Genomic DNA, 72,089 nt, shown 5'->3' with positions numbered 1-72,089 from the left:
GTATCTAGCCTCTCTACTGTATCTAGCCTCTCTACTGTATCTAGCCTCTCTACTGTATCTAGACTCTCTACTGTATCTAGCCTCTCTACTGTATCTAGCCTCTCTACTGTATCTAGCCTCTCTACTGTATCTAAGCCTCTCTACTGTATCTAAGCCTCTCTACTGTATCTAAGCCTCTCTACTGTATCTAAGCCTCTCTACGGTATCTAAGCCTCTCTACGGTATCTAGCCTCTCTACGGTATCTAGCCTCTCTACGGTATCTAGCCTCTCTACGGTATCTAGCCTCTCTACGGTATCTAGCCTCTCTACGGTCTTTTCCTGTTGTTTATATGTCTTTACCTATCTATTGTTCACCTAATACCCCTTTTGCACTATTGGTTAGAGCCTGTAAGTGACAAATACACTTTGATTTGATTCAAATAACTATTTTTTGTATTTTTTCCCCAGACTACTCTACTGTGCATCTGATACAGTTGCTGGAGAAGGCCGAGGGGATAGCTGGTAGGATGTTGAGATTCTCCGTGTTTTATCGGAACCAGCAGAATGACTACTTCAATAAAACGAGGTACAGCATTTTCTCTCAACTGTTATCTCAACTTAAGCTTTCTATTGGTAATGAGAGAGTAGATGGTAGTATTGAATTGATACTAGTATTGGTAATAGTGGTGATAATAGCATTGGTAATAGTATTGTATTCATAATACTATTTGGTAATAGTATTTGATAATAGTATTGTATTGATAATAGTATTTGGTAATAGTATTGCATTTCTAATAATATTGGTAATAGTATTTTATTCATAATAGTATTGGTAATAGTATTGGCAATAGTATTTTATTCGTAATAGTATTGGTAATAGTATTGTATTTCTAATAGTATTGGCAATAGTATTGGTAATACTATTTTATTCATAGTATTGGCAATAGTATTGGTAATACTATTTTATTCATAGTATTGGTAATAGTATTGTATTTCTAATAGTATTGGCAATAGTATTGGTAATAGTATGGGCAATAGTATTGTATTTCTAATGGTATTGGTAATAGTTTTGCATTTCTAATAGTATTGTATTCATAAAAGTATTGGTAATAGCACTGGTAATAGTATTGTAATTCTAATAGTATTGGTAATAGTATTGTATTTCTAATAGTATTGGTAATAATATTGTATTCATAATAGTATTGATAATAGTATTGTATTCTTAATAGTTTTGTTACTAGTATTGCATTCATAATAGTATTGGTAATCGTTTTGGTAATAGTATTGTATTCATACCAGTATAGGTATTAGTATTGGTGCTAGTATTGTATTCTTAATAGTATTGGTAATTGTATTCATAATAGTATTGTATTCATAATAGTATCATTAATAGTATTGCATTCATAACAGTATTCGTATCAGTAATAGTACTAGTATTGTGGTCCTTCCGTAGCTCAGTTGGTAGAGCATGGCGCTTGTAGTAGTGGGTTCGATCCCGGGACCACCCATTGTATGCACACATGACTGTAAGTCGCTTTGGATAAGTGTCTGCTAAATGGCATTTATTATTATTATATTGTATTCGTAATGGTATTCTTAATAGTATTGTATTCTTAATAGTATAGTTTTGATATTAGTATTGGTAATAGTATTGTATTCATAACAGTATTGGTAATAGTATTGTATTCATAACAGTATTGGTAATAGTATTGTATTGATAACAGTATTGGTAATAGTATTGTATTGATAACAGTATTGGTAATAGTATTGTATTGGTAATAGTATTGGTATTAGTATTGTATTGGTAATAGTATTGTATTCATAATAGTATTGTAATAGTATTGTATTGGTAATAGTATTGTATTGATAACAGTATTGGTAATAGTATTGTATTGATAACAGTATTGGTAATAGTATTGTATTGATAACAGTATTGGTAATAGTATTGTATGGATAACAGTATTGGTAATAGTATTGTATTGGTAATAGTATTGTATTGGTAATAGTATTGTATTGATAATAGTATTGTATTGATAATAGTATTGTATTGATAATAGAATTGTATTGGTAATAGAATTGATAATAGTATTGTATTGATAATAGTATTGTATTGATAATAGTATTGGTAATAGTATTGTATTGATAATAGTATTGTATTGGTAATAGTATTGATAATAGTATTGTATTGGTAATAGTATTGATAATAGTATTGTATTGGTAATAGTATTGATAATAGTATTGTATTGATAATAGTATTGATAATAGTATTGTATTGGTAATAGTATTGATAATAGTATTGTATTGGTAATAGTATTGGTAATAGTATTGTATTGATAATAGTATTGATAATAGTATTGTATTGATAATAGTATTGATAATAGTATTGTATTGATAATGGTATTGTATTGATAATGGTATTGTATTGATAATGGTATTGTATTGATAATAGTATTGTATTGATAATAGTATTGATAATAGTATTGTATTGATAATAATATTGTATTGGTAATAGTATTGTATTGGTAATAGTATTGATAATAGTATTGTATTGATAATAGTATTGTATTGGTAATAGTATTGTATCTGTAATAGTATTGGTAATAGTATTGTATTGATAATAGTATTGGTACTAGTATTGTATTGATAATAGTATTGGTACTAGTATTGTATTGATAATAGTATTGGTACTAGTATTGTATTGGTACTAGTATTGTATTGGTAATAGTATTGTATCGGTAATAGTATTGTATGTAATAGTATTGTATTGATAATAGTAGTGTATTGATAATAGTATTGGCACTAGTATTGTATTGGTATTAGTAGTGTATTCATAGCAGTATTGGTAATAGTATTGGTAATAGTATTGTATTGATAATAGTAGTGTATTCATAGCAGTATTGGTAATAGTATTGGTAATAGTATTGGTACTAGTATTGTATTGGTACTAGTATTGTATTGGTACTAGTATTGTATTGGTACTAGTATTGTATTGGTAATAGTATTGTATGTATAATAGTATTGTATTGGTAATAGTATTGTATTGGTAATAGTATTGGTACTAGTATCTGCTAAATGACTTAAATGTAAATGTAAATGTAGTATTGTATTGGTAATAGTATTATATTGATGGTACTAGTATTGTATTGATAATAGTATTGTATTGATAATAGTATTGTATTGATAATAGTATTGTATTGGTAATAGTATTGTATTGGTAATAGTATTGATAATAGTATTGTATTGGTAATAGTATTGGTAATAGTATTGTATTGGTAATAGTATTGTATTGATAATAGTAGTGTATTCATAGCAGTATTGGTAATAGTATTGGTAATAGTATTGTATTGATAATAGTATTGGTAATAGTATTGTATTGATAATAGTATTGGTAATAGTATTGTATTGATAATAGTATTGGTAATAGTATTGTATTGATAATAGTATTGGTAATAGTATTGTATTGATAATAGTATTGGTACTAGTATTGTATTGTAATAGTATTGTATTGGTAATAGTATTATATTGATACAAATATTAGTAGTAGTATTGTATTGATAATAGTATTGATAATTTAGTATTGTATTGATAACAGTACTGTATTGATAACAGTACTGTATTGATAATAGCATTGTATTGATAATAGCATTGTATTGATAATAGCATTGTATTGGTAGTAGCATTGTATTGGTAGTAGCATTGTATTGGTAGTAGCATTGTATTGGTAGTAGCATTGTATTGGTAGTAGCATTGTATTGGTAGTAGTATTGTATTGGTAGTAGTATTGTATTGGTAGTAGTATTGGTAATAGTATTGGTAATAGTATTGATAATAGTATTGTGTTGATAATTGTATTGATAATTGTATTGCTAATAGTATTGTATTGATAATTGTATTGCTAATAGTATTGTATTGATAATTGTATTGCTAATAGTATTGTATTGATAATTGTATTGCTAATAGTATTGTATTGATAATTGTATTGCTAATAGTATTGTATTGATAATAGCATTGATAATAGTATTGATAATAGTATTGATAGTATTAGTATTGTATTGATAATAGTATTGTATTGATAATTGTATTGATAATAGTATTGTATTGGTAGTAGTATTGTATTGATAATAGTATGGGTAGTAGTATTGTATTGATAATAGTATTGATAATAGTATTGATAGTATTAGTATTGTATTGATAATAGTATTGTATTGATAATTGTATTGATAATAGTATTGTATTGGTAGTAGTATTGTATTGATAATAGTATGGGTAGTAGTATTGTATTGATAATAGTATTGATAATAGTATTGATAATAGTATTGATAATAGTATTGATAATAGTATTGATAATAGTATTGATAATAGTATTGATAGTATTAGTATTGTATTGATAATATTATTGTATTGATAATTGTATTGATAATAGTATTGTATTGGTAGTAGTATTGTATTGATAATAGTATGGGTAGTATTGTATTGATAATAGTATTGATAATAGTATTGATAATAGTATTGATAATAGTATTGTATTGCTAATTGTATTGCTAATAGTATTGTATTGATAATTGTATTGCTAATAGTATTGTATTGATAATAGCATTGATAATAGTATTGATAATAGTATTGGTAATAGTATTGTATTGATAATAGTATTGATAATAGTATTGTATTGATAATAGTATTGTATTGATAATTGTATTGATAATAGTATTGTATTGGTAATAGTATTGTATTGTAATAGCATTGATAATAGTATTGTATAGGTAATATTATTGTATTGGTAATAGTATTGATAATAGTATTGTATTGGTAATAGTACTGTATTGATAATAGTATTGTATTGATAATAGTATTGATAATAGTATTGTATTGATAATAGTATTGTATTGATAATTGTATTGATAATAGTATTGTATTGATAATTGTATTGATAATAGTATTGTATTGGTAATAGTATTGTATTGTAATAGCATTGATAATAGTATTGTATAGGTAATATTATTGTATTGGTAATAGCATGATATTGATACAAATATTAGTAGTAGTATTGTATTGGTAATAGTATTGTATGGGTAATAGTATTGTATTGGTAATAGTATTATATTGATACAAATATTAGTAGTAGTATTGTATTGATAATAGTATTGATAATATTAGTATTGTATTGATAATAGTATTGTATTGATAATAGTATTGTATTGATAATAGTATTGTATTGGTAGTAGTATTGTATTGGTAGTAGTATTGTATTGGTAGTAGTATTGTATTGGTAGTAGTATTGTATTGGTAGTAGTATTGTGTTGATAATAGTATTGTATTGATAATAGCATTGATAATAGCATTGATAATAGTATTGATAATAGTATTGATAGTATTAGTATTGTATTGATAATAGTATTGTATTGATAATAGTATTGTATTGATAATAGTATTGTATTGATAATTGTATTGATAATAGTATTGTATTGATAATAGTATTGTATTGATAATTGTATTGATAATAGTATTGTATTGGTAATAGTATTGTATTGTAATAGCATTGATAATAGTATTGTATAGGTAATATTATTGTATTGGTAATAGTATTGATAATAGTATTGTATTGGTAATAGTATAGGTAATATTATTGTATTGGTAATAGCATGATATTGATACAAATATTAGTAGTAGTATTGTATTGGTAATAGTATTGTATTGGTAATAGTATTGTATTGGTAATAGTATTGTATTGGTAATAGTATTGTATTGGTAATAGTATTGTATTGGTAATAGTATTGTATTGGTAATAGTATTGTATTGGTAATAGTATTGTATTGGTAATAGTATTGTATTGGTAATAGTATTGTATTGGTAATAGTATTGTATTGGTAATAGTATTGTATTGGTAATAGTATTGTATTGGTAATAGTATTGTATTGGTAATAGTATTGTATTGGTAATAGTATTGTATTGGTAATAGTATTGTATTGGTAATAGTATTGTATTGGTAATAGTATTGTATTGGTAATAGTATTGTATTGGTAATAGTATTGTATTGGTAATAGTATTGTATTGGTAATAGTATTGTATTGGTAATAGTATTGTATTGGTAATAGTATTGTATTGGTAATTGTATTGGTAATAGTATTGTATTGGTAATAGTATTGTATTGGTAATAGTATTGTATTGGTAATAGTATTGGTAATGGTATTGTATTGGTAATAGCATTGATAATAGTATTGTATTGGTAATAGCATTGATAATAGTATTGTATTGGTAATAGTATTAGTAGTAGTATTGTATTGGTAATCGTATTGTATTGGTAATAAAAAAATATCAAATTTATTTATATAGCTCTTTGTACATCAGCTGATATCTCAAAGTGCTGTACAGAAACCCAGCCTAAAACCCCAAACAGCAAGCAATGCAGGTGTAGAAGCACGGTGGCTAGGAAAAACTTCCTAGAAAGGCCAAAACCTAGGAAGAAACCTAAAGAGGAACCAGGCTATGAGGGGTGGCCTCCTCTTCTGGCTGTGCTAGGTGGAGATTATAACAGAACATGGCCAAGATGTTCAGATGTTCATAAATGACCAGCATGGTCAAATATAATAATAATCACGGGCAGAACAGTTGAAACTGGAGCAGCAGCACGGCCAGGTGGACTGGGGACAGCAAGGAGTCCTGAGGCATGGTCTGGGCTCAGGTCCTCTGAGAGAGAGAAAGAGAAATTAGAGAGAGCATACTTAAATTCATAGGACACCGGATAAGACAGGAGAAGTACTCCAGATATAACAAACTGACCCTAGCCCCCCGACACAAACTACTGCAGCATAAATACTGGAGGCTGAGACAGGAGGGGTCAGGAGACACTGTGGCCCCATCCGTGGACACCCCCGGACAGGTCCAAACAGGAAGGATATAACCCCACCCACTTTGCCAAAGCATGGCCCCCACACCACTAGAGGGATATCTTCAACCACCAACTTACCATTCTGAGACAAGGCTGACCCCAGCTCCGCATGGCACAACCCAAGGGGGCGCCAACCAACACAGGAAGATCACATCAGTGACTCAACCCACTCAAGTGACGCACCCCTCCTAGGGACGGCATGAAAGAGCACCAGTAAGCCAGTGACTCAGCCCCTGTAATAGGGTTAGAGGCAGAATCCCAGTGGAAAGAGGGGAACCGGGCAGGCAGAGACAGCAAGGGCGGTTTGTTGCGCCAGAGCCTTTCCGTTCACCTTCAAATCAAATTCAAATCAAATTTTATTTATATAGCCCTTCGTACATCAGTTGATATCTCAAAGTGCTGTACAGAAACCCAGCCTAAAACCCCAAACAGCAAGCAATGCAGGTGTAGAAGCACGGTGGCTAGGAAAAACTCCCTAGAAAAGCCAAAACCTAGGAAGAAACCTAGAGAGGAACCAGGCTATGTGGGGTGGCCAGTCCTCTTCTGGCTGTGCCGGGTGGAGATTATAACAGAACATGGCCAAGATGTTCAAATGTTCATAAATGACCAGCAAATGACCACACTCCTGGGCCAGACTACACTCAATCATATGACCCACTGAAGAGATGAGTCTCTAGTAAAGACTTAAAGGTTGCGACCGAGTTTGCGTCTCTCACATGGGTAGGCAGACCATTCCATAAAAATGGAGCTCTATAGGAGAAAGCCTTACCTCCGGCTGTTTGCTTAGAAATTCTAGGGACAATAAGGAGGCCTGCGTCTTGTGACCATAGCGTGTGTAGGTATGTACGGCAGGACCAAATCAGAGAGGTAGGTAGGAGCAAGCCCATGTAATGCTTTGTAGGTTAGCAGTAAAACCTAGAAATCAGCCCTTGCCTTGACAGGAAGCCAGTGTAGAGAGACTAGCACTGGAGTAATATGATCCATTTTTTTGGTCTAGTCAGGATTCTAGCAGCCGTATTTAGCACTAACTGAAGTTTATTTATTTAACAAAAGCATGGATACATTTTTCTACATTTTTTGGACAGAAAGTTTCTGATTTTTGCAATGTTACGTAGATGGAAAAAAGCTGGTCCTTCACAGTTTTATTTGAGACGACTGTACAACCATTAAGAGTAATGGTCAGATTCAACAGAAGATCTTTTTGTTTCTTGGGAGAGCAGAGTTCTGTTCTGTTGTAGACTCAGAGTTCTGTTCCCTTGCTGATTGTCTGTCTCTGTGTTTGATAGTGTTTGCATGCTGGTTGATTACCGTGGTCTGGTGTGGTGATAAGCCCCTCTTGTGGTTCCAGAGAGACACAGGACAACCGGATGCTCCCGACTGTAAAGGACAACAGTGGCAGCCACGGCTCTCCCATCAGTGGCAAGCTGGAAGGCATCTACTTCAGCTGCAACACGGAGTTCAACACAGGCAAGCCCCCCCAGGACTCCCCCTACGGATGCTACCGCTTCCAGATCCAGGCCCAGGTCCTGTTCAACCCCAAGACCAACCTGTACTTCGGGGACTTCTACTGCATGTACACAGCCTACCACTACGTGATCCTGGTGCTGGCCCCAGAGGGCTCCCCAGGGGACCGATTCTGTAAGGGCCGCCTCCCGGCGCTGGACATCTTCGACAACTGCTTCCTGACATGCACCCAGGAGGAGGAGGGGGGGCTGGTGTTCCACCACGCCCAGGATGTGATTCTGGAGGTGATTTACACCGAGCCCGTGGACCTGGCCCTAGGCAGCGTGGAGGAGATCCAAGGACACCAGCTCAGTAGCATGTCCACCATCAATGCTAAGAAGGACCCCAGTTGCAAGACCTGCAACATCAGCGTGGGACGATAACCAGCAAACTGTGGGGGGGAAGGGGGCGTTACTACGAGGTCCCTGCAGTTCTACGGATAATAATACTTCTCTAACCCTATTGGCTGTGGTGATTCTCTAATCCTATTGGCTGTGGTGATTCTCTAACCCTATTGGCTGTGGTGATTCTCTAACCCTATTGGCTGTGGTGATTCTCTAACCCTATTGGCTGTGGTGATTCTCTAACCCTACTGGCTGTGGTGATTCTCTAACCCTACTGGCTGTGATGATTCTCTAACTCTATTGGCTGTGGTGATTCTCTAACCCTGTTGGTTGTGGTGATTCTAACAGTCATATTATACATATTAACAGTCGAACAGTCATATTATACAGGTGCAATGTAATGATATGCCAAAGGTAACAACACATTGACCAAGCTGCTAGAAACAAGCCGTGGTAACAGCTTCAACAAGGCATAATGGATTTGTATTGGAATAATTTCATGGTCTTGTAATGGAATGTGATTACTTGATGATTATAATGTTATCTTGTAATGGAATGTGATTTCTGGATGATTCTACGGTAGTGCTTCATTCCCATCGTGGGTTATAGGTATTGCGGTTTTTAAAGTTCCTACGGAGCTGTGACATATCCAACGTTTACAGTGAATGGGATCTCCACGAATGAAAGAACAATACCCATAACCCTCAATGGGATTGAATCCCAGCCTGAAGCAGGTTGCAGCATTACACTGATGTCAGTCTGATGTCTTCACATCCTCTGGACGGCTCTGACTTAGAATACGTGGACAACTACAAATACTTAGGTGTCTGGTTAGACTGTAAACTTTCCTTCCAGACCCATATCAAACATCTCCAATCCAAAGTTAAATCTAGAATTGGCTTCCTATTTTGCAACAAAGCATCCTTCACTCATGCTGCCAAACATACCCTTGTAAAACTGACCATCCTACCAATCCTCGACTTTGGCGATGTCATTTACAAAATAGCCTCCAATACCCTACTCAACAAATTGGATGCAGTCTATCACAGTGTCACCAAAGCCCCATATACTACCCACCATTGCGACCTGTACGCTCTCGTTGGCTGGCCCTCGCTTCATACTCGTCGCCAAACCCACTGGCTCCATGTCATCTACAAGACCCTGCTAGGTAAAGTCCCCCCTTATCTCAGCTCGCTGGTCACCATAGCATCTCCCACCTGTAGCACACGCTTTAGCAGGTATATCTCTCTAGTCACCCCCAAAACCAATTCTTTCTTTGGCCGCCTCTCCTTCCAGTTCTCTGCTGCCAATGACTGGAACAAACTACAAAAATCTCTGAAACTGGAAACACTTATCTCCCTCACTAGCTTTAAGCACCAACTGTCAGAGCAGCTCAAAGATTACTGCACCTGTACATAGCCCACCTATAATTTAGCCCAAACAACTACCTCTTTCCCAACTGTATTTAAATAATTTATTTATTTTGCTCCTTTGCACCCCATTATTTTTATTTCTACTTTGCACATTCTTCCATTGCAAAACTACCATTCCAGTGTTTTACTTGCTATATTGTATTTACTTTGCCACCATGGCCTTTTTTGTCTTTACCTCCCTTCTCACCTCATTTGCTCACATCGTATATAGACTTGTTTATACTGTATTGACTGTATGTTTGTTTTACTCCATGTGTACCTCTGTGTCGTTGTATCTGTTGAACTGCTTTGCTTAATCTTGGCCAGGTCGCAATTGTAAATGAGAACTTGTTCTCAACTTGCCTACCTGGTTAAATAAAGGTGAAATAAAAAAATAAAAAATTGTTGTCTGATGGGTTTTGTGTTATATGTATTGCAATCATTAACAGAAACCACATTATCCTGTGTTCAACATCATAAACATCACAAAACAAAGAACATTTTATTTTTACTGTATAACAAAAAAAGTGAACCAGACTTTGATCATAGCCAAAGGATTAGAAACACTCGAAACAAAATAACTGTTACGTCAGTAAAAGCTAAGTGAGCGTGTGGTAAAGCTAGTGGTTAGCCTAGTGGTTAGAGCGTGTGGTAAAGCTAGTGGTTAGCCTAGTGGTTAGAGCGTGTGGTAAAGCTAGTGGTTAGCCTAGTGGTTAGAGCGTGTGGTAAAGCTAGCCTAGTGGTTCAAACTGGTAAAGCTGTGGTTAGCAGTGGTTAGGCGTGTGGTAAAGCTAACATTCAAACTGGTGGTTATCAGAGGCAGGGTAGCCTGTGGTTAGAGCGTGTGGTAAAGCTAGTGGGTAGTCTAGTGGTTATAGCGTGTGGTAAAGCTAACATTCAAACTGGTTGTGTATCAGAGGCAGGGTAGCCTAGTGGTTAGAGCGTGTGGTAAAGCTAACATTCAAACTGGTTGTGTATCAGAGGCAGGGTAGCAGTGGTAGCCTAGTGGTTAGAGCTAACATTCAAACTGTGTGGTAAAAAGCTAACATTCAAACTGGTTGTGTATCAGAGGCAGGGTAGCCTAGTGGTTAGAGCGTGTGGTAAAGCTAACATTCAAACTGGTTGTGTATCAGAGGCAGGGTAGCCTAGTGGTTAGAGCGTGTGGTAAAGCTAGTGGGTAGCCTAGTGGTTAGAGCGTGTGGTAAAGCTAACATTCAAACTGGTCATATCAGAGGCAGGGTAGTCTAGTGGTTAGAGCGTGTGGTAAAGCTAGTGGTTAGCCTAGTGGTTAGAGCGTGTAAAGCTAGTGGGTAGTCTAGTGGTTAGAGCGTGTGGTAAAGCTAACATTCAAACTGGTTGTGTATCAGAGGCAGGGTAGCCTAGTGGTTAGAGCGTGTGGTAAAGCTAGTGGTTAGCCTAGTGGTTAGAGCGTGTGGTAAAGCTAACATTCAAACTGGTCATATCAGAGGCAGGGTTAGTGGTTAGAGCGTGTGACTAGTAACCGGAAGGTTGCTCTTTTGGTTGCAGGTAGAACCCTTTTGGTTCCAGGTTCTTTTGGTTCAGGTAGAACAGAACTCTTTTGGTTCCATGTTTGGTTCCAGAACTCTTTTGGTTGCAGGTAGAACTCTTTTGGTTCCAGGTAGAACCCTTTTGGTTGCAGGCAGAACTCTTTTGGTTCCAGGTAGAACTCTTTTGGTTCCAGGTAGAACTCTTTTGGTTGCAGGTAGAACTCTTTTGGTTCCAGGTAGAACTCTTTTGGTTCCAGGTAGAACTCTTTTGGTTCCATGTAGAACTCTTTTGGTTGCAGGTAGAACTCTTTTGGTTGCAGGTAGAAGTCTTTTGGTTGCAGGTAGAACTCTTTTGGTTCCAGGTAGAAGTCTTTTGGTTCCATGTAGAACTCTTTTGGTTGCTGGCTGTTCTGCCCCTGAACAAGGCAGTTAATCGACTGTTCCTAGGCTGTCATTGAAAATAAGAATTTGTTCTTAACTGACTTGCCTGGTAAAATAAAATGTAAGAAAATTGTTCCCAAGAAAGCTAAGGTAACTGAACTAAATGACTATGGTCCGTAGCACTCACTTCTGTCATCACAAAGTGCTTTGAGAGACTAGTCAAGGATCATATCACCTGTTACTCTAGACCCACTCCAATTTTCTTACAGCCCCAATAGCTCCACAGACGATGCAATCACCAATTCTCTGCCCTATCCCATCTGGATAAGATGGGATAGGGCCTATGTAAGAATGTTGTTCATTGACTACAGCTCAGCATTTTAATTTAAAAAATAAAATATTTAACCAGGTAGGCCAGTTGAGAACAAGTTCTCATTTACAACTGCGACCTGGCGAAGAAAAAGCAAAGTAGTGAGACAAAAACAACACAGAGTTACACATAAACACAATAGAAAAATCTATGTACCGTGTGTGCAAATGTAGAAGAGTAGTGAGGTAAGGCAATAAATAGGCCATAGAGGTGAAATAATTATAATTTAGCATTAACACTGGAGAGATAGATGTGCAGATGATGATGTCCAAATAAAGATACTGGGGTGCAAGAGGAAAATAACAATATGGGGATGAGGTAGTTGGGTGGGCTATTTACAGATGGGCTGTGTACAGGTACAGTGATCTGATCAATATGGGGATGAGGTAGTTGAGTGGGCTATTTACAGATGGGCTGTGTACAGGTACAGTGATCTGATCAATATGGGGATGAGGTAGTTGGGTGGGCTATTTACAGATGGGCTGTGTACAGGTACAGTGATCTGATCAATATGGGGATGAGGTAGTTGGGTGGGCTATTTACAGATGGGCTGTGTACACGTACAGTGCTCTGATCAATATGGGGATGAGGTAGTTGGGTGGGCTATTTACAGATGGGCTGTGTACAGGTACAGTGCTCTGATCAATATGGGGATGAGGTAGTTGGGTGGGCTATTTACAGATGGGCTGTGTACAGGTACAGTGCTCTGATCAATATGGGGATGACGTTAAAGGTAGATGGGCTATTTACAGATGGGCTGTTACACAGGTACAGTGATCTGATCAATATGGGGATGAGGTTGTTGGGTGGGCTGGACTTACAGATGGGCTGTGTACAGGTACAGTGCTCTGATCAATATGGGGATGAGGTAGGTCAGCCCTGGGCTATTTACAGATGGGCTGTGTACAGGTACAGTGATCGGTTTGCAGCTGCTCTGACAGCTGATGCTTAATTAAAGAACCAGATATGAGACTCTACAGTGGTCAGTGACTTTTACAACACCACAAGTACCCTCCAAACTCATCATTAAGCTTGAGACCCTGGGTCTCGACCCCGTCCTGTGCAAATAGGTCCTGGACTTCCTGACAAGGCCGACTCTACAGGTGGTGAAGGTAGGAAACAACGACTCTCCACTCCGCTGATCTTCAACACTGGGGCCCCACAAGGGTTCATTCTCAGCCCTCTCCAACAACTCCCTGTTCACCCACTACTGCGTTTACCAAAAACCACAAGCCTCTACAACTCAATCACCAAGTTTGCAAGACGACTCTACAGTGGTAGGCTTGATTTACCAACAACCACAAGATGGTCTACAGCCCTCGGAGTGTGGTGTCAGGAACATAACCTCTCATTCAATGTCAGCAAAACAAAAGAGATGATTCGGAAACAGGAAACAGCAAAGGGAGCACCCCCCTATCCACATCGACGGGACAGCAGTAGAGAAGGTCGAAGGTTTTAAGTTCCTCTGTGTACATATCACAGACAAACTGAAATGGTCCACCCACACAGACAGTGTGGTGAAGAAGGCGCGACAGCAACCTCTTCAACCTGAGGAGGCTGAAAAAATGTGGCTTGTCACCGAAAACCCTCACTACCTTTTACAGGTGCACAATTGAGAGCATCCTGACGGGCTGTATCACCGCCTGGTAAGGCAACTGCACCGCCCACAACCGCAAGGCTCTCAGAGGGTGGTGCAGTCGGCACAACGCATCACCGGGGGAAAACTACCTGCTCTCCAGGACATCTACAACACCCGATGTCACAGGAAGACCAAAAAGAACATCAAGGACCTCAGCCACCCGAGCCACTGCCTGTTCACCCCGCTTCCATCCAGCCAGCAGGCGAGATCAGTACAGGTGCATCAAAGCTGGGACACATTAATAAACAGCTTCTATCTCAAGGCCATCAGATTTTTAAGAGCCACCAGTAGCACAGAGAGGCGACTGCCTACCTACAGACGAGAAGTTCGTTGTTCTCCTCCTGTTGTATATTTCTATCTGAATGTTTCTATCTCGATGTTCAACACTCTGGCCTCTTTCTGTAGCGAGTCGGTTCTTCTGAGCGGAGAAATGACTACACCTGGTTGGGACACGTTAGACGAGGAGATGAACTGCTAGCAGCCCCGTCAGTATGGCTCTCACTGGAACTGTCCGCCATCTTCCTTCCTGCAACGTCAACAGAGCGGAGTGGTTAATGTTTGTAGTGGTTTGTTGTGATGATGTATGTGTAGACAGTGACCCCCGTCGCCACCTGTGGCTGCTCAACTGAACGGTCCAGAAATAACTACGCTACATCTACACTGAGTAGACAAAACATTAGGAACACCTTCCTGATATTGAGTTGCACTCCCTTTTGCCCTCAGAACAGCCTCAGTTCGTCGGGGGATGGACTCCAGGTGTCAAAAGACTTCCACAGCGATGCTGGCCCATGTTGACTCTTAGGCCCATGTTCACATAGTTCTGTCAAGTTGGCTGGATGTCCTTTGGCTGGTGGACCGTTCATGCATGTTACACGCAGGAAACTGTCTGAGCGTGAAAACCCAGCAGCATTGCAGTTATTGACACAAACCAGTGTGTCTGGCACCTGCTACCATACCTGCTCAAAGGCACTTAAAACGTCACCCTCTGAACGGCACACATACACAATCCATGTCTCTACACACACATACACAATCCATGTCTCTACACACACATACACTACACACACATACACAATCCATGTCTCTACACACACATACACAATCCATGTCTCTACACACACACACACAATCCATGTCTCTACACACACACACACAATCCATGTCTCTACACACACATACACAATCCATGTCTCTACACACACACACACAATCCATGTCTCTACACACACATACACAATCCATGTCTCTACACACACACACACAATCCATGTCTCTACACAAGTACACTACACACACATACACAATCCATGTCTCTACACACGTACACTACACACACATACAAAATCCATCTCTACACATACACAATCCATGTCTCTACACAGGTACACTACACACACATACACAATCCATGTCTCTACACACGTACACTACACACACACACACAATCCATTTCTCTACACACGTACACTACACACACATACACAATTAATGTCTCTACACACGTACACTACACACACATACACAATACATGTCTCTACACACACACAATCCACATACACAATCCATGTCTCTACACACACATACACAATCTGTCTCTATACACATGTACACATGGATGTTGTATTGTATATATGTGATAGTAGAGTAGTGTCCTGAGGGAACACAATGTGTTGTGAAAAGTGTTATGAAATGTAATGTCATTTAATATTTTTTATTGTATATAACTGCCTTAATAATGCTAGACCCCAGGAAGAGTAGCTGCTGCCTTGGCAGGAACTAATGGGGATCCATAATAAACCCCAGGAAGAGTAGCTGCTGCCTTGGCAGGAACTAATGGGGATCCATAATAAACCCCAGGAAGAGTAGCTGCTGCCTTGGCAGGAACTAATGGGGATCCATAATAAACCCCAGGAAGAGTAGCTGCTGCCTTGGCAGGAACTAATGGGGATCCATAATAAACCCCAGGAAGAGTAGCTGCTGCCTTGGCAGGAACTAATGGGGATCCATAATAAACCCCAGGAAGAGTAGCTGCTGCCTTGGCAGGAACTAATGGGGATCCATAATAAACCCCAAAGAGTAGCTAATGGGGATCCATAATAAACCCCAGGAAGAGTAGCTGCTGCCTTGGCAGGAACTAATGGGGATCCATAATAAACCCCAGGAAGAGTAGCTGCTGCCTTGGCAGGAACTAATGGGGATCCATAACAAACCCCAACTAATGGGGATCCATAATAAATACAAATACAAAAATTGACTCAAGGCTTAAAATCCTTCTTTAACCCGTCTCCTCCCTTCATCTACATGTCTCCTCCCCTTCATCTACCCATCTCCTCCCCTTCATCTACATGTCTCCTCCCCTTCATCTACATGTCTCCTCCCCTTCATCTACACTGATTGAAATTGATTTAACAAGTGACATCAATAAGCGATCATTGCTTTCTCCTGGATTCACCTGATCCTTCTGTCATTGAAAGAGCAGGTGTTCCTAATGTTTTGTATTCTCAGTGTAAGTCAACCTCATAACTGAACACTATTCAAACATTATGTATGTGTATGTTATTATATTGTTAAATAATTGTTCAATTGTTAAATAAAATCCCCCAAAGTATTTGGAACATACTGTAGAGATGGATGAAAACAACCTCAGACTGTTTCAGTTTAAACACCATTTATTTCTGCTTAAACAATGGGAACATCCATGCTGGTTGTTACCAGATCAATGCTTTAGGTGGTCTCATATGAAGAGAATCAACGGGAGGAAATATGGCACCCCAAAGAACTAATGCCCCTTTAAACTACAGCAGGCTTAGAACATAACATTACACTGCTAAAATAATGACCAATGATTGGTTTGGAGCCAATACGCATGAGAACTGTTAACCCTTTCCAATGTGTCAGTCTACATTATATATTGGGGTAAACACTCTCTAACTCTTTCCAATGTGTCAGTCTACATTATATATTGGGGTAAACGCTCTCTAACCCTTTTCAATGTGACAGTCTACATTATATATTGGGGTAAAGACTCTCTAACCCTTTTCAATGTGACAGTCTACATGATATAGTGGGAGCTCTCATATCTCCACGTCTTTAATAGTAGAGGCATATTCCATGTTACACAGTGGGCCCTCATAAAGCATTAGAATGAAGTCTCCCTCTCTGTCCTGCTGTCCCCCAGGTGGCTGTGTGTTCATGTCTCTTTAAAACAGTCAGTGCCAGAGCAGAGGAGACAGACACTGATAGAAGTAACACCTTATTTCATAATACAATGTTCGCAAATGAGGAAAAGTAAGTCAAACCAGGTGAATCTCATGCATCAAAATATTAGTACTCTGAGGAAATATGTTCATAGAAGTGATGTTTGAGAGTTGCAGTGGAGTTAAAATCAAGCTACCATTTCGATTTGACAAATATTTCCTGCTGATAATTAGACATGTGCAGTAACACCCAAGCATTTTCATAAAGGTGGAATCAATATAGGCATTTCATTCCAATGCTTTGCGAAGCTGTCCTACCAGTGCAGAAAACAAACGATCAGTGACTAACTTCAGAAGTTTTTACAGTGTCATTTATATACAACCAAACCACCCGTTGTTATTAAAAAACACAACCACATTATACACCCACCCCAGTGGTGTGGCTACAGGACAGAATATATAAGGCTTGTAGAAGGTGACTCCAAGTGTTCCTCTAATCTGTCAATCAAACGTCCTGTTGTACCTCATTGGTCCGAGAGATGCTTGGAGGCGTGGCTACTGTTGTCCTGACGCCATGATGGAGCAGACCACACCCCTGTTCTCCTGTCACCGTGGTAACAACAGGTCATGACTGGAGCCCAGGTTGTGGACAGAAAAGTAAGTTTTTCATGCTCATGCGAAATCAAAAAAGTGGTCTTGCTGTAAAACCATGCGTTAACGTGAAAGCTGCAGACACACATTCTGATTGGCTGTTCTCCTGCTTCAAGTTCCAGTCATCTCCCTTCCAGGAAGTCATGAAACATCAACAAACCTGCAAAACAAAAAACATATGATAGGTGATTTAGATCAACATGAGTTTAATTCTCTCACCACTGTGTATGTTGTGAATAGTTTGTCTCTCTTGATTAACCAACTGCACCAACCAGCTAAACTAACAAGACTGCAAGGCCCTCAGAAAGTTTGAGTTAGCATGTTGTCAGTAGAGTCACATCTCTAGAGGGCTGAGTTAGCATGTTGTCAGTAGAGTCACATCTCTAGGGGGCTGAGTTAGCATGTTGTCAGTAGGGTCACATCTATAGAGGGCTGAGTTAGCATGTTGTCAGTAGGGTCACATCTCTAGAGGGCTGAGTTAGCATGTTGTCAATAGGGTCACATCTCTAGAGGGCTGAGTTAGCATGTTGTCAGTAGAGTCACATCTCTAGAGGGCTGAGTTAGCATGTTGTCAGTAGGGTCACATCTCTAGAGGGCTGAGTTAGCATGTTGTCAATAGGGTCACATCTCTAGAGGGCTGAGTTAGCATGTTGTCAGTAGAGTCACATCTCTAGAGGGCTGAGTTAGCATGTTGTCAGTAGGGTCACATCTCTAGGAGGCTGAGTTAGCATGTTGTCAGTAGGGTCACATCTCTAGGAGGCTGAGTTAGCATGTTGTCAGTAGAGTCACATCTCTAGGAGGCTGAGTTAGCATGTTGTCAATAGGGTCACATCTCTAGAGGGCTGAGTTAGCATGTTGTCAGTAGAGTCACATCTCTAGAGGGCAGAGTTAGCATGTTGTCAGTAGGGTCACATCTCTAGAGGGCTGAGTTAGCATGTTGTCAGTAGGGTCATCTCTAGAGGGCTGAGTTAGCATGTTGTCAGTAGAGTCATCTCTAGAGGGCTGAGTTAGCATGTTGTCAGTAGAGTCACATCTCTAGGGGGCTGAGTTAGCATGTTGTCAGTAGAGTCACATCTCTAGGAGGCTGAGTTAGCATGTTGTCAGTAGGGTCACATCTATAGAGGGCTGAGTTAGCATGTTGTCAATAGGGTCACATCTCTAGAGGGCTGAGTTAGCATGTTATCAGTAGAGTCACATCTCTATAGGGGGCTGAGTTAGCATGTTGTCAGTAGAGTCACATCTCTAGGGGGCTGAGTTAGCATGTTGTCAGTAGAGTCACATCTCTAGGGGGCTGAGTTAGCATGTTGTCAGTAGAGTCACATCTCTAGAGGGCTGAGTTAGCATGTTGTCAGTAGGGTCACATCTCTAGGGGGCTGAGTTAGCATGTTGTCAGTAGGGTCATCTCTAGAGGGCTGAGTTAGCATGTTGTCAGTAGGGTCACATCTCTAGGGGGCTGAGTTAGCATGTTGTCAGTAGGGTCATCTCTAGAGGGCTGAGTTAGCATGTTGTCAGTAGGGTCACATCTCTAGGGGGCTGAGTTAGCATGTTGTCAGTAGGGTCACATCTCTAGGGGGCTGAGTTAGCATGTTGTCAGTAGGGTCATCTCTAGAGGGCTGAGTTAGCATGTGGTCAGTAGGGTCACATCTCTAGAGGGCTGAGTTAGCATGTTGTCAGTAGGGTCATCTCTATAGGGCTGAGTTAGCATGTTGTCAGTAGGGTCACATCTCTAGAGGGCAGAGTTAGCATGTTGTCAGTAGAGTCACATCTCTAGAGGGCAGAGTTAGCATGTTGTCAGTAGAGTCACATCTCTAGAGGGCAGAGTTAGCATGTTGTCAGTAGGGTCACATCTCTAGAGGGCTGAGTTAGCATGTTGTCAGTAGGGTCACATCTATAGAGGGCTGAGTTAGCATGTTGTCAATAGGGTCACATCTCTAGGGGGCTGAGTTAGCATGTTGTCAGTAGAGTCACATCTCTAGAGGGCTGAGTTAGCATGTTGTCAGTAGGGTCATCTCTAGAGGGCTGAGTTAGCATGTTGTCAGTAGGGTCACATCTCTAGAGGGCTGAGTTAGCATGTTGTCAGTAGGGTCATCTCTAGAGGGCTGAGTTAGCATGTTGTCAGTAGGGTCATCTCTAGAGGGCTGAGTTAGCATGTTGTCAGTAGGGTCACATCTCTAGGTGGCTGAGTTAGCATGTTGTCAGTAGGGTTATCTCTAGAGGGCTGAGTTAGCATGTTGTCAGTAGGGTCATCTCTAGAGGGCTGAGTTAGCATGTTGTCAGTAGGGTCACATCTCTAGGGGGCAGAGTTAGCATGTTGTCAGTAGGGTCACATCTCTAGGGGGCTGAGTTAGCATGTTGTCAGTAGGGTCACATCTCTAGAGGGCTGAGTTAGCATGTTGTCAGTAGGGTCACATCTATATAGGGCTGAGTTAGCATGTTGTCAGTAGAGTCACATCTCTAGAGGGCTGAGTTAGCATGTTGTCAGTAGGGTCACATCTCTAGAGGGCTGAGTTAGCATGTTGTCAGTAGGGTCACATCTATAGAGGGCTGAGTTAGCATGTTGTCAGTAGGGTCACATCTCTAGGGGGCTGAGTTAGCATGTTGTCAGTAGGGTCACATCTCTAGGGGGCTGAGTTAGCATGTTGTCAGTAGTGTCATCTCTAGAGGGCTGAGTTAGCATGTTGTCAGTAGGGTCACATCTCTAGGGGGCAGAGTTAGCAGGTTGTCAGTAGGGTCACATCTCTAGAGGGCTGAGTTAGCATGTTGTCAGTAGGGTCACAACTCTAGGGGGCAGAGTTAGCATGTTGTCAGTAGGGTCACATCTCTAGGGGGCAGAGTTAGCATGTTGTCAGTAGAGTCACATCTCTAGGGGGCAGAGTTAGCATGTTGTCAGTAGGGTCACATCTATAGAGGGCTGAGTTAGCATGTTGTCAGGGGTCACATCTCTAGAGGGCTGAGTTAGCATGTTGTCAGTAGGGTCACATCTCTAGGGGGCTGAGTTAGCATGTTGTCAGTAGGGTCACATCTCTAGGGGCAGAGTTAGCATGTTGTCAGTAGAGTCACATCTCTAGGAGGCAGAGTTAGCATGTTGTCAGTAGAGTCACATCTCTAGGGGTCTGAGTTAGCATGTTGTCAGTAGAGTCACATCTCTAGAGGGCTGAGTTAGCATGTTGTCAATAGGGTCACATCTCTAGAGGGCAGAGTTAGCATGTTGTCAGTAGGGTCACATCTCTAGAGGGCTGAGTTAGCATGTTGTCAGTAGGGTCACATCTCTAGGGGGCTGAGTTAGCATGTTGTCAGTAGGGTCACATCTCTAGAGGGCTGAGTTAGCATGTTGTCAGTAGGGTCACATCTCTAGAGGGCTGAGTTAGCATGTTGTCAGTAGAGTCACATCTCTAGGGGGCTGAGTTAGCATGTTGTCAGTAGAGTCACATCTATAGAGGGCTGAGTTAGCATGTTGTCAGTAGGGTCACATCTCTAGAGGGCAGAGTTAGCATGTTGTCAGTAGGGTCACATCTCTAGAGGGCTGAGTTAGCATGTTGTCAGTAGGGTCACATCTCTAGGGGGCTGAGTTAGCATGTTGTCAGTAGGGTCATCTCTAGGGGGCTGAGTTAGCATGTTGTCAGTAGGGTCACATCTCTAGAGGGCTGAGTTAGCATGTTGTCAGTAGGGTCATCTCTAGAGGGCTGAGTTAGCATGTTGTCAGTAGGGTCATCTCTAGAGGGCTGAGTTAGCATGTTGTCAGTAGGGTCACATCTCTAGGGGGCTGAGTTAGCATGTTGTCAGTAGGGTCATCTCTAGAGGGCTGAGTTAGCATGTTGTCAGTAGGGTCACATCTATAGAGGGCTGAGTTAGCATGTTGTCAGTAGGGTCATCTCTAGAGGGCTGAGTTAGCATGTTGTCAGTAGGGTCACATCTCTAGGGGGCAGAGTTAGCATGTTGTCAGTAGGGTCACATCTCTAGGGGGCTGAGTTAGCATGTTGTCAGTAGGGTCATCTCTAGAGGGCTGAGTTAGCATGTTGTCAGTAGGGTCACATCTCTAGGGGGCAGAGTTAGCATGTTGTCAGTAGGGTCACATCTATAGAGGGCTGAGTTAGCATGTTGTCAGTAGAGTCACATCTCTAGGGGGCTGAGTTAGCATGTTGTCAGTAGGGTCACATCTCTAGGGGGCTGAGTTAGCATGTTGTCAGTAGGGTCACATCTATATAGGGCTGAGTTAGCATGTTGTCAGTAGGGTCACATCTATATAGGGCTGAGTTAGCATGTTGTCAGTAGAGTCACATCTCTAGAGGGCTGAGTTAGCATGTTGTCAGTAGAGTCACATCTCTAGAGGGCTGAGTTAGCATGTTGTCAGTAGGGTCACATCTCTAGAGGGCTGAGTTAGCATGTTGTCAGTAGGGTCACATCTCTAGGGGGCTGAGTTAGCATGTTGTCAGTAGGGTTAGGGTTAGGATAATGGATCCAGACAGCCGGTTGCTGGATCCGACAGGATAATGGATCCAAACTGAGCATGTCCTGGAGACAACAGGATAATGGATCCAGACTGAGCCTGTCCTGGATCCGACAGGATAATGGATCCAGGACAGCCAGTTGCTGGATCTGACAGGATAATGGATCCAGACACTCGGTTGCTGGATCGAACAAGATAATGGATCCAGGCTGAGCCTGTCCTGGATCCGACAGGATAATGGATCCAGACAGGATAATGGATCCAGACAGCCGGTTGCTGGATCCGACAGGATAATGGTTCGGAAAGGATAATGGATCCAGACAGGATACCACCCGGTTGATCCCCATTTCCTCCATATTCTATCAGTCCTGAGCTCCATACTTGTACGTACCAGGTTGAGCACACGACTGTTAGTATTGATCCTTTTCCACTTGCTTCTTTTTCACCTTCGACCCTGACCCTTCTCCAGACTGCAACACACAGAGAGAGGGGTTAGACAGGACGATGGAGAATGGGGGCAGGACCGCAGAACACACAGAAACACCAGGCAGACTGGACCCTCTTCTACACTAGTGTCCTAGACATGCAGAAAGAAAGATACACCAGGCAGACTGGACCTCTTCTACACTAGTGTCCTAAACATGCAGAAAGAAAGATACACCAGGCAGACTGGACCTCTTCTACACTAGTGTCCTAGACATGCAGAAAGAAAGATACACCAGGCAGACTGGACCCTTCTACACTAGTGTCCTAGACATGCAGAACACACAGATACACCAGGCAGACTGGACCTCTTCTACACTAGTGTCCTAGACATGCAGAAAGAAAGATACACCAGGCAGACTGGACCTCTTCTACACTAGTGTCCTAGACATGCAGAACACACAGATACACCAGGCAGACTGGACCTCTTCTCCACTAGTGTCCTAGACATGCAGAAAGAAAGATACACCAGGCAGACTGGACCTCTTCTACACTAGTGTCCTAAACATGCAGAAAGAGATACACCAGGCAGACTGGACCTCTTCTACACTAGTGTCCTAGACATGCAGAAAGATACACCAGGCAGATTGGACCTCTTCTCCACTAGTGTCCTAAACATGCAGAAAGAAAACACTAAGGGAGTTGTTAATTCACTACATCCAGCTGATTGGCATCACTCCACCATCAGGTTCATAGTCTGACCAGTAAACACTGACAGTCCATTGACATCACACTGACAGCAGGTCAAATTGAGCTCTCTGATCGCTTCACGTTGAACTGAGCTGTCTGACAACCACACACCACAGCACTCTGAAACATTCCGCACTGCTAGTCTATCGTCAGTGTCTACTGTCTCGTTGGAACTCTCTCCACTACTAGTCTACTGTCTAGTTGGAACTCTCTCCACTACTAGTCTACTGTCTAGTTGGAACTCTCTCCACTACTAATCTACTGTCTAGTTGGAACTCTCTCCACTACTAGTCTACTGTCTAGTTGGAACTCTCTCCACTACTAGTCTACTGTCTAGTTGGAACTCTCTCCACTACTAGTCTACTGTCTAGTTGGAACTCTCTCCACTACTAGTCTAATGTCTAGTTGGAACTCTCTCCACTACTAGTCTACTGTCTAGTTGGAACTCTCTCCACTACTAATCTACTGTCTAGTTGGAACTCTCTCCACTACTAGTCTACTGTCTAGTTGGAACTCTCTCCACTACTAGTCTACTGTCTAGTTGAACTCTCTCCACTACTAGTCTACTGTCTAGTTGGAACTCTCTCCACTACTAGTCTACTGTCTAGTTGGAACTCTCTCCACTACTAGTCTACTGTCTAGTTGAACTCTCTCCACTACTAGTCTACTGTCTAGTTGGAACTCGCTCCACTACTAGTCTACTGTCTAGTTGGAACTCTCTCCACTACTAGTCTACTGTCTAGTTGGAACTCTCTCCACTACTAGTCTACTGTCTAGTTGGAACTCTCTCCACTACTAGTCTACTGTCTAGTTGGAACTTCAAGCTCACTACTAGTCTACTGTCTAGTTGAACTCTCTCCACTACTAGTCTACTGTCTAGTTGGAACTCTCTCCACTACTAGTCTACTGTCTAGTTGGAACTCTCTCCACTACAGTAGAGGGTTAGAAGGCTAAACTGGATAACCTAACTCTATCAAAATAAAAAGATGGCGGAACCGCAAAAGTTCTTCTGTGCAAAGGTGTTTATTTACAAGTGATTCCGGAACAAAAAAACAACAGTACTGCCATCTTTTTATTTTGATAGAGGTTAGGTTATCCAGTCTAGCCTTCTGGCCTACTCTACGTGACATATGGTGGAAGTGGTGGGATGGCGTACCGCAAATCAGTGAATTCCAACAAGAGAGGTAAAGGAATGCGTACAGGATTGCGTTCTCAGCAACAGCATCAACTGTCAGAAAAGGTACCTGAAGTTGAACCGGGGTGGAATACCATGGAATCGTCTGGTGAAGAAGAGGTCAAGTATGAGAAACTAGGAGCCCGACTGCTGGCCAAAGACAACCAGAACTGGGTGAGCTGCTGACTGAAGGAGCAGTTGGGGGACCAGAACCACACCCAACCATGGTAACCCTTTTTCAGCAACTTTTCACCTGCCTTGAGAGGAGGGACGAAGACCTCAAGCAGGAGTTACGTGGCCTACGCCAATCTATCCTCACAGCTCCCCACCAGGCGGAACTCGTCAGTGAGAGCCCAAGATTGGGTCTTCCAACACCAGGACGACAAAGGCTCGATGCAGCAGGGACTTCAACTCCACAGCAGGCAGCCCAAGCAGTAATGAGGCCAGCACCAGGAGACCAGTCCAGCAGTGTTAACGTCCATCTTCCAGCATTCCTGAGGAAGGAGCCAGAGATGCCCTCATACCAGCAGGGGGAGGACATTGAAAACTACCTGCTGAGGTTTGAGCGCATGGCTAAGACGTGCAGTGGCCTGAGGTAGAGGGGCCTGCAGGCTTGTCCCATTGCTCACGGGCAAGGCCTTAGAGGCTTACACAGCAATGGATGAGGGGCTGTCCAATGTCTACAAGGGCTTGAAGGAAGCGCTGTTGGTGAAGTTTGACATCTCACCGGAAACCTACTGTCAACGCTTCAGAGCTGCATCAACGCCATCGGGTGAGTCGCCGACAGAGACGCACCGCCTCAAGGGTCTCTACCGACGATGGGTTCGACCGGGGGAGAAGACACAGGACAAATCGGGAGGTCATCATCCTCGAGCAACTTCTACAAGTTCTACCACACGGCATTCGAACCTGGGTCCGAGAGCACGAGCCCAAGGACGGGCTTATGGCGGCCAAGCTTGCACTGCAGTATCTTAATGCACGTAAAGGGGGCCCACCACAACCTGCAGCACCCGCTCCAAGGAGTCTCAGAGACACAAGGGACATCAAAACGCCAGAGATGGTGGAGGTAACTCTGGGGGTTATGTGTCTGGGAGGGAGGTAAGGATCATGCAGTTCGCTCTGATGGGAGGGGTCTGACCTGTTTTTACTGCCGGCAGCAGGGGCACAAAGCTTCAATGTGTCCGCTACGTAAATCCAAGCTCTCGGTTACTGTTATGTACCCAGAGAGGGGGATGGTGTTCAGAATAGACAGACTCGGGAAGGGTCATGCTTGGTACCTGTAAAAGTGAATGGTAAAAGTCTTACTGCAATGATTGACACCGGCAGTTCCCTGTCATTGATCAGAAAAGGTAATGTACCTGTTAATGACATTGATTATGGTCATCAGACACTGATCCAATGTGTCCATGGTGACCAGTCACAGCAGCCCACAGCTGAGCTCACAGTTGAGATTCAGGGTCAGAAATACCTCCTCAAAGTTGGGGTAATGGAGAAGCTACCTTTTGAGATGATTTTGGGGAGGGATGTGCCAGTACTCTCTGATCTGTTGGGAAGTGTGGGGGTCAGCTATATGAGCAGTCAGTTTGCCAGTCTGATGTTCAGATGGCATGTTCAGTTGTCACTCGTGCCCAGGCCAAAGCTGGTTTACAACCTCTGCCTGACTTGTGTGATAGTCTGTGCGAGGGGGAACCAAAGGGCCCAGAAAGTCACGCCGCCAGCGGCGTCTTGAGAAGTATGTGGGAACCCTGTACCTGTTGCTGATGTGTCTGGGTTAGAGGTGCAATGGGATGTTCCACAAAATTTTGCTACACTGCAGAAGTCTGACGCAACCTTGAAATGTTTGTTTGACAAGGCCTTAGCTGGGACAGTCAATCTTCATGTGGGGGGATTTACACAGTAGACAACCACATACTCTACCTTGGGTCAGAGGCAGATAGCAGGAAGTTGGTGGTGCCATCTACCTGTAGACCACTTGTTCTCAACCTTGCACATACAGTTCCATGGGCAGGCCATCTAGGGCAACATAAGACCTATCTTAGGCTAGGCTCCCGTTTCTTTTGGCCCTCCATGTATACTGATGTACAAAAATACTGCAAATCATGCCCCACGTGCCAGAAAACCAGTGCTGTCCGTAGGTCTGAAAGGAATCCTCTATGTTCACTGCCTGTTATCTCTACCCCATTCAAGAGAATTGCAATGGACATTTTTGGACCCTTGGAGAAGAGTAGTGCAGGTTACAAGTATATATTGGTGATCTGTGACTATGCCACCCGGTTCCCAGAAGCCTTCCCACTCCGTTCCATAACCACTCCAAAAATAATCAGTGCTCTTGTTCAGCTCTTCTCTCGTGTAGGAATCCCAGATGAAATCCTGACGGACCAAGGGACAAACTTCACCTCGCGACTGATGGTTCAACTCCACCGACAGCTGGGCATTAAAGGCTTGAGGACTACTCCCTACCATCCCCAAACGGATGGGCTTGTAGAGAGATTCAATCAAACGCTCAAGAACATGCTGAGGAAGTTTGTGGCTGACACTGGTAGAGACTGGGATAAGTGGTTACCCTTTCTGCTTTTTGCTTACAGGGGAGGTGCCTCAGGCATCGACAGGTTTCTCCATTCGAACTCCTCTATGGATGGCCAGTGCAAGGACCACTGGACCTGCTGAAGAAGTGCTGGGAAGGTTCCCCAGTAGCTACCTCAGGACAGGGATTGTCCAGTATGTCCTCCAGATGCGAGACAGGTTGAACGGTACCGAGAGGAAGCTAGAGCAAACCTTCAGCAAGCCCAGAAGGCCCAGAAGAGAGGCTATGACCAGCACGCTCGCCACAGAAAGTTTGAGCCAGGACAGAAAGTCCTGCTCCTCCTTCCCTCGTCTACCAGCAAGCTCCTTGCGCAATGGCAAGGACCGTACCTAATCGGGAGGAAGATGGGCCCAGTGACCTACGAGGTGCTGCACCCGGACAAGGGTAAGAAAAAGCAAATCTACCATGTGAACCTTCTCAAGGCCTGGGAGGAGAGAGAGGAACTCTCCAAAGGAAAGTCCTTTCTGGTCCTTTCTGGGTCGACACACAAATTAACTTATCTTATAATGGCGCAGGGAGGAGTGAAGAATATGTGTGTGCGTTAAAGAACTAAATGCTGCCTGCGGCCAGTGACGGACTTCTACGTCACATAGTCTACTGTCTAGTTGGAACTCTCTCCACTACTAGTCTACTGTCTAGTTGGAACTCTCTCCACTACTAGTCTACTGTCTAGTTGGAACACTCTCCACTACTAGTCTACTGTCTAGTTGGAACTCTCTCCACTACTAGTCTACTGTTAGTGTCAACACCACACTTCAGTCTACTCTATGATCATGGAGCAAACCTCAGTCTTTCCCCTCTGACCCTTAGAGCTCTCCTGCTCTGCCTTAGGGCCTCCTCGGGAGCGCTTGTTTCTCTTCCTGCCCTTATTTTCCTTCCTGCCTCCTCCTCCTCCTGCTGCTTCTCCTCTTCCTCCTGCTTCTCCTTCTCCTACTGCTCCACCTGCTTTCACCTCCTCTGTAGTAGCAGTAGTAGCAGCAGTAAAAGTAGTTGCCGTAGCAGCAATACGACGTACTACTTTCCTGATGACCTATGGAGTGGAGGGGTATAAAGTCATGTTAGGACAGAGGAATGGGGATGGGGGTTGGAGATGGGGAGGATGGGCATGGGGGGAGATGTTCAGGTGATATCAGAAGAGGACAGGGGTGATGATGTAATAGGGGTGTGGGGTGTGTAGTGAAGGGGGTACAGCAGTTACTTTTTCGGGTGACTATGTTTCCATCCTCGTCTGTGAACTGTTCTTCTGTCACTGACTCCACAGGGATGTTTCTGGCCTGTTCTCCCTGAGAATGATATGGTAGGATTTACCTGTCATCATTAGTTTACCTGAGGTTAGTTTATCTGAGTTTAGTTTGCCTGTCATCATTAGTTTACCTGAGGTTAATTTACCTGTCATCATTAGTTTACCTGAGGTTAGTTTACCTGACGGTAGTTTGCCTGTCATCATTAGTTTACCTGAGGTTAGTTTGCCTGACGTTAGTTTACCTGAGGTTATTTTGCCTGATGTTAGTTTACCTGAGTTTAGTTTACCTGAGGTTAGTTTGCCTGAGGTTAGATTACCTGAGTTTAGTTTATCGGTCATCATTAGTTTACCTGAGGTTAGTTTACCTGAGTTTAGTTTACCTGAGGTTATTTTGCCGGAGGTTAGTTTACCTGAGGTTAGTTTACCTGACGGTAGTTTACCTGTCATCATTAGTTTACCTGAGGTTAGTTTGCCTGACGTTAGTTTACCTGAGTTTGTTTACCTGAGGTTATTTTGCCTGATGTTAGTTTACCTGAGTTTAGTTTGCCTGAGGTTAGTTTACCTGAGTTTAGTTTGCCTGAGGTTAGTTTGCCTGTCATCATTAGTTTACATGAGGTTAGTTTACCTGAGTTTAGTTTACCTGAGTTTAGTTTGCCTGACGTTAGTTTACCTGTCATCATTAGTTTACCTGAGGTTAGTTTACATGAGTTTAGTTTGCCTGACGTTAGTTGACCTGTCATCATTAGTTTACCTGAGGTTAGTTTACCTGACGGTAGTTTGCCTGTCATCATTAGTTTACCTGAGGTTAGTTTACCTGACGGTAGTTTGCCTGTCATCATTAGTTTACCTGAGGTTAATTTACCTGTCATCATTAGTTTACCTGAGGTTAGTTTGCCTGACGTTAGTTTACCTGAGGTTAATTTACCTGTCATCATTAGTTTACCTGAGGTTAGTTTGCCTGACGTTAGTTTACCTGAGGTTAATTTACCTGTCATCATTAGTTTACCTGACGTTAGTTTACCTGTCATCATTAGTTTACCTGAGGTTAGTTTGCCTGACGTTAGTTTACCTGAGGTTATTTTGCCTGATGTTAGTTTACCTGAGTTTAGTTTGCCTGAGGTTAGTTTGCCTGAGGTTAGTTTACCTGAGTTTAGTTTACCGGTTATCATTAGTTTACCTGAGTTAGTTTACCTGAGTTTAGTTTACCTGAGGTTATTTTGCCGGAGGTTAGTTTACCTGAGGTTATTTTGCCGGAGGTTAGTTTACCTGAGGTTGTTTACCTGAGGTTATTTTGCCTGATGTTAGTTTACCTGAGTTTAGTTTACCTGAGGTTAGTTTACCTGCGTTTAGTTTACCTGAGTTTAGTTTGCCTTATGTTAGATTGCCTGTCATCATTAGTTTACATGAGGTTAGTTTACCTGAGTTTAGTTTGCCTGACGTTAGTTTACCTGTCATCATTAGTTTACCTGAGGTTAGTTTACATGAGTTTAGTTTACCTGACGTTAGTTGACCTGTCATCATTAGTTTACCTGAGGTTAGTTTACCTGAGGTTAGTTTGCCTGACGTTAGTTTACCTGTCCTCATTAGTTTACCTGAGGTTAGAGGTTAGTTTACCTGAGGTTAGTTTGCCTGAGTTAGTTTGCCTGTCATCATTAGTTTACCTGAGGTTAGTTTACCTTATGAGGTTAGTTTGCCTGTCATCATTAGTTTACCTGAGGTTAGTTTACCTGAGGTTAGTTTACCTGAGGTTAGTCAATACGTAACTGAACGAAGCTACAATACCGGAGTTACGCATTGCTACTAACCTCAGGTAAACTAACCTCAGGTAAACTAACCTCAGGTAAACTAATGATGACAGGCAAACTAACATAAGGCAAACTAACCTCAGATAAACTAACCTCAGGTAAACTAACCTCAGGTAAACTAATGATGACAGGTCAACTAACGTCAGGCAAACTAACCTCAGATAAACTAACCTCAGGTAAACTAACCTCAGGTAAACTAATGATGACAGGTCAACTAACGTCAGGCAAACTAAACTCATGTAAACTAACCTCAGGTAAACTAATGATGACAGGTAAACTAACGTCAGGCAAACTAAACTCAGGTAAACTAACCTCATGTAAACTAATGATGACAGGCAATCTAACATAAGGCAAACTAAACTCAGGTAAACTAAACGCAGGTAAACTAACCTCAGGTAAACTAAACTCAGGTAAACTAACATCAGGCAAAATAACCTCAGGTAAACAACCTCAGGTAAACTAACCTCCGGCAAAATAACCTCAGGTAAACTAACCTCCGGCAAAATAACCTCAGGTAAACTAAACTCAGGTAAACTAACCTCAGGTAAACTAATGATAACCGGTAAACTAAACTCAGGTAAACTAACCTCAGGCAAACTAACCTCAGGCAAACTAAACTCAGGTAAACTAACATCAGGCAAAATAACCTCAGGTAAACTAACGTCAGGCAAACTAACCTCAGGTAAACTAATGATGACAGGTAAACTAACGTCAGGTAAACTAATGATGACAGGTAAATTAACCTCAGGTAAACTAACGTCAGGCAAACTAACCTCAGGTAAACTAATGATGACAGGTAAATTAACCTCAGGTAAACTAACGTCAGGCAAACTAACCTCAGGTAAACTAATGATGACAGGTAAATTAACCTCAGGTAAACTAATGATGACAGGCAAACTACCGTCAGGTAAACTAACCTCAGGTAAACTAATGATGACAGGCAAACTACCGTCAGGTAAACTAACCTCAGGTAAACTAATGATGACAGGTCAACTAACGTCAGGCAAACTAAACTCATGTAAACTAACCTCAGGTAAACTAATGATGACAGGTAAACTAACGTCAGGCAAACTAAACTCAGGTAAACTAAACTCAGGTAAACTAACCTCATGTAAACTAATGATGACAGGCAAACTAACCTCAGGCAAACTAAACTCAGGTAAACTAACCTCAGGCAAACTAAACTCAGGTAAACTAACATCAGGCAAAATAACCTCAGGTAAACAAACTCAGGTAAACTAACGTCAGGCAAACTAACCTCAGGTAAACTAATGATGACAGGTAAACTACCGTCAGGTAAACTAACCTCAGGTAAACTAACCTCCGGCAAAATAACCTCAGGTAAACTAAACTCAGGTAAACTAACCTCAGGTAAACTAATGATGACCGGTAAACTAAACTCAGGTAATCTAACCTCAGGCAAACTAACCTCAGGTAAACTAAACTCAGGTAAACTAACATCAGGCAAAATAACCTCAGGTAAACTAACGTCAGGCAAACTAACCTCAGGTAAACTAATGATGACAGGCAAACTACCGTCAGGTAAACTAACCTCAGGTAAACTAATGATGACAGGTAAATTAACCTCAGGTAAACTAATGATGACAGGCAAACTAAACTCAGATAAACTAACCTCAGGTAAACTAATGATGACAGGTAAATCCTACCATATCATTCTCAGGGAGAACAGGCCAGAAACATCCCTGTGGAGTCAGTGACAGAAGAACAGTTCACAGACGAGGATGGAAACATAGTCACCCGAAAAGTAACTGCTGTACCCCCCTTCACTACACACCCCACACCCCTATTACATCATCACCCTGTCCTCTTCTGATATCACCTGAACATCTCCCCCATGCCCATCCTCCCCATCTCCAACCCCCATCCCCATTCCTCTGTCCTAACATGACTTTATACCCCTCCACTCCATAGGTCATCAGGAAAGTAGTACGTCGTATTGCTGCTACGGCAACTACTTTTACTGCTGCTACTACTGCTACTACAGAGGAGGTGAAAGCAGGTGGAGCAGTAGGAGAAGGAGAAGCAGGAGGAAGAGGAGAAGCAGCAGGAGGAGGAGGAGGCAGGAAGGAAAATAAGGGCAGGAAGAGAAACAAGCGCTCCCGAGGAGGCCCTAAGGCAGAGCAGGAGAGCTCTAAGGGTCAGAGGGGAAAGACTGAGGTTTGCTCCATGATCATAGAGTAGACTGAAGTGTGGTGTTGACACTAACAGTAGACTAGTAGTGGAGAGAGTTCCAACTAGACAGTAGACTAGTAGTGGAGAGTGTTCCAACTAGACAGTAGACTAGTAGTGGAGAGAGTTCCAACTAGACAGTAGACTAGTAGTGGAGAGAGTTCCAACTAGACAGTAGACTATGTGACGTAGAAGTCCGTCACTGGCCGCAGGCAGCATTTGGTTCTTTAACGCACACACATATTCTTCACTCCTCCCTGCGCCATTATAAGATAAGTTAATTTGTGTGTCGACCCAGAAAGGACCAGAAAGGACTTTCCTTTGGAGAGTTCCTCTCTCTCCTCCCAGGCCTTGAGAAGGTTCACATGGTAGATTTGCTTTTTCTTACCCTTGTCCGGGTGCAGCACCTCGTAGGTCACTGGGCCCATCTTCCTCCCGATTAGGTACGGTCCTTGCCATTGCGCAAGGAGCTTGCTGGTAGACGAGGGAAGGAGGAGCAGGACTTTCTGTCCTGGCTCAAACTTTCTGTGGCGAGCGTGCTGGTCATAGCCTCTCTTCTGGGCCTTCTGGGCTTGCTGAAGGTTTGCTCTAGCTTCCTCTCCCCGTACCGTTCCAACCTGTCTCGCATCTGGAGGACATACTGGACAATCCCCTGTCCTGAGGTAGCTACTGGGGAACCTTCCCAGCACTTCTTCAGCAGGTCCAGTGGTCCTTGCACTGGCCATCCATAGAGGAGTTCGAATGGCGAGAAACCTGTCGATGCCTGAGGCACCTCCCTGTAAGCAAAAAGCAGAAAGGGTAACCACTTATCCCAGTCTCTACCAGTGTCAGCCACAAACTTCCTCAGCATGTTCTTGAGCGTTTGATTGAATCTCTCTACAAGCCCATCCGTTTGGGGATGGTAGGGAGTAGTCCTCAAGCCTTTAATGCCCAGCTGTCGGTGGAGTTGAACCATCAGTCGCGAGGTGAAGTTTGTCCCTTGGTCCGTCAGGATTTCATCTGGGATTCCTACACGAGAGAAGAGCTGAACAAGAGCACTGATTATTTTTGGAGTGGTTATGGAACGGAGTGGGAAGGCTTCTGGGAACCGGGTGGCATAGTCACAGATCACCAATATATACTTGTAACCTGCACTACTCTTCTCCAAGGGTCCAAAAATGTCCATTGCAATTCTCTTGAATGGGGTAGAGATAACAGGCAGTGAACATAGAGGATTCCTTTCAGACCTACGGACAGCACTGGTTTTCTGGCACGTGGGGCATGATTTGCAGTATTTTTGTACATCAGTATACATGGAGGGCCAAAAGAAACGGGAGCCTAGCCTAAGATAGGTCTTATGTTGCCCTAGATGGCCTGCCCATGGAACTGTATGTGCAAGGTTGAGAACAAGTGGTCTACAGGTAGATGGCACCACCAACTTCCTGCTATCTGCCTCTGACCCAAGGTAGAGTATGTGGTTGTCTACTGTGTAAATCCCCCCACATGAAGATTGACTGTCCCCAGCTAAGGCCTTGTCAAACAAACATTTCAAGGTTGCGTCAGACTTCTGCAGTGTAGCAAAATTTTGTGGAACATCCCATTGCACCTCTAACCCAGACACATCAGCAACAGGTACAGGGGTTCCCACATACTTCTCAAGACGCCGCTGGCGGCGTGACTTTCTGGGCCCTTTGGTTCCCCCCTCGCACAGACTATCACACAAGTCAGGCAGAGGTTGTAAACCAGCTTTGGCCTGGGCACGAGTGACAACTGAACATGCCATCTGAACATCAGACTGGCAAACTGACTGCTCATATAGCTGACCCCCACACTTCCCAACAGATCAGAGAGTACTGGCACATCCCTCCCCAAAATCATCTCAAAAGGTAGCTTCTCCATTACCCCAACTTTGAGGAGGTATTTCTGACCCTGAATCTCAACTGTGAGCTCAGCTGTGGGCTGCTGTGACTGGTCACCATGGACACATTGGATCAGTGTCTGATGACCATAATCAATGTCATTAACAGGTACATTACCTTTTCTGATCAATGACAGGGAACTGCCGGTGTCAATCATTGCAGTAAGACTTTTACCATTCACTTTTACAGGTACCAAGCATGACCCTTCCCGAGTCTGTCTATTCTGAACACCATCCCCCTCTCTGGGTACATAACAGTAACCCGAGAGCTTGATTTACGTAGCGGACACATTGAAGCTTTGTGCCCCTGCTGCCGGCAGTAAAAACAGGTCAGACCCCTCCCATCAGAGCGAACTGCATGATCCCTTACCTCCCTCCCAGACACATAACCCCCAGAGTTACCTCCACCATCTCTGGCGTTTTTGATGTCCCTTGTGTCTCTGAGACTCCTTGGAGCGGGTGCTGCAGGTTGTGGTGGGCCCCCTTTACGTGCATTAAGATATTGCAGTGCAAGCTTGGCCGCCATAAGCCCGTCCTTGGGCTCGTGCTCTCGGACCCAGGTTCGAATGTCGTGTGTAGAACTTGTAGAAGTTGCTCGAGGATGATGACCTCCCGATTTCGTCCTGTGTCTTCTCCCCGGTCGAACCCATCGTCGGTAGAGACCCTTGAGGCGGTGGTACGTCTCTGTCGGCGACTCACCCGATGGCGTTGATGCAGCTCTGAAGCGTTGACAGTAGGTTTCCGGTGAGATGTCAAACTTCACCAGCAGCGCTTCCTTCAAGCCCTTGTAGACATTGGACAGCCCCTCATCCATTGCTGTGTAAGCCTCTAAGGCCTTGCCCGTGAGCAATGGGACAAGCCTGCAGGCCCACTCTACCTCAGGCCACTGCCACGTCTTAGCCATGCGCTCAAACCTCAGCAGGTAGTTTTCAATGTCCTCCCCTGCTGGTATGAGGGCATCTCTGGCTCCTTCCTCAGGAATGCTGGAAGATGGACGTTAACACTGCTGGACTGGTCTCCTGGTGCTGGCCTCATTACTGCTTGGGCTGCCTGCTGTGGAGTTGAAGTCCCTGCTGCATCGAGCCTTTGTCGTCCTGGTGTTGGAAGACCCAATCTTGGGCTCTCACTGACGAGTTCCGCCTGGTGGGGAGCTGTGAGATAGATTGGCGTAGGCCACGTAACTCCTGCTTGAGGTCTTCGTCCCTCCTCTCAAGGCAGGTGAAAAGTTGCTGAAAAAGGGTTACCATGGTTGGGTGTGGTTCTGGTCCCCCAACTGCTCCTTCAGTCAGCAGCTCACCCAGTTCTGGTTGTCTTTGGCCCCGCGGTCGGGCTCCTAGTTTCTCATACTTGACCTCTTCTTCACCAGACGATTCCATGGTATTCCACCCCGGTTCAACTTCAGGTACCTTTTCTGACAGTTGATGCTGTTGCTGAGAACGCAATCCTGTACGCATTCCTTTACCTCTCTTGTTGGAATTCACTGATTTGCGGTACGCCATCCCACCACTTCCACCATATGTCACGTAGAGTAGGCCAGAAGGCTAGACTGGATAACCTAACCTCTATCAAAATAAAAAGATGGCAGTACTGTTGTTTTTTTGTTCCGGAATCACTTGTAAATAAACACCTTTGCACAGAAGAACTTTTGCGGTTCCGCCATCTTTTTATTTTGATAGAGGTTAGGTTATCCAGTTTAGCCTTCTGGCCTACTCTACGTGACAGACTAGTAGTGGAGAGAGTTCCAACTAGACAGTAGACTAGTAGTGGAGAGAGTTCCAACTAGACAGTAGACTAGTAGTGGAGAGAGTTCCAACTAGACAGTAGACTAGTAGTGGAGCGAGTTCCAACTAGACAGTAGACTAGTAGTGGAGAGAGTTCCAACTAGACAGTAGACTAGTAGTGGAGAGAGTTCCAACTAGACAGTAGACTAGTAGTGGAGAGAGTTCCAACTAGACAGTAGACTAGTAGTGGAGCGAGTTCCAACTAGACAGTAGACTAGTAGTGGAGAGAGTTCCAACTAGACAGTAGACTAGTAGTGGAGAGAGTTCCAACTAGACAGTAGACTAGTAGTGGAGAGAGTTCCAACTAGACAGTAGACTAGTAGTGGAGAGAGTTCCAACTAGACAGTAGACTAGTAGTGGAGAGAGTTCCAACTAGACAGTAGACTAGTAGTGGAGAGAGTTCCAACTAGACAGTAGATTAGTAGTGGAGAGAGTTCCAACTAGACAGTAGACTAGTAGTGGAGAGAGTTCCAACTAGACATTAGACTAGTAGTGGAGAGAGTTCCAACTAGACAGTAGACTAGTAGTGGAGAGAGTTCCAACTAGACAGTAGACTAGTAGTGGAGAGAGTTCCAACTAGACAGTAGACTAGTAGTGGAGAGAGTTCCAACTAGACAGTAGATTAGTAGTGGAGAGAGTTCCAACTAGACAGTAGACTAGTAGTGGAGAGAGTTCCAACTAGACAGTAGACTAGTAGTGGAGAGAGTTCCAACGAGACAGTAGACACTGACGATAGACTAGCAGTGCGGAATGTTTCAGAGTGCTGTGGTGTGTGGTTGTCAGACAGCTCAGTTCAACGTGAAGCGATCAGAGAGCTCAATTTGACCTGCTGTCAGTGTGATGTCAATGGACTGTCAGTGTTTACTGGTCAGACTATGAACCTGATGGTGGAGTGATGCCAATCAGCTGGATGTAGTGAATTAACAACTCCCTTAGTGTTTTCTTTCTGCATGTTTAGGACACTAGTGGAGAAGAGGTCCAATCTGCCTGGTGTATCTTTCTGCATGTCTAGGACACTAGTGTAGAAGAGGTCCAGTCTGCCTGGTGTATCTTTCTTTCTGCATGTTTAGGACACTAGTGTAGAAGAGGTCCAGTCTGCCTGGTGTATCTTTCTTTCTGCATGTCTAGGACACTAGTGGAGAAGAGGTCCAGTCTGCCTGGTGTATCTGTGTGTTCTGCATGTCTAGGACACTAGTGTAGAAGAGGTCCAGTCTGCCTGGTGTATCTTTCTTTCTGCATGTCTAGGACACTAGTGTAGAAGAGGTCCAGTCTGCCTGGTGTATCTGTGTGTTCTGCATGTCTAGGACACTAGTGTAGAAGAGGTCCAGTCTGCCTGGTGTATCTTTCTTTCTGCATGTCTAGGACACTAGTGTAGAAGAGGTCCAGTCTGCCTGGTGTATCTTTCTTTCTGCATGTTTAGGACACTAGTGTAGAAGAGGTCCAGTCTGCCTGGTGTATCTTTCTTTCTGCATGTCTAGGACACTAGTGTAGAAGAGGTCCAGTCTGCCTGGTGTTTCTGTGTGTTCTGCGGTCCTGCCCCTCATTCTGCCATCGTCCTGTCTAACCCCTCTCTCTGTGTGTTGCAGTCTGGAGAAGGGTCAGGGTCGAAGGTGAAAAAGAAGCAAGTGGAAAAGGATCAATACTAACAGTCGTGTGCTCAACCTGGTACGTACAAGTATGGAGCTCAGGACTGATAGAATATGGAGGGAAATGGGGATCAGCCGGGTGGTATCCTGTCTGGATCCATTATCCTTTCCGAACCATTATCCTGTCGGATCCAGCAACCGGCTGTCTGGATCCATTATCCTGTCTGGATCCATTATCCTGTCGGATCCAGGACAGGCTCAGCCTGGATCCATTATCTTGTTCGATCCAGCAACCGAGTGTCTGGATCCATTATCCTGTCAGATCCAGCAACTGGCTGTCCTGGATCCATTATCCTGTCGGATCCAGGACAGGCTCAGTCTGGATCCATTATCCTGTTGTCTCCAGGACATGCTCAGTTTGGATCCATTATCCTGTCGGATCCAGCAACCGGCTGTCTGGATCCATTATCCTAACCCTAACCCTACTGACAACATGCTAACTCAGCCCCCTAGAGATGTGACCCTACTGACAACATGCTAACTCAGCCCTCTAGAGATGTGACCCTACTGACAACATGCTAACTCAGCCCTCTAGAGATGTGACTCTACTGACAACATGCTAACTCAGCCCTCTAGAGATGTGACTCTACTGACAACATGCTAACTCAGCCCTATATAGATGTGACCCTACTGACAACATGCTAACTCAGCCCTATATAGATGTGACCCTACTGACAACATGCTAACTCAGCCCCCTAGAGATGTGACCCTACTGACAACATGCTAACTCAGCCCCCTAGAGATGTGACTCTACTGACAACATGCTAACTCAGCCCTCTATAGATGTGACCCTACTGACAACATGCTAACTCTGCCCCCTAGAGATGTGACCCTACTGACAACATGCTAACTCAGCCCTCTAGAGATGACCCTACTGACAACATGCTAACTCAGCCCCCTAGAGATGTGACCCTACTGACAACATGCTAACTCTGCCCCCTAGAGATGTGACCCTACTGACAACATGCTAACTCAGCCCTCTAGAGATGACCCTACTGACAACATGCTAACTCAGCCCTCTATAGATGTGACCCTACTGACAACATGCTAACTCAGCCCTCTAGAGATGACCCTACTGACAACATGCTAACTCAGCCCCCTAGAGATGTGACCCTACTGACAACATGCTAACTCAGCCCTCTAGAGATGACCCTACTGACAACATGCTAACTCAGCCCTCTAGAGATGACCCTACTGACAACATGCTAACTCAGCCCTCTAGAGATGTGACCCTACTGACAACATGCTAACTCAGCCCCTAGAGATGACCCTACTGACAACATGCTAACTCAGCCCCCTAGAGATGTGACCCTACTGACAACATGCTAACTCAGCCCTCTAGAGATGTGACCCTACTGACAACATGCTAACTCTGCCCTCTAGAGATGTGACCCTACTGACAACATGCTAACTCAGCCCTCTATAGATGTGACTCTACTGACAACATGCTAACTCAGCCCCCTAGAGATGTGACTCTACTGACAACATGCTAACTCAGCCCTCTAGAGATGTGACCCTACTGACAACATGCTAACTCAGCCCTCTAGAGATGTGACCCTACTGACAACATGCTAACTCAGCCCCCTAGAGATGTGACCCTACTGACAACATGCTAACTCAGCCCTCTAGAGATGTGACCCTACTGACAACATGCTAACTCTGCCCTCTAGAGATGTGACCCTATTGACAACATGCTAACTCAGCCCTCTAGAGATGTGACTCTACTGACAACATGCTAACTCAGACCCCTAGAGATGTGACTCTACTGACAACATGCTAACTCTGCCTCCTAGAGATGTGACTCTACTGACAACATGCTAACTCTGCCCCCTAGAGATGTGACCCTACTGACAACATGCTAACTCAGCCCCCTAGAGATGTGACCCTACTGACAACATGCTAACTCAGCCCTCTAGAGATGTGACCCTACTGACAACATGCTAACTCAGCCCTCTATAGATGTGACCCTACTGACAACATGCTAACTCTGCCCCCTAGAGATGTGACTCTACTGACAACATGCTAACTCTGCCCCCTAGAGATGTGACCCTACTGACAACATGCTAACTCTGCCCCCTAGAGTTGTGACCCTACTGACAACATGCTAACTCAGCCCTCTAGAGATGTGACCCTACTGACAACCTGCTAACTCTGCCCCCTAGAGATGTGACCCTACTGACAACATGCTAACTCAGCCCTCTAGAGATGACACTACTGACAACATGCTAACTCAGCCCCCTAGAGATGTGACCCTACTGACAACATGCTAACTCAGCCCCTAGAGATGTGACCCTACTGACAACATGCTAACTCAGCCCTCTATAGATGTGACCCTACTGACAACATGCTAACTCAGCCCTCTAGAGATGTGACCCTACTGACAACATGCTAACTCAGCCCTCTAGAGATGTGACTCTACTGACAACATGCTAACTCAGCCCTATATAGATGTGACCCTACTGACAACATGCTAACTCAGCCCTCTAGAGATGTGACCCTACTGACAACATGCTAACTCAGCCCCTAGAGATGTGACCCTACTGACAACATGCTAACTCTGCCCCTAGAGATGTGACCCTACTGACAACATGCTAACTCAGCCCTCTAGAGATGACCCTACTGACAACATGCTAACTCAGCCCTCTAGAGATAACCCTACTGACAACATGCTAACTCAGCCACCTAGAGATGTGACCCTACTGACAACATGCTAACTCAGCCCTCTAGAGATGACCCTACTGACAACATGCTAACTCAGCCCTCTAGAGATGACCCTACTGACAACATGCTAACTCAGCCCTCTAGAGATGTGACCCTACTGACAACATGCTAACTCAGCCCTCTAGAGATGACCCTACTGACAACATGCTAACTCAGCCCTCTAGAGATGTGACTCTACTGACAACATGCTAACTCAGCCCCTAGAGATGTGACCCTATTGACAACATGCTAACTCAGCCCTCTATAGATGTGACCCTACTGACAACATGCTAACTCAGCCCTCTAGAGATGTGACCCTACTGACAACATGCTAACTCTGCCCTCTAGAGATGTGACTCTACTGACAACATGCTAACTCTGCCCTCTAGAGATGTGACTCTACTGACAACATGCTAACTCTGCCCTCTAGAGATGTGACCCTACTGACAACATGCTAACTCAGCCCTATAGAGATGACCCTACTGACAACATGCTAACTCAGCCCTCTAGAGATGTGACCCTACTGACCACATGCTAACTCAGCCCTCTAGAGATGACCCTACTGACAACATGCTAACTCAGCCCCCTAGAGATGTGACCCTACTGACAACATGCTAACTCAGCCCCCTAGAGATGTGACCCTACTGACAACATGCTAACTCAGCCCTCTAGAGATGACCCTACTGACAACATGCTAACTCAGCCCCTAGAGATGTGACCCTACTGACAACATGCTAACTCAGCCCTCTAGAGATGACCCTACTGACAACATGCTAACTCAGCCCCCTAGAGATGTGACCCTACTGACAACATGCTAACTCAGCCCTCTAGAGATGTGACTCTACTGACAACATGCTAACTCAGCCCCCTAGAGATGTGACTCTACTGACAACATGCTAACTCAGCCCCCTAGAGATGTGACTCTACTGACAACATGCTAACTCAGCCCCCTATAGAGATGTGACTCTACTGATAACATGCTAACTCAGCCCTCTAGAGATGTGACCCTATTGACAACATGCTAACTCAGCCCTCTATAGATGTGACCCTACTGACAACATGCTAACTCAGCCTCCTAGAGATGTGACTCTACTGACAACATGCTAACTCAGCCCCCTAGAGATGTGACTCTACTGACAACATGCTAACTCAGCCCTCTAGAGATGACTCTACTGACAACATGCTAACTCAGCCCTCTAGAGATGACCCTACTGACAACATGCTAACTCAGCCCTCTAGAGATGTGACCCTACTGACAACATGCTAACTCTGCCCTCTAGAGATGTGACTCTACTGACAACATGCTAACTCAGCCCTCTAGAGATGTGACCTATTGACAACATGCTAACTCAGCCTCCTAGAGATGTGACTCTACTGACAACATGCTAACTCAGCCTCCTAGAGATGTGACCCTACTGACAACATGCTAACTCAGCCTCCTAGAGATGTGACCCTACTGACAACATGCTAACTCAGCCCTCTAGAGATGTGACTCTACTGACAACATGCTAACTCAGCCCTCTAGAGATGTGACCCTATTGACAACATGCTAACTCAGCCCTCTAGAGATGTGACCCTACTGACAACATGCTAACTCAGCCCTCTAGAGATGTGACTCTACTGACAACATGCTAACTCAGCCCTCTAGAGATGTGACCCTATTGACAACATGCTAACTCAGCCCTCTAGAGATGTGACCCTACTGACAACATGCTAACTCAGCCCTCTATAGATGTGACCCTACTGACAACATGCTAACTCAGCCCCCTAGAGATGTGACTCTACTGACAACATGCTAACTCAGCCCTCTAGAGATGTGACTCTACTGACAACATGCTAACTCAAACTTTCTGAGGGCCTTGCAGTCTTGTTAGTTTAGCTGGTTGGTGCAGTTGGTTAATCAAGAGAGACAAACTATTCACAACATACACAGTGGTGAGAGAATTAAACTCATGTTGATCTAAATCACCTATCATATGTTTTTTGTTTTGCAGGTTTGTTGATGTTTCATGACTTCCTGGAAGGGAGATGACTGGAACTTGAAGCAGGAGAACAGCCAATCAGAATGTGTGTCTGCAGCTTTCACGTTAACGCATGGTTTTACAGCAAGACCACTTTTTTTGATTTCGCATGAGCATGAAAAACTTACTTTTCTGTCCACAACCTGGGCTCCAGTCATGACCTGTTGTTACCACGGTGACAGGAGAACAGGGGTGTGGTCTGCTCCATCATGGCGTCAGGACAACAGTAGCCACGCCTCCAAGCATCTCTCGGACCAATGAGGTACAACAGGACGTTTGATTGACAGATTAGAGGAACACTTGGAGTCACCTTCTACAAGCCTTATATATTCTGTCCTGTAGCCACACCACTGGGGTGGGTGTATAATGTGGTTGTGTTTTTTAATAACAACGGGTGGATTGGTTGTATATAAATGACACTGTAAAAACTTCTGAAGTTAGTCACTGATCGTTTGTTTTCTGCACTGGTAGGACAGCTTCGCAAAGCATTGGAATGAAATGCCTATATTGATTCCACCTTTATGAAAATGCTTGGGTGTTACTGCACATGTCTAATTATCAGCAGGAAATATTTGTCAAATCGAAATGGTAGCTTGATTTTAACTCCACTGCAACTCTCAAACATCACTTCTATGAACATATTTCCTCAGAGTACTAATATTTTGATGCATGAGATTCACCTGGTTTGACTTACTTTTCCTCATTTGCGAACATTGTATTATGAAATAAGGTGTTACTTCTATCAGTGTCTGTCTCCTCTGCTCTGGCACTGACTGTTTTAAAGAGACATGAACACACAGCCACCTGGGGGACAGCAGGACAGAGAGGGAGACTTCATTCTAATGCTTTATGAGGGCCCACTGTGTAACATGGAATATGCCTCTACTATTAAAGACGTGGAGATATGAGAGCTCCCACTATATCATGTAGACTGTCACATTGAAAAGGGTTAGAGAGTCTTTACCCACAATATATAATATATAATGTAGACTGTCACATTGAAAGAGGGTTAGAATATATAATGTAGACTGAGAGAGAGTGTCACTGTCACATTGAAAAGGGTTAGAGAGCAGTTACCAATATATAATGTAGACTGACACATTGGAAAGAGTTAGAGAGTGTTTACCCCAATATATAATGTAGACTGACACATTGGAAAGGGTTAACAGTTCTCATGCGTATTGGCTCCAAACCAATCATTGGTCATTATTTTAGCAGTGTAATGTTATGTTCTAAGCCTGCTGTAGTTTAAAGGGGCATTAGTTCTTTGGGGTGCCATATTTCCTCCCGTTGATTCTCTTCATATGAGACCACCTAAAGCATTGATCTGGTAACAACCAGCATGGATGTTCCCATTGTTTAAGCAGAAATAAATGGTGTTTAAACTGAAACAGTCTGAGGTTGTTTTCATCCATCTCTACAGTATGTTCCAAATACTTTGGGGGATTTTATTTAACAATTGAACAATTATTTAACAATATAATAACATACACATACATAATGTTTGAATAGTGTTCAGTTATGAGGTTGACTTACACTGAGAATACAAAACATTAGGAACACCTGCTCTTTCAATGACAGAAGGATCAGGTGAATCCAGGAGAAAGCAATGATCGCTTATTGATGTCACTTGTTAAATCCATTTCAATCAGTGTAGATGAAGGGGAGGAGACATGTAGATGAAGGGGAGGAGACATGTAGATGAAGGGGAGGAGACGGGTAGATGAAGGGGAGGAGACATGTAGATGAAGGGGAGGAGACGGGTTAAAGAAGGATTTTAAGCCTTGAGTCAATTTTTGTATTTGTATTTATTATGGATCCCCATTAGTTGGGGTTTGTTATGGATCCCCATTAGTTCCTGCCAAGGCAGCAGCTACTCTTCCTGGGGTTTATTATGGATCCCCATTAGTTCCTGCCAAGGCAGCAGCTACTCTTCCTGGGGTTTATTATGGATCCCCATTAGTTGGGGTTTATTATGGATCCCCATTAGTTCCTGCCAAGGCAGCAGCTACTCTTCCTGGGGTTTATTATGGATCCCCATTAGTTCCTGCCAAGGCAGCAGCTACTCTTCCTGGGGTTTATTATGGATCCCCATTAGTTCCTGCCAAGGCAGCAGCTACTCTTCCTGGGGTTTATTATGGATCCCCATTAGTTCCTGCCAAGGCAGCAGCTACTCTTCCTGGGGTTTATTATGGATCCCCATTAGTTCCTGCCAAGGCAGCAGCTACTCTTCCTGGGGTTTATTATGGATCCCCATTAGTTCCTGCCAAGGCAGCAGCTACTCTTCCTGGGGTCTAGCATTATTAAGGCAGTTATATACAATAAAAAATATTAAATGACATTACATTTCATAACACTTTTCACAACACATTGTGTTCCCTCAGGACACTACTCTACTATCACATATATACAGCTACAACATCCATGTGTACATGTGTGGTAGAGACAGATTGTGTATGTGTGTGTAGAGACATGGATTGTGTATGTGGATTGTGTCGTGTAGAGACATGTATTGTGTATGTGTGTGTAGTGTACGTAAAAAAATATTAAACGTGTAGAGACATTAATTGTGTATTGTGTGAGTGTACGTGTGTAGAGAAATGGATTGTGTGTGTGTGTTATGTGTACATGTGTGTAGAGACATGGATTGTGTATGTGTGTGTAGAGACATGGATTGTGACATGGATTGTGTATGTGTAGAGATGGATTTTGTATGTGTGTGTAGTGTACGTGTGTAGAGACATGGATTGTGTGTGTGTGTGTAGAGACATGGATTGTGTATGTGTGTGTAGAGACATGGATTGTGTGTGTGTGTGTAGAGACATGGATTGTGTATGTGTGTGTAGAGACATGGATTGTGTATGTGTGTGTAGAGACATGGATTGTGTATGTGTGTGTAGAGACATGGATTGTGTATGTGTGTAGAGACATGGATTGTGTATGTGTGTGTAGAGACATGGATTGTGTATGTGTGTGTAGAGACATGGATTGTGTATGTGTGTGTAGAGACATGGATTGTGTATGTGTGTGTAGAGACATGGATTGTGTATGTGTGCCGTTCAGAGGGTGACGTTTTAAGTGCCTTTGAGCAGGTATGGTAGCAGGTGCCAGACACACTGGTTTGTGTCAATAACTGCAATGCTGCTGGGTTTTCACGCTCAGACAGTTTCCTGCGTGTAACATGCATGAACGGTCCACCAGCCAAAGGACATCCAGCCAACTTGACAGAACTATGTGAACATGGGCCTAAGAGTCAACATGGGCCAGCATCGCTGTGGAAGTCTTTTGACACCTGGAGTCCATCCCCCGACGAACTGAGGCTGTTCTGAGGGCAAAAGGGAGTGCAACTCAATATCAGGAAGGTGTTCCTAATGTTTTGTCTACTCAGTGTAGATGTAGCGTAGTTATTTCTGGACCGTTCAGTTGAGCAGCCACGGGTGGCGACGGGGGGTCACTGTCTACACATACATCATCACAACAAACCACTACAAACATTAACCACTCCGCTCTGTTGACGTTGCAGGAAGGAAGATGGCGGACAGTTCCAGTGAGAGCCATACTGACGGGGCTGCTAGCAGTTCATCTCCTCGTCTAACGTGTCCCAACCAGGTGTAGTCATTTCTCCGCTCAGAAGAACCGACTCGCTACAGAAAGAGGCCAGAGTGTTGAACATCGAGATAGAAACATTCAGATAGAAATATACAACAGGAGGAGAACAACGAACTTCTCGTCTGTAGGTAGGCAGTCGCCTCTCTGTGCTACTGGTGGCTCTTAAACAATCTGATGGCCTTGAGATAGAAGCTGTTTATTAATGTGTTCCAGCTTTGATGCACCTGTACTGATCTCGCCTGCTGGCTGGATGGAAGCGGGGTGAACAGGCAGTGGCTCGGGTGGCTGAGGTCCTTGATGTTCTTTTTGGTCTTCCTGTGACATCGGGTGTTGTAGATGTCCTGGAGAGCAGGTAGTTTTCCCCCGGTGATGCGTTGTGCCGACTGCACCACCCTCTGGAGAGCCTTGCGGTTGTGGGCGGTGCAGTTGCCTTACCAGGCGGTGATACAGCCCGTCAGGATGCTCTCAATTGTGCACCTGTAAAAGGTAGTGAGGGTTTTCGGTGACAAGCCACATTTTTTCAGCCTCCTCAGGTTGAAGAGGTTGCTGTCGCGCCTTCTTCACCACACTGTCTGTGTGGGTGGACCATTTCAGTTTGTCTGTGATATGTACACAGAGGAACTTAAAACCTTCGACCTTCTCTACTGCTGTCCCGTCGATGTGGATAGGGGGGTGCTCCCTTTGCTGTTTCCTGTTTCCGAATCATCTCTTTTGTTTTGCTGACATTGAATGAGAGGTTATGTTCCTGACACCACACTCCGAGGGCTGTAGACCATCTTGTGGTTGTTGGTAAATCAAGCCTACCACTGTAGAGTCGTCTGCAAACTTGGTGATTGAGTTGGAGGCGTGCATGGCCACGCAGTAGTGGGTGAACAGGGAGTTCAGGAGAGGGCTGAGAATGAACCCTTGTGGGGCCCCAGTGTTGAAGATCAGCGGAGTGGAGATGTTGTTTCCTACCTTCACCACCTGAGGGCGGCCCGTCAGGAAGTCCAGGACCTATTTGCACAGGACGGGGTCGAGACCCAGGGTCTCAAGCTTAATGATGAGTTTGGAGGGTACTATGGTGTTGTAAAAGTCACTGAAGCTGGAGTCTCATATCTCCCTCTCTTTAACTTTAAGCATCAGCTGTCAGAGCAGCTTACCGATCACTGTACCTGTACACAGCCCATCTGTAAATAGCCCATCTACCTACCTCATCCCCATATTGATCAGAGCACTGTACCTGTACACAGCCCATCTGTAAATAGCCCACCCAACAACCTCATCCCCATATTGATCAGATCACTGTACCTGTACACAGCCCATCTGTAAATAGCCCATCTACCTACGTCATCCCCATATTGATCAGAGCACTGTACCTGTACACAGCCCATCTGTAAATAGCCCACCCAACTACCTCATCCCCATATTGATCAGAGCACTGTACCTGTACACAGCCCATCTGTAAATAGCCCACCCAACTACCTCATCCCCATATTGATCAGAGCACTGTACGTGTACACAGCCCATCTGTAAATAGCCCACCCAACTACCTCATCCCCATATTGATCAGAGCACTGTACCTGTACACAGCCCATCTGTAAATAGCCCACCCAACTACCTCATCCCCATATTGATCAGAGCACTGTACCTGTACACAGCCCATCTGTAAATAGCCCACCCAACTACCTCATCCCCATATTGATCAGATCACTGTACCTGTACACAGCCCATCTGTAAATAGCCCACCCAACTACCTCATCCCCATATTGTTATTTTCCTCTTGCACCCCAGTATCTCTATTTGGACATCATCATCTGCACATCTATCTCTCCAGTGTTAATGCTAAATTATAATTATTTCACCTCTATGGCCTATTTATTGCCTTACCTCACTACTCTTCTACATTTGCACACACGGTACATAGATTTTTCTATTGTGTTATTGACTGTACGTTTGTTTATGTGTAACTCTGTGTTGTTTTTGTCTCACTACTTTGCTTTTTCTTCGCCAGGTCGCAGTTGTAAATGAGAACTTGTTCTCAACTGGCCTACCTGGTTAAATATTTTATTTTTTAAATTAAAATGCTGAGCTGTAGTCAATGAACAACATTCTTACATAAGCATTCCTCTTGTCCAGATGGGATAGGGCAGAGTGATGGCGATTGCATCGTCTGTGGAGCTATTGGGGCTGTAAGAAAATTGGAGTGGGTCTAGAGTAACAGGTGATATGATCCTTGACTAGACTCTCAAAGCACTTTGTGATGACAGAAGTGAGTGCTACGGACCATAGTCATTTAGTTCAGTTACCTTAGCTTTCTTGGGAACAATTTTCTTACGTTTTATTTTACCAGGCAAGTCAGTTAAGAACAAATTCTTATTTTCAATGACAGCCTAGGAACAGTCGATTAACTGCCTTGTTCAGGGGCAGAACAGCCAGCAACCAAAAGGGTTCTACCTGGAACCAAAAGACTTCTACCTGGAACCAAAAGAGTTCTACCTGCAACCAAAAGAGTTCAATGGAACCAAAAGAGTTCTACCTGCAACCAAAAGAGTTCTACCTGGAACCAAAAGAGTTCTACATGGAACCAAAAGAGTTCTACCTGCAACCAAAAGAGTTCTACCTGCAACCAAAAGAGTTCTACCTGGAACCAAAAGAGTTCTACCTGCAACCAAAAGAGTTCTACCTGCAACCAAAAGAGTTCTACCTGGAACCAAAATAGTTCTACATGGAACCAAAAGAGTTCTACCTGCAACCAAAAGAGTTCTACATGGAACCAAATGGTTCTACCTGGAACCAAAAGAGTTGCACCTTTAACCAAAATGTTCTAAACCAAAAGAGTTCTACCTGGAACCAAAAGAGTTCTACCTGCAACCAAAAGAGCAACCTTCCGGTTACTAGTCACACGCTCTAACCACTAGGCTACCCTGCCTCTGATATGACCAGTTTGAATGTTAGCTTTACCACACGCTCTAACCACTAGGCTAACCACTAGCTTTACCACACGCTCTAACCACTAGGCTACCCTGCCTCTGATACACAACCAGTTTGAATGTTAGCTTTACCACACGCTCTAACCACTAGACTACCCACTAGCTTTACCACGCTCTAACCACTAGGCTAACCACTAGCCCACACTCTCTAACCACTAGGCTACCCTGCCTCTGATACCAGTTTGAATGTTAGCTTTACCACACACTCTAACCACTAGGCTAACCACTAGCTTTACCACACGCTCTAACCACTAGGCTACCCTGCCTCTGATACACAACCAGCTTGAATGTTACCACACGCTCTAACCACTAGGCTACCCTGCCTCTGATACACAACCAGTTTGAATGTTAGCTTTACAACACGCTCTAACCACTAGGCTACCCTGCCTCTGACCACCAGTTTGAATGTTAGCTCTAACCACTAGCTTTACCACACGCTCTAACCACTAGGCTACCCTGCCTCTGATACACAACCAGTTTGAATGTTAGCTTTACAGTTTGAATACACAACCAGTTTGAATGTTAGCTTTACCACACGCTCTAACCACTAGGCTACCCACTAGCTTTACCACACGCTCTAACCACTAGGCTACCCTGCCTCTGATACACAACCAGTTTGAATGTTAGCTTTACCACACGCTCTAACCACTAGGCTAACCACTAGCTTTACCACACGCTCTAACCACTAGGCTAACCACTAGCTTTACCACACGCTCAACCACTAGGCTAACCACTAGCTTTACCACACGCTAACCACTAGGCTAACCACTAGCTTTACCACACGCTAACAGTTATTTTGTTTTACTGACGTAACAGTTATTTTGTTTCTGTTTCTAATCCTTTGGCTATGATCAAAGTCTGGTTCACTTATTTTTTATACAGTAAAAATAAAATGTTCTATCTTTGTTTTGTGATGTTTGTGATGTTGAACACAGGATAATGTGGTTTCTGTTAATGATTGCAATACATATAACACAAAACCCATCAGACAACAATTTTTTTTTTTTTATTTCACCTTTATTTAACCAGGTAGGCAAGTTGAGAACAAGTTCTCATTTACAATTGCGACCTGGCCAAGATAAAGCAAAGCAGTTCGACAGATACAACGACACAGAGTTACACATGGAGTAAAACAAACATACAGTCAATAATACAGTATAAACAAGTCTATATACGATGTGAGCAAATGAGGTGAGAAGGGAGGTAAAGACAAAAAGGCCATGGTGGCAAAGTAAATACAATATAGCAAGTAAAACACTGGAATGGTAGTTTTGCAATGGAAGAATGTGCAAAGTAGAAATAAAAATAATGGGGTGCAAAGGAGCAAAATAAATAAATTATTTAAATACAGTTGGGAAAGAGGTAGTTGTTTGGGCTAAATTATAGGTGGGCTATGTACAGGTGCAGTAATCTTTGAGCTGCTCTGACAGTTGGTGCTTAAAGCTAGTGAGGGAGATAAGTGTTTCCAGTTTCAGAGATTTTTGTAGTTTGTTCCAGTCATTGGCAGCAGAGAACTGGAAGGAGAGGCGGCCAAAGAAAGAATTGGTTTTGGGGTGACTAGAGAGATATACCTGCTAAAGCGTGTGCTACAGGTGGGAGATGCTATGGTGACCAGCGAGCTGAGATAAGGGGGACTTTACCTAGCAGGGTCTTGTAGATGACATGGAGCCAGTGGGTTTGGCGACGAGTATGAAGCGAGGGCCAGCCAACGAGAGCGTACAGGTCGCAATGGTGGGTAGTATATGGGGCTTTGGTGACAAAACTGTGTGATAGACTGCATCCAATTTGTTGAGTAGGGTATTGGAGGCTATTTTGTAAATGACATCGCCAAAGTCGAGGATTGGTAGGATGGTCAGTTTTACAAGTGAATGAGGATGCTTTGTTGCAAAATAGGAAGCCAATTCTAGATTTAACTTTGGATTGGAGATGTTTGATATGGGTCTGGAAGGAGAGTTTACAGTCTAACCAGACACCTAAGTATTTGTAGTTGTCCACGTATTCTAAGTCAGAGCCGTCCAGAGGATGTGAAGACATCAGACTGACATCAGTGTAATGCTGCAACCTGCTTCAGGCTGGGATTCAATCCCATTGAGGGTTATGGGTATTGTTCTTTCATTCGTGGGAGATCCCATTCACTGTAAACGTTGGATATGTCACAGCTCCGTAGGAACTTTAAAAACCGCAATACCTATAACCCACGATGGGGAATGAAGCACTACCGTAGAATCATCCAGAAATCACATTCCATTACAAGATAACATTAGAATCATCAAGTAATCACATTCCATTACAAGATAACATTAGAATCATCCAGAAATCACATTCCATTACAAGACCATGTTACGTAATACTAATCCATTATGCCTTGTTGAAGCTGTTACCACGGCTTGTTTCTAGCAGCTTGGTCAATGTGTTGTTACCTTTGGCATATCATTACATTGCACCTGTATAATATGACTGTTAGACTGTTAATATGTATAATATGACTGTTAGAGTCACCACAGCCAATAGGGTTAGAGAGTCACCACAGCCAGTAGGGTTAGAGAATCACCACAGCCAACAGGGTTGGAGAATCATCACAGCCAGTAGGGTTAGAGAATCACCACAGCCAGTAGGGTTAGAGAATCACCACAGCCAATAGGGTTAGAGAATCACCACAGCCAATAGGGTTAGAGAATCACCACAGCCAATAGGATTAGAGAATCACCACAGCCAATAGGATTAGAGAATCACCACAGCCAATAGGGTTAGAGAAGTATTATTATCCGTAGAACTGCAGGGACCTCGTAGTAACGCCCCTTCCCCCCACAGTTTGCTGGTTATCGTCCCACGCTGATGTTGCAGGTCTTGCAACTGGGGTCCTTCTTAGCATTGATGGTGGACATGCTACTGAGCTGGTGTCCTTGGATCTCCTCCACGCTGCCTAGGGCCAGGTCCACGGGCTCGGTGTAAATCACCTCCAGAATCACATCCTGGGCGTGGTGGAACACCAGCCCCCCTTCTCCTCCTGGGTGCATGTCAGGAAGCAGTTGTCGAAGATGTCCAGCGCCGGGAGGCGGCTCCTTACAGAATCGGTCCCCTGGGGAGCCCTCTGGGGCCAGCACCAGGATCACGTAGTGGTAGGCTGTGTACATGCAGTAGAAGTCCCCGAAGTACAGGTTGGTCTTGGGGTTGAACAGGACCTGGGCCTGGATCTGGAAGCGGTAGCATCCGTAGGGGAGTCCTGGGGGCTTGCCTGTGTTGAACTCCGTGTTGCAGCTGAAGTAGATGCCTTCCAGCTTGCCACTGATGGGAGAGCCGTGGCTGCCACTGTTGTCCTTTACAGTCAGGAGCATCCGGTTGTCCTGTGTCTCTCTGGAACCACAAGAGGGGCTTATCACCACACCAGACCACGGTAATCAACCAGCATGCAAACACTATCAAACACAGAGACAGACAATCAGCAAGGGAACAGAACTCTGAGTCTACAACAGAACACAACTCTGCTCTCCCAAGAAACAAAGAGATCTTCTGTTGAATCTGACCATTACTCTTAATGGTTGTACAGTCGTCTCAAATAAAACTGTGAAGGACCAGCTTTTTTCCATCTACGTAACATTGCAAAAATCAGAAACTTTCTGTCCAAAAATGTAGAAAAATGTATCCATGCTTTTGTTAAATAAATAAACTTCAGTTAGTGCTAAATACGGCTGCTAGAATCTGACTAGAACAAAAAATGGATCATATTACTCAGTGCTAGTCTCTCTACACTGGCTTCCTGTCAAGGCAAGGGCTGATTTCTAGGTTTTACTGCTAACCTACAAAGCATTACATGGGCTTGCTCCTACCTATCTCTCTGATTTGGTCCTGCCGTACATACCTACACGTGCGCTATGGTCACAAGATGCAGGCCTCCTAATTGTCCCTAGAATTTCTAAGCAAACAGCCGGAGGTAAGGCTTTCTCCTATAGAGCTCCATTTTTATGGAATGGTCTGCCTACCCATGTGAGAGACGCAAAACTCGGTCGCAACCTTTAAGTCTTTACTAGAGACTCATCTCTTCAGTGGGTCATATGATTGAGTGTAGTCTGGCCCAGGAGTGTGGTCATTTGCTGGTCATTTATGAACATTTGAACATCTTGGCCATGTTCTGCCATAATCTCCACCGGCACAGCCAGAAGAGGACTGGCCACCCCACATAGCCTGGTTCCTCTCTAGGTTTCTTCCTAGGTTTTGGCTTTTCTAGAGTTTTTCCTTAGCCACCGTGCTTCTACACCTGCATTGCTTGCTGTTTGGGGTTTTAGGCTGGGTTTCCTGTACAGCACTTTGAGATATCAACTGATGTACGAAGGGCTATATAAATAAAATTTGATTTGAATTTGATTTGAAGGTGAACGGAAAGGCTCTGGCGCAACAAAACCGCCCCTTGCTGTCTCTGCCCGGTTCCCCTCTTTCCACTGGGATTCTCTGCCTCTAACCCTATTACAGGGGCTGAGTCACTGGCTTACTGGTGCTCTTTCATGCCGTCCCTAGGAGGGGTGCGTCACTTGAGTGGGTTGAGTCACTGATGTGATCTTCCTGTGTTGGTTGGCGCCCCCCCCTTGGGTTGTGCCGTTGCGGAGATCTTTGTGGGCTATACTCAGCCTTGTCTCAGAATGGTAAGTTGGTGGTTGAAGATATCCCTCTAGTGGTGTGGGGGCTGTGCTTTGGCAAAGTGGGTGGGGTTATATCCTTCCTGTTTGGACCTGTCCGGGGGTGTCCTCGGATGGGGCCACAGTGTCTCCTGACCCCTCCTGTCTCAGCCTCCAGTATTTATGCTGCAGTAGTTTGTGTCGGGGGCTAGGGTCAGTTTGTTATATCTGGAGTACTTCTCCTGTCTTATCCGTGTCCTATGTGAATTTAAGTATGCTCTCTCTAATTCTCTTTCTCTCAGAGGACCTGAGCCCCTAGGACCATGCCTCAGGACTCCTTGTTGTCCCCAGTCCACCTGGCCGTGCTGCTGCTCCAGTTTCAACTGTTCTGCCCGTGATTATTATTATATTTGACCATGCTGGTCATTTATGAACATCTGAACATCTTGGCCATGTTCTGTTATAATCTCCACCCGCACAGCCAGAAGAGGAGGCCACCCCTCATAGCCTGGTTCCTCTTTAGGTTTTCCTAGGTTTTGGCCTTTCTAGGAAGTTTTTCCCTAGCCACCGTGAGTTTCTACACCTGCATTGCTTGCTGTTTGGGGTTTTAGGTTGTTTCTGTACACAGCACTTTGAGATATCAGCTGATGTACAAAGAGCTATATAAATAAATTTGATATTTTTTTATTACCAATACAATACGACACTAATACAATACTACTACTAATACTATTACCAATACAATACTATTATCAATGCTATTACCAATACAATACTATTATCAATGCTATTACCAATACAATACCATTACCAATACTATTACCACAATACTATTACCAATACAATACTATTACCAATACAATACTATTACCAATACAATTACCAATACAATACTATTACCAATACAATACTATTACCAATACAATACTATTACCAATACAATACTATTACCAATACAATACTATTACCAATACAATACTATTACCAATACAATACTATTACCAATACAATACTATTACCAATACAATACTATTACCAATACAATACTATTACCAATACAATACTATTACCAATACAATACTATTACCAATACAATACTATTACCAATACAATACTATTACCATACAATACTATTACCAATACAATACTATTACCAATACAATACTATTACCAATACAATACTATTACCAATACAATACTATTACCAATACAATACTATTACCAATACAATACTATTACCAATACAATACTATTACCAATACAATACTATTACCAATACAATACTACTACTAATATTTGTATCAATACAATACTATTACCAATACAATACTACTACTAATATTTGTATCAATATCATGCTATTACCAATACAATAATATTACCTATACTATTACCAATACAATAATATTACCTATACTATTACCAATACAATAATATTACCTATACTATTATCAATGCTATTACAATACAATACTATTACCAATACAATACTATTATCAATACAATATCAATACAATACTATTATCAATACAATACTATTATCAATACAATTATCAATACAATACTATTATCAATACAATACTATTATCAATACAATACTATTATCAATAAATACTAATACTATCAATACTATTATCAATACTATTATCAATGCTATTATCAATGCTATTATCAATACAATACTATTATCAACACAATACTACTACCAATACAATACTACTACCAATACAATACTACTACCAATACAATTACTACTACCAATACAATACTACTACCAATACAATACTATTATCAATACAATACTATTATCAATACAATACTATTATCAATACAATACTAATATTATCAATACTATTATCAATACAATACTACTACTAATATTTGTATCAATATAATACTATTACCAATACAATACTATTACCCATACAATACTATTACCAATACAATACTACTACTAATATTTGTATCAATATCATGCTATTACCAATACAATAATATTACCTATACAATACTATTATCAATGCTATTACAATACAATACTATTACCAATACAATACTATTATCAATACAATTATCAATACAATACTATTATCAATACAATTATCAATACAATACTATTATCAATACAATACTATTATCAATACTATTATCAATACAATACTATTATCAATACAGTACTATTACCAATACAATACTATTATCAATACTATTACCAATACAATAATATTACCTATACAATACTATTATCAATGCTATTACAATACAATACTATTACCAATACAATACTATTATCAATACAATTATCAATACAATACTATTATCAATACAATACTATTATCAATACTATTATCAATACAATACTATTACCAATACTATTATCAATACTATTATCAATGCTATTATCAATACAATACTATTAGCAATACAATTATCAATACAATACTATTAGCAATACAATTAGCAATACAATACTATTATCAATACTATTATCAATACTATTATCAATACTATTATCAATACAATACTACTACCCATACTATTATCAATACAATACTACTACCAATACAATACTATTATCAATACAATTATCAATACAATAATATTATCAATACAATACTAATACTATCAATACTATTATCAATACTATTATCAATACTATTATCAATACTATTATCAATACTATTATCAATACTATTATCAATACTATTATCAATACAATACTACTACCCATACTATTATCAATACAATACTACTACCAATACAATACTATTATCAATACAATTATCAATACAATACTATTATCAATACAATACTAATACTATCAATACTATTATCAATACTATTATCAATACAATACTACTACCCATACTATTATCAATACAATACTACTACCAATACAATACTATTATCAATACAATTATCAATACAATACTATTATCAATACAATACTAATACTATCAATACTATTATCAATACTATTATCAATGCTATTATCAATACAATACTATTAGCAATACAATTATCAATACAATACTATTAGCAATACAATTATCAATACAATACTATTAGCAATACAATTATCAATACAATACTATTAGCAATACAATTATCAATACAATACTATTAGCAATACAATTATCAATACAATTATCAACACAATACTATTATCAATACTATTACCAATACTATTACCAATACTACTACCAATACAATACTACTACCAATACAATACTACTACCAATACAATGCTACTACCAATACAATGCTACTACCAATACAATGCTACTACCAATACAATGCTACTACCAATACAATGCTACTACCAATACAATGCTATTATCAATACAATGCTATTATCAATACAATGCTATTATCAATACAGTACTGTTATCAATACAGTACTGTTATCAATACAATACTAATATTATCAATACTATTATCAATACAATACTACTACTAATATTTGTATCAATATAATACTATTACCAATACAATACTATTACCAATACAATACTAGTACCAATACTATTACCAATACAATACTAGTACCAATACTATTATCAATACAATACTAGTACCAATACTATTATCAATACAATACTATTACCAATACTATTATCAATACAATACTATTACCAATACTATTATCAATACAATACTATTACCAATACTATTACCAATACTGCTATGAATACACTACTATTATCAATACAATACTATTACCAATACAATACTATTACCAATACTATTACCAATACAATACTATTATCAATACTATTACCAATACAATACTATTACCAATACAATACTATTATCAATACAATACTATTATCAATACAATACTATTATCAATACAATACTAGTACCATCAATATAATACTATTACCAATACAATACTACATTTACATTTACATTTAAGTCATTTAGCAGATACTAGTACCAATACTATTACCAATACAATACTATTACCAATACAATACTATTATACATACAATACTATTACCAATACAATACTATTACCAATACAATACTATTACCAATACAATACTATTACCAATACAATACTAGTACCAATACTATTACCAATACTATTACCAATACTGCTATGAATACACTACTATTATCAATACAATACTATTACCAATACTATTACCAATACTGCTATGAATACACTACTAATACCAATACAATACTAGTGCCAATACTATTATCAATACACTACTATTATCAATACAATACTATTACCGATACAATACTATTACCGATACAATACTATTACCAATACAATACTAGTACCAATACAATACTAGTACCAATACTATTATCAATACAATACTAGTACCAATACTATTATCAATACAATACTAGTACCAATACTATTATCAATACAATACTATTACCAATACTATTACAGATACAATACTATTACCAATACAATACTATTATCAATACAATACTATTATCAATACTATTACCAATACAATACTATTACCAATACAATATTATTATCAATACAATACTATTATCAATACTATTATCAATACAATACTATTATCAATACAATACCATTATCAATACAATACCATTATCAATACAATACCATTATCAATACAATACTATTATCAATACTATTATCAATACAATACTATTATCAATACTATTATCAATACAATACTATTACCAATACTATTACCAATACAATACTATTATCAATACTATTACCAATACAATACTATTATCAATACTATTATCAATACAATACTATTATCAATACTATTACCAATAATACTATTATCAATACTATTACCAATACAATACTATTATCAATACTATTACCAATACAATACTATTATCAATACAATACTATTACCAATACTATTATCAATACAATACTATTATCAATACAATACTATTATCAATTCTATTACCAATACAATTCTATTATCAATACAATACTATTATCAATACAATACTATTATCAATACAATAATTATTACCAATACAATACTATTACCAATACAATACTATTACCAATACTGTTATCCATACAATACTATTACCAATACTGTTATCAATACAATACTATTACCAATACTGTTATCAATACAATACTATTACCAATACTGTTATCAATACAATACTATTACCAATACAATACTATTACAATACTATTATGAATACAATACTATTACCAATACAATACTAATACCAATACTATTACCAATACAATACTATTACCAATACTGTTATCAATACAATACTATTACCAATACTGTTATCAATACAATACTATTACCAATACTGTTATGAATACAATACTATTACCAATACTGTTATGAATACAATACTATTACCAATACTAATATCAAAACTATACTATTAAGAATACAATACTATTAAGAATACCATTACGAATACAATATAATAATAATAAATGCCATTTAGCAGACACTTATCCAAAGCGACTTACAGTCATGTGTGCATACATTCTACGTATGGGTGGTCCCGGGGATCGAACCCACTACCCTGGCGTTACAAGCGCCATGCTCTACCAACTGAGCTACGGAAGGACCACAATACTAGTACTATTACTGATACGAATACTGTTATGAATGCAATACTATTAATGATACTATTATGAATACAATACTATTATGAATACAATTACCAATACTATTAAGAATACAATACTAGCACCAATACTAATACCTATACTGGTATGAATACAATACTATTACCAAAACGATTACCAATACTATTATGAATGCAATACTAGTGAATAAAAACTATTAAGAAATACAATACTATTACTCAATACTATTATGAATACAATATTATTACCAATACTATTAGAAATACAATACTATTACCAATACTATTAGAATTACAATACTATTACCAGTGCTATTACCAATACTTTTATGAATACAATACTATTAGAAATGCAAAACTATTACCAATACCATATTAGAAATACAATACTATTGCCCATACTATTACCAATAACACTATTGCCAATACTATTGAAATACAATACTATTACCAATACTATGAATAAAATAGTATTACCAATACTATTGCCAATACTATGAATAAAATAGTATTACCACTACATTGCTAATACTATTAGAAATACAATACTATTACCAATACTATTACGAATAAAATAATTATTGCCAATACTATTACTAATACTATTATGAATAAAATACTATTACCAATATTATTAGAAATGCAATACTATTATACAAATACTATTATCAATAATGTTATAATACAATACTATTACCAAATACTATTATGAATACAATACTATTACCAATACTATTATCACCACTATTACTAATACTATTATTTAATACAATACTATTACTCTCTCATTACCAATAGAATACTATTACCAATACTATTATCAAAAATGCTGTACCTCGTTTTATTGAAGTAGTCATTCTACTATTACGATAAAACACGGAGAATCTCAACATCCTACCAGCTAGTCCCCGGCCTTCTCCAAACTGTATCAGATGCACAGTACCAGTAGTCTGGGGGAAAAATTACTACAAAAATAGTTATTTGAATCAAATCAAAGTGTATTTAATACAATACAGGCTCTAACCAATAGTGCAAAAGGGGTATTAGGTGAACAATAGATAGGTAAAGACATATAAACAACAGGAAAAGACCGTAGAGAGGCTAATACTATTAGAGGCTAATACTGTTATGAATACAATACTAGAGAGGCTAGATACTATTATCTAATACTGTTAGAGAGGCTTAGATACCAATAGGCTAGATACAGTAGAGAATACTTAGATACAGTAGAGAGGCTTAGATACAGTAGATACTGTTATGAATACAATACTATTAGGCTAGATACAGTAGAGAACTAATACAGTAGAGGCTAGATACAGTAGAGAGTCTAGATACAGTAGAGAGGCTAGATACAGTAGGAGATACTAGATACAGTAGAATGCTAGATACAGTAGATACTAGATACAGCAGAGAGGCTGTGATAATAGATACAGTAGAGAGGCAATACAGTAGAATACAATAGATACAGTAGAGAGGCTATATACAGGTGAGAGGCTATATACAGTAACAGAACTATATACAGTAGAGAGGCTATTAGCAATACTATTAGAATACAATAATATACAGTAGAGACAATACTAGAAGAGGTTATATACAGTAGATGAATACAATACTATTAGAAATGCAAAACTATTACCAATACATTAGAAATACATACAGTGCCAATACTATTACCAATAGAGAGGCTAATACAGTAGAGGCTAATACAGTACCAATACTAGATAATAGAAGTATTACCAATACTATTAGAAAGGCTATATACTATTAGAGGCTAATACAGTAGAGAGGCTATATACAGTAGAAATTATATACCGTAGAGAGGCTATTATAATAAAATACTATTACCACAATATTATTAGAAATGCAATACTATTACCAAAGAGAGGCTATCACATTAATACTATTATCAAATACTACCAACAGTATTGAGAATACAATACTATTAGAGAGGCTAGATCACCACTATTACCAATACAGTAGAGATTCAATACTACCATCTACTCGCTAGATACCAATAGAAAGCTTAAGATAGAGTTGAGAAAATGCTGTAGTTTTATTGAAGTAGCTACGCTGGTTACCCGATAGAAACACGGAGAGGCTAACATCCTACCAGCTATCCCCTGGCTAAATCCAGTAGAGAGGCTATATACAGTAGAGAGTCTGGGGAAAAAATACAGTAAATAGTTTTTGAATCAAATAGAGAGGCTATATACAGTAGAGAGGCTCTAACCAAGAGGCAAGATACCGTGAGTATTAGGTGAACAGTAGAGAGGCTAAAATATAAACAACAGGAAAAGACAGTAGAGAGTCTATATACAGTAGAGAGGCTATATACACGTAGAGAGGCTATATACAGTAGAGGCTATATACAGTAGAGGTTATAAACCGTAGAGAGGCTATATAACCGTAGAGAGGTTATATACAGTAGAGAGGCTAGATACAGTAGAGAGGCTATATACAGTAGAGAGGCTAGATACCGGAGAGAGGCTATATACCGTAGAGGGGCTATATACAGTAGAGAGGCTAGATACAGTAGAGAGGCTAGATACAGTAGAGAGGCTAGATACAGTAGAGAGGCTAGATACAGTAGAGAGGGTCTCCGGAGATAAACAGTAGAGGCTAAACCAAGAGTCTAGATATAGTCAGAGAACCCAGAAGAGTAGAGAGTCTAGATACAGTAGAGACATACATTTACATTTAGACGCTATTTAGCAGAGACGCTATATCCAGAGAGACGCTATATACAGTGAGAGTCATTCACAGTATGACATCCAGTGGAAGTCAGACACAGTAGAATAGTGCAGTAAATCTAGATACAGGGTAGAGGCTATTACAGTAGAGGCTAGATACCTAGGTATTCCTTAAAGAGTAGAGGTTTACAGTAGAGAGGCTAGATACGGAAGGTGAGGATTGACTCCCGGGTCTCATGCGTCGTGAGGGAGTTTGTTACAGTAGAGAGAGCTATATACAGTTTTGACTGGGCTGAGCAGTAGAAGTTACTTCCTCAGAGGCTAAATACAGGGAGGCTAGATACAGTAGAGAGGATGAACGCAGTGAGGGGTTGTTTGGGTGTAGGGCTAGATACAGAGCCTGAGGTACTGAGGTGCCTCACAGCCTGAGGCAAGCACCATAGGTCTATGTAGCGGATGAGAGGCTATCCAACTGAAGCCAGTGGAGAGAGCGGGTGAGAGGGGGTGACGTTGAGAGGTTATATACCGTATTACATTTAAGTCATTTAGCAGACGCCTTATCCAGAGCGACTTACAAATTGGTGACATCCAGATTATGACATCCAGTGGAACAGTCACTTTACAATAGTGCATCTAAAACTTAAAGGGGGGAGGGGATTACTTAACCTATCCTAGGTATTCCTTAAAGAGGTGGGGTTTCAGGTGTCTCCGGAAGGTGGTGATTGACTCCGCTGTCCTGGCGTCGTGAGGGAGTTTGTTCCACCATTGGGGCCAGACAGCTGAACAGTTTTGACTGGGCTGAGCGGGAGCTGTACTTCCTCAGTGGTAGGGAGGCGAGCAGGCCAGAGGTGGATGAACGCAGTGCCCTTGTTTGGGTGTAGGGCCTGATCAGAGCCTGGAGGCATTGAGCTCCCCTCACAGCTCCGCAGGCAAGCACCACCATGGTCTTGTAGCGGATGGGTCAACTGGAAGCCAGTGGAGAGAACGGAGGAGCGGGGTGACGTGAGAGAACTTGGGAAGGTTGAACACCAGACGGGCTGCGGCGTTCTGGATGAGTTGAAGGGGTTTAATGGCACAGGCAGGGGAGCCCAGCCAACAGCGAGCTGCAGTAATCCAGACGGAGATGACAAGTGCCTGGATTAGACCTGCGCCGCTTCCTGTGTGAGGCAGGGTCGTACTCTGCGGATGTTGTAGAGCATGAACCTCACAGCAGGAACGGGGCCACCGCCTTGATGTTGGTTGAGAACGACAGGGTGTTGTCCAGGACTGCCACCAAAGGTTCTAGCGCTCTGGGAGGAGGACACAATGGAGTTGTCAACCGTGATGCACAGATCATGGAACGGCAGTCCTTCCCCTGGGTGAGAAGAGCAGCCTGGCCTGCCGAGGTTCAGCTTGAGGTGGTGATCCGTCATCCACGCTGATGTCTGCCAGACATGCAGAGATGCTATTCGCCACCTGGTCGTCAGAAGGGGGAAAGGAGAAGATTAGTTGTGTGTCGTCTGCATAGCAATGATAGGAGAGACCATGTGAGGTTATGACAGAGCCAAGTGACTTGGTGTATAGCGAGAATAGGAGAGGGCCTAGAACAGAGCCCTGGGGGACACCAGTGGTGAGAGCGCGTGGTGAGGAGACAGATTCTCGCCACGCCACCTGGTAGGAGCGACCTGTCAGGTAGGACGCAATCCAAGCGTGAGCCGCGCCGGAGATGCCCAACTCGGAGAGGGTGGAGAGGAGGATCTGATGGTTCACAGTATCGAAGGCAGCCGATAGATCTAGAAGGATGAGAGCAGAGGAGAGAGAGTTAGCTTTAGCAGTGCGGAGCGCCTCCGTGATACAGAGAGCAGTCTCAGTTGAATGACTAGTCTTGAAACCTGACTGATTTGGATCAAGAAGGTCATTCAGAGAGAGATAGCGGGAGAGCTGGCCAAGGACGGCACGTTCAAGAGTTTTGGAGAGAAAAGAAAGGGATACTGGTCTGTAGTTGTTGACATCGGAGGGATCGAGTGTAGGTTTTCAGAAGGGGTGCAACTCTCGCTATCTTGAAGACGGAAGGGACGTAGCCAGCGGTCAGGGATGAGTTGATGAGCGAGGTGAGGTAAGGGAGAAGGTCTCCGGAAATGGTCTGGAGAAGAGAGGAGGGGATAGGGTCAAGCGGGCAGGTTGTTGGGCGGCCGGTCGTCACAAGACGCGAGATTTCATCTGGAGAGAGAGGGGAGAAAGAGGTCAGAGCACAGGGTAGGGCAGTGTGAGCAGAACCAGCGGTGTCGTTTGACTTAGCAAACGAGGATCGGATGTCGTCGACCTTCTTTTCAAAATGGTTGACGAAGTCATCTGCAGAGAGGGAGGAGGGGGGAGGGGGAGGAGGTTTCAGGAGGGAGGAGAAGGTGGCAAAGAGCTTCCTAGGGTTAGAGGCAGATGCTTGGAATTTAGAGTGGTAGAAAGTGGCTTTAGCAGCAGAGACAGAAGAGGAAAATGTAGAGAGGGAGCGAAAGGATGCCAGGTCCGCAGGGAGGCGAAGTTTTCCTCCATTTCCGCTCGGCTGCCCGGAGCCCTGTTCTGTGAGCTCGCAATGAGTCGTCGAGCCACGGAGCGGGAGGGGAGGACCGAGCCGGCCTGGAGGATAGGGGGCATAGAGAGTCAAAGGATGCAGAGAGGGAGGAGAGGGTTGAGGAGGCAGAATCAGGAGATAGGTTGGAGAAGGTTTGAGCGGAGGGAAGAGATGATAGGATGGAAGAGGAGAGAGTAGCGGGGGAGAGAGAGCGAAGGTTGGGACGGCGCGATACCATCCGATTAGGGGCAGTGTGGGAAGTGTTGGATGAGAGCGAGAGGGAAAAGGATACAAGGTAGTGGTCGGAGACTTGGAGGGGAGTTGCAATGAGGTTAGTGGAAGAACAGCATCTAGTAAAGATGAGGTCGAGCGTATTGCCTGCCTTGTGAGTGGGGGGAGGTGAGAGGCTGAGGTCAAAAGAGGAGAGGAGGGAAAGAAGGAGGCAGAGAGGAATGAGTCAAAGTTAGGACGTGGGGAGGTTAGGGGGAAAGTTCGCCAAGAATCAGAGGTGGGAGTCGTCTCAGGAAAGGAGCTATCAAGGCATCAAGCTCATTGATGAATTTCCTCCAGGGTACCTAGAGGGCGATAATGATAAGATGTTAGAGTTGAGACGGTGCTTTCGCATGTGTGCGGAAGTTCTTCAGGAAAACATGTAACTCCACAACTCTACAAAAGGAATTCCACAAGAACAAAGGTAATCCTCCAAGACAAAGGTAAATCCACAAGGTGGAAGGTATAGCACAAAAAAGCCTCAAAAGATACTTAAAAAAACAAAACAAAACAAGAACAAAAAAAACAGAATTCCACAAGAGAGTCCACGGGATCAACAAGAGTTCACAGAGTACTAGGGCTGGGTGCTAACATACAAACACAGAGCAAAGAACTGAGTAAAACAAAGGGTTTTAAATACAATCAGGGGGAAACGAGTGCACAGGTGCAAATAATAATGGGGATCAAGGGAAAAAGAAAGGTCAAAAGGCACAATGGGGGCATCTAGTGACCAAAACCAACAACCTCCTGGCCAAATCCTGACAAGTAGAGGGCATATACAGTAGAGAGGCTATATACAGTAGAGAGGCTATATACAGTAGAGAGGCTATAAACAGTAGAGAGAATGTATATACAGTAGAGAAGCTATATACAGTAGAGAGGTTATATACAGTAGAGGCTATATACAATCAATCAATCAATCAATCAATCATGTATTTATATAGCCCTTCGTACATCAGCTGATATCTCAAAGTGCTGTACAGAAACCCAGCCTAAAACCCCAAACAGCAAGCAATGCAGGTGTAGGCACGGTGGCTAGGAAAAACTCCCTAGAAAGGCCAAAACCTAGGAAGAACCTAGGCTAGGCTATGGGTGGCCAGTCTCTTCTGGCTGTGCCGGGTGGAGATTATAACAGAACATGGCCAAGATGTTCAAATGTTCATAAATGACCAGCATGGTCGAACACAAGGCAGCACAGTTGAAACTGGGAGCAGCAGCACAGTCAGGTGGACTGGGGACAGCAAGGAGTCATCGGGCACGGTCCTAGGGCTCAGGTCCTCCAGAGAGAGAAAGAAAGAGAGAATTAGAGAGAGCATATGTGGGGTGGCCAGTCCTCTTTACAGCCAGGTGGAGATTATAACAGAACATGGTCAAGATGTTCAAATGTTCATAAATGACAGGTATGGTCGAATAATAGTAAGGCAGAACAGTTGAAACTGAGCAGCAGCATGGCCAGGTGACTGGGGACAGCAAGGAGTCATCATGTCAGGTACAGTAGAGAGGCTATATACAGTAGAGAGCTATATACAGTAGAGAGGCTATAAACAGTAGAGAGACTATAGACAGTAGAGAGGCTATAGACAGTAGAGAGGCTATATACAGTAGAGAGGCTATATACAGTAGAGAGGCTATAAAAGTAACGAGGCTACATGCAGACACCGGTTAGTCAGGCTGATTGATTGAGGTGTACATGTACACGTAAAGAGGGATTGACGGGTGGTGGGTGGCAGGACACAATGCAGATAGCCCGGTTAGCCAATGCGGGATCACTGGTTGGTCGGCCCAATTGGGGTAGTATGTACATGAATGTATAGTTAAAGTGACTGTGCTTAAATGATAAACAGAGAGTAACAGCAGCGTAAAAGAGGGGTTGGGGGCACACAATGCAAATAGTCCGGTAGCCATTTGGTTACCTGTTCAGAGACTTATGGCTTGAGGGTAAAACTGTTGAATCCTTTTTGTCCAAGCGGTACCGCTGCCATGAGGTAGTAGAGAGAACAGTCTATGACTGCGGTCTTTGACAATTTTTAGGTCTTCCTCTGACACCGCCTGGTGTAGAGGTCCTGGATGGCAGGCAGCTTAATCCCAGTGATGTACTGGGCCATACGCACTACCCTCTGAAGTGTCTCGTGGTCGGAGGCTGAGCAATTGCCGTACCAGGCAGTGATGCAACCAGTCATGCTCTCGTGCAGCTGAAGAACCTTTCTATTTTTTTTTCAATTGTATTTTTATTTTTAGTTTACTATCTTGTCTCATCGCTCCAACTCCCGTACGGGCTCGGAGAGACAAAGGTCAAAGCCATGCATCCCGAAACACAACCCAAACAAGCGGGCACTGCTTTTTAACACAGCGTGCATCCAACCCGGAAGCCAGCTGCACCAATGTGTCGGAGGAAACACCGTGCACTGCGCCCAGCTCGCCACAGGAGTCACTGGTGCGCAATGGACCTCCTGGATGACTAGGCCAATTGTGTGTCGCCCCAAGGACCTCCTGGTCGTGGGCCGGCTGCGACAGAGCCTGGGCGCGAAACCCAAAGTCTCTGGAGGCACAGCTAGCACTGCAATGCAGTGCTCTCGACCACTGCGCCCCCAGGAGGCTCCAGCTGTAGAACCTTTTGAGGATCTCAGGATCCATGCCAAATCTTTTTAGTTTCTGAGGGGGAATAGGCTTTATCGTGCCCTCTTCAAGACTGTCTTGGAGTGTTTGGACCATTCTAGTTTGTTGGTGATTTGGACACCAAGGAACTTGAAGATCTCAACCTACAGCCCCATCGAAGAGAATGGGGGTGTACTGTCCTCCTTTTTCTTGTAGTCTACAATCATCTCCTTAGTCTTGGTTAAGTTGAGGGTTGGTTGTTATTCTGGCACCACCCGGCCAAGTCTCTGACCTCCTCCCTATAGGCTTTCTCGTCGTTGTCGGTGATGAGGCTGTTGTGTTGTCTGCAAACTTAATGATGGTGTTGGAGTCGTGCCTGGCCATGCAGTCGTGAGAGGAACAGAGAATATAGGAGGGGACTGAGCACGCACCCTGGGTAGCTCCAGTGTTGAGGATCAGCGTGGCAGATGTGTTGCTCACCACCTGGGGGCGGCCAGTCAGGAAGTCCAGATCCAGTTGCAGAGGGAGGTGTTTAGTCCCAGGATCCTTGGGCATAGTGATGAGTTTTGAGGGTACTATGGTGTTGAACGCTGAGCTGTAGTCAATGAATAACATTCTCACATAGGTGTTCCTTTTGTCCATGTGGGAAAGGGCAGTGTGGAGTGCAGTAGAGATTGCATTATCTGTGGATCTGTTTAGGCAGTATGCAAATTGGAGTGGGTTTAGGGTTTCTGGGATAATGGCATTTATGTGAGTCATGAAACAGACCAAACTTGCACTTTTTGATAAGCCATTCCACAGGATTAAAACCTGAGAAAGTTGTCATTTGGTTGTCAGTTGGGTGCAAGTTGGTTGCCAGTTGATTGTCAGTTGGTTGTTATGACCCTGGAGGACTGGAGCTGTCTGCCTCAATGACGATGACTTTGGTGCTATTCTAGTCCTCCATCAAGAAAATCACTGTCACATCTCTGCTGCTATTTAACTCTAAACCATCAGCTGTCTCTCTGCTCATTGACATGGTTATTCCCTTAATTAAACTCTCTCTCCCACCAGCTCTCTGTAATTCTCCCACCAGCTCTCTGTAATTCTCTCACCAGCTCTCTGTAATTCTCCCACCAGCTCTCTGTAATTCTCCCACCAGCTCTCTGTAATTCTCCCACCAGCTCTCTGTAATTCTCCCACCAGCTCTCTGTAATTCTCCCACCAGCTCTCTCTACATCTTCATACACTCCCTCTCCTGTTTCTCTCTATTTCATCACTCTTTCTTTTCTGTTTCTCACCCCTTCTCTCCTCCCCTTGTTCTCACCTGCAGTGTAGAATTCGATGATCTCACTCCATTCAGAGACAGCATAGTTCCCATCACTCTGTTTGGAGGCAGTCTGAACAGCTACAGTGTAATCTGTCCTGGGGCTCAGGAACCAGTGGCCTCTCACTGTCATGGGCAGTGGCACCACCTTCGCCACCAGCTTAGTGGGGACATCCTGAAACACAGGGACAGACAGCCAGCTTAGTGGGGACATCCTGAAACACAGGGAAGACAACAATTATAGTGGAGACATCCGAAAACACAGGGACAGACAGCCAGCTTAGTGGAGACATCCAGAAAAATGGAGACCAACAACCAGCTTCGTAGGAACATCCTTAAACACAGGGACAGAAAACCAATGTAATTGGGAGCCTGGTCTGTACGAAAGGTTGAAAACAAAATGGGTGAAAAACATGGCCCACCTTGCCTGGCGAGGGTTCAGTCTCCTCGCTGCCCGGATGTACTCCAGATAGCAGTGGTCAGTCCAAATGAGAAAAGGGTGTCTAGCCCCTCAAGCCAATGTCTCCACGCCTTCAAGGCCTTGATGACAGCCAACAGCTCCCGGTCCCCCACGTCATAGTTCTGCTCCGCCGGGCTGAGCTTCTTCAAGAAGAAGGCACAGGGGCGGAGCTTCGGTGGTGCACCCGAGTGCTGAGAGAGCACCTCTACTATGAACGCGTCCACCTCTACTATGAACGCCAAAGAGGGATCCGGATGGGCCAGCACGGGCACCAAGGCAAACAGAGCCCTTAGTTGCCCAAAGTTCCCTGTCCGCCACAACCATTCCACTGCAAACGTACAGGTAAATCTCCAGTAGTAATTGGTAAACCCTAAGAACCACTACACCTGCTTTTACTGTGGTGAAGTCCTCCGACGCCGCTTCTCCTTCTCCCCACACACCATTGGCCCACTCAGAGATCTCCTGAGAGGCACGAGATGAAGGTGGACACCCATCTCCCTTCCCGCAGGGAGCCGGGTAAACGGTGCCCAGGTATAGGTCCAGCTGTAACAGGAAACCCTTGCACCGTGCCGCCGTCCCATCATACCCCCGGGAAGGGCAAGACGCATTGCACTGGGACTGGTTGCAGGAGGAGTGACTATAGAGGTTCGGGTTGCATTGTTGAAGGCGTTGAGACCTCCTGCCTCCCAACGGTCCAGTGGTCTGGATAACTTGGATCCATGATGACGCCGAGATGGTGGATTACTTTAGCTTGCTCCTAGATCGCTCCTCGACCCCTATACCAGGGCACCTGTTCCTGCTGACTCCATAGTAGGTGGGAATTCTGTAAGGGGTGCGTAACTGGTGGCAGGGAAGTCAAACGCAGGAGAGCAGAACTTGGTGAATAGCCAGAGCAGTTTAATATATAAAACTAACGGCATACAAAACAACAAACACATGGGTACAAAACCTGTAGTGCACCAGTAACACATAACACATGGGTACAAAAACCAGTAACACATAACACATGGGTACAAAAACCAGTAGTGCACCAGTAACACATAACACATGGGTACAAAACCAGTAGTGCACCAGTAACACATAACACACGGGTACAAAACCTGTAGTGCACCAGTAACACATAACACATGGGTACAAACCTGTAGTAACACATAACACATGGGTACAAACCAGTAGTGCAAGTAACACATAACACATGGGTACAAAACCCGTAGTGCACCAGTAACACATAACACACGGGTACAAAACCCACATAGTGCACCAGTAACACATAACACATGGGTACAAAACCTGTAGTGCACCAGTAACACATAACACATGGGTACAAAACCAGTAGTGCACCAGTAACACATAACACATGGGTACAAACCCGGGTAGTAAGTAACACATAACACATGGGTACAAAAACCAGTAACACATAACACATGGGTACAAAACCTAACCAGTAACACATAACACATGGGTACAAAACCAGTAACACATAACACACGGGTACAAAACCCACATAACCAGTAACACATAACACATAGGTACAAAACCAGTAACACATAACACATGGGTACAAAACCCGTAGTGCACCAGTAACACATAACACATGGGTACAAAACCAGTACCAGTAACACATAACACATGGGTACATAACCAGTAACACATAACACATGGGTACAAACCAGTAACACATAACACATGGGTACAAAACCCATAGTGCACCAGTAACACATAACACATGGGTACAAAAACCAGTAACACATAACACACGGGTACAAAACCCATAGTGCACCAGTAACACATAACACATAGGTACAAACCAGTAACACATAACACATGGGTACATAACCAGCACATAACACATGCACCAGTAACACATAACACATGGGTACAAAACCCGTAGTGCACCAGTAACACATAACACATAGCACATGGGTACAAAACCCGTAACACACACAGTAACACATAACACATAACACATGGGTACAAAACCCATAGTGCACCAGTAACACATAACACATGGGTACAAACCCGTAGCGCACCAGTAACACATAACACATGGGTACAAAACCCAGTAACACATAACACATGGGTATAAAACCAGTAACACATAACACATGGGTACAAAACCAGTAACACATAGCACATGGGTACAAAACCAGTAACACATAACACATGGGTACAAAACCCGTAGCGCACCAGTAACACATAACACATGGGTACAAAACCCGTAGGGTACACCAGTAACACATAACACATGGGTACACACCGTAGCGCACCATAACACATAACACATGGGTAAACCCGTAGCGCACCAGTAACACATAACACATGGGTACAAAACCAGTAACACATAACACATGGGTACAAAACCAGTAACACATAACACATGGGTACAAAACCAGTAACACATAACACATGGGTACAAAACCAGTAACACATAACACATGGGTACACCAGTAACACATAACACATGGGTACAAAACCAGTAACACATAACACATGGGTACAAACCCATAGCGCACCAGTAACACATAACACAAGAACATACAATAAACATGGAGGAAACAGAGGGAACATAAACAACATGTAATTTGGGAATTGAAACCAGGTGTGTGAAAACAAGACAAAACAAATGGAACATGAAAAATGGATCGGCTAAAGACCGGTGACGCAGACGGACGAGACACCGCAAAAAACAAGGAGAGGAAACGACTTCGGTAGAAGTCGTGACAAGTCTTAGCTATTACCCACTATGCACTATTCACTAGCCACTACAGTCTTAGCTGTTACCCACTACGCACTATCCACTAGCCTCTGCAGTCTTAGCTATTACCCACTACGCACTATTACCCTACAGTAGCTATTTCCCACTATGCACTATCCACTAGCCTCTGCAGTCTTAGCTATTACCCAC

General features: G+C 42.5%; 1 protein-coding gene, 2 long non-coding RNA genes and 1 pseudogene across 4 annotated transcripts in view; 2 read left to right on the top strand and 2 right to left on the bottom strand.

Annotated features, from left to right (window-relative positions):
- Nucleotides 1–8,759, top strand: part of LOC124025118 (phytanoyl-CoA hydroxylase-interacting protein-like) — a gene marked incomplete at its 5' end in the record, with an annotated part of 23,799 nt that extends 15,040 nt beyond the window's left edge. The window contains 2 exons of the mRNA XM_046338782.1: nucleotides 449–566; nucleotides 8,215–8,759. Coding sequence (XP_046194738.1) covers nucleotides 449–566; nucleotides 8,215–8,752 — 656 coding nt within the window. The remainder of the gene's footprint in view (nucleotides 1–448; nucleotides 567–8,214) is intronic.
- Nucleotides 8,760–16,674: 7,915 nt separating this feature from the next.
- LOC124025120 lies at nucleotides 16,675–28,296 on the bottom strand. The gene is made up of 3 exons (XR_006837153.1): nucleotides 28,034–28,296; nucleotides 22,710–22,788; nucleotides 16,675–18,031 (listed from the first exon to the last, which is right to left on the bottom strand). It is a non-coding gene; the product is annotated as an uncharacterized LOC124025120 (long non-coding RNA).
- Nucleotides 28,297–31,148: 2,852 nt separating this feature from the next.
- LOC124025119 lies at nucleotides 31,149–43,485 on the top strand. 2 transcript variants are annotated; one of them, XR_006837152.1, is made up of 5 exons: nucleotides 31,149–31,219; nucleotides 31,936–32,062; nucleotides 32,230–32,475; nucleotides 37,752–37,830; nucleotides 42,506–43,485. It is a non-coding gene; the product is annotated as an uncharacterized LOC124025119 (long non-coding RNA). The 2 variants fall into 2 exon arrangements; XR_006837151.1 differs by lacking the exons at nucleotides 31,149–31,219; nucleotides 31,936–32,062 and having other exon boundaries at nucleotides 32,180–32,475.
- An 8,447-nt stretch (nucleotides 43,486–51,932) lies between these two features.
- Nucleotides 51,933–69,821, bottom strand: LOC124025117 (annotated as a pseudogene).
- Nucleotides 69,822–72,089: the final 2,268 nt, after the last annotated feature.

The sequence above is a fragment of the Oncorhynchus gorbuscha genome, unplaced genomic scaffold (genome assembly GCF_021184085.1).
Source record: "Oncorhynchus gorbuscha isolate QuinsamMale2020 ecotype Even-year unplaced genomic scaffold, OgorEven_v1.0 Un_scaffold_2182, whole genome shotgun sequence".
NCBI classification, from domain to species: Eukaryota; Metazoa; Chordata; class Actinopteri; order Salmoniformes; family Salmonidae; genus Oncorhynchus; species Oncorhynchus gorbuscha.
Note: the sequence above shows the minus strand (reverse complement) of the source record. Positions and strands in the feature narration are given on the sequence as shown.